We start from the raw sequence: 72089 nt of genomic DNA, 5'->3' as shown, positions 1-72089 counted from the left end.
GACAGGAAACCTAGCATTTTCCTTAGGTCTCCCACAGTCTGAGGTTTGCGGTTTTTTAGTGCTTGCACTGGTGCCAATTCAGCAGGGTCCATGCAGTAGCCATCTTTGGATACAATCTTTCCCAAGAATTTCACCTTGTCCTTGAACACTTCACACTTTTTGGGGGTTAGCTTCACCCCGTGCTCTTGATAGCGGCGCAGGACCTCCCTCAGATCACGCAGGTGGTCCTCAAATGATCTGCTGTGGACCAAATTGTCATCCAGATATGGCTGAGATATTTCATCCCTCAAGCCTGCAAGGCACTCTTCCATACTGCGCTCGAACTCTGCTGGAGCCGAGGACAAACCAAAGGGAATCCTTACCCACTCATATAAGCCCCAAGATGTGATAAAGGCTGTGAGGGGTCTGCTACTCTCCTCCAGGAAACCCTGGTGGTACGCCTTGCCCTGGTCCAACACTGAGAACCATGCACTCCCAGTCAGGCTGTTTAACATGTTTTGAACACGAGGGATGGGGTGACCGTCAGGAATGGATTTCCGGTTTAACTCACGGTAATCCACGCAGAGACGCAGACTTCCATCCTTCTTGCGCACGCAGACGATGGGTGATGAGTAGGGGGATCGGGATTTCTGAATCCATCCTCTATTCAACAGGTCCTCCAAATACTCCTTCACCTCCTTGTGCAGTGGCTTGGGGACTGAGATGTATGTGCATCTTACTGGGGTTGTGCCATTTAATCTGATCTTTAACTTCAGGGAGGGGATGCATCCCACATCGCTCTCATCTTTTGAAAATGCAGCACACTCTTCACACAGGACTTTTCTCACCTGCTCCTGCTGATCTGGGGTCAGGTGATCAACTGACACAGGTGGGTCCCATAAATCTTGGCTGCAACTGCCCACCTCTTCATACTCCCCTTTGTGCTGTTCTGGGGCGCTGACGGTGCTCCCTGTGTTTTCACTAGCACACGTCAACTTGCCCATGTTTTCAGCACTTACTGGTCTTACGTCTACTGGGTAAATAGCCTTCACTTGCTATAGTTGTCCCAACACTACATGAGGGAGGAGGGTGATGTCCTGGCTGCCACCATTCGTGACTGGAATAACCACCCTGGACCGGGTTCCCCTCTGCAGGCCAATGACAGTTTCATTCAGGTTAACCCCCTCTGGTAGTTTTGAAATGTCCTCTGGTTTGAAAAGAACCTCCTGTGTCAGGGGGAGGGGACCTGTCCTCACACTGCACTTAACCTTCCTGCTTTGTCCAGCTGGAATCACTATCTTTTGTCTCCCGACTTTCACCACACCCTCCTCGTCATTTTTGTAGCAGTGCTGCACGATGTTAATTAGCACTTCCGCTTTCTTACAATCAATTGAGAAGGCTTCCTTTACCACAGCAGGTGTAACGTCTGGATGCTGCTCCATTCCATCCTTTACAAAATGTTCAATCACATTATAGCCAATGATAGGTGGCTCTGCTACTCCTGGTTCTTTTGAAACAAGCACAGGGACAACTAACTCTGGCTGTGGATCTCTAGTTGACCCCAGTCTAAATTTTAGCTCAACCCAACCTGCGAAGGGTATGGGTGTTTGGTTCGCTGCTTTGCCCACCAGAGCCTCATCCTCACCTAGGAGTTCACTTGTGCTTCTCAGTTGGATATGTGGAAAGCAGGACTTCCTCCAGTTCTCATTAATGATAGTCACCTGTGAACCTGTATCCCACAATGCTTGTGTTTCTACACCTTCAAAGAAACAATCCACCATACACTTCTTCCCGATCAGGGCTCTCAGCTTAGCCTGACAGCGTAGTGAGAGATGACTGGCATACGTGGCACCCACAGTCTCTTTAGCCTTGCCACTCTGCTCTAATTCTGCCTCCAGCTGTCTTATTCGATTCCAAAGCAGTTCATGCAACTTGTCGTCTGCTTCAGCATGGATGGGAATTAATGATTTGGGAGGGGCAATGGTCTGGATTCCCACTTGAGTGCCCTCCGATCTTTCTGTTGCCCCCTTCGCCCTCTACAGCCTCTGGATAGGTGTCCTGGCTGGCCACAGTTGAAGCAGTGTTCACACCCATCATTGGTTCCCTGCTCCTGGCATGCCTTACATCCCCTCCTCCCACTGGTTCTTAGTGGGCGAGTGGGGCCATGAGGGGTGGTGATGCTCCTCCTTAATTCAGCCATCTCCTCTCTCAGCAGCCTGACCGCTTCATGCAGCTCTGACTCTCGGGAAGCAGCTACAACAGGTGTTCTGCGGTTCTTGGGTTTCACCACTTCAGCTGATTGCTCTTGAGTCCTAGTTTCGCCTACACCCAGACCCAATTGACTGGTTGGCCTTTCCGTCTGGAGTTCATTTACTTTTACAGATTTGCTGCCTGTAGTTTTCTTTTGCTTCAATTGCCTTTCTGATTCAACACTAGCTGCTTCATTCATCTTATCAATGAGGGTTTCATCTGATAAGGACTGATAAGGAATGGGAAGGAGAGCTACAGGCAGAAGATGGAGAACCAGCTTCAACAAAACAACGTTGGTGAAGTCTGGAGAGGCCTCAGAACCATCTCGGGCCACAAACAGCAGAACTCTCTGCCTGGGAGGGATGTGAGATGGGCAAATGAACTGAATCATTTCTTCAACAGATTTGACTCAGCCATGAGGCAGTCTGCAACATCGGCTGCAGACTCACCCACCCCCACTGCTGCTGTTCCACCTCAGACACTTCACACCTCCTCTATTCACCCTGCTCACTCCCCCCCACCCCCAACAACAGCATCCAATACACACTCAACACAAGGCTCCAGCCTGTCTCTCTCAACCACCCAGGTTAGGAGGGAACTGAGGAGGATTAATGGCAAGAAGGCAGCGGGTCCAGATGGCATCAGCTCGAGGGTCGTCAGGTCCTGCGCGGACCAACTGTGTGGGGTGATGGAGCACCTCTTCAACCTGAGCCTGAGGTTGGGAAGAGTCCCACAGCTCTGGAAAACCTCCTGTGTTGTACCAGTGCCAAAGACTTCACGCCCCAAGGACCTCAACAGCTACAGGCCGGTGGCTCTGACATCCCACCTGATGAAGACCCTGGAGCGGTTGGTCCTGGCTCAGCTTCGGCGCCTAATAAGCTCATCACTGGACCCACTTCAGTTTGCCTACCAGCCCGGCATTGGAGCGGATGATGCCGTCATTCACCTCCTACATCGTTCCCTCGCTCACCTGGAGACCGCTGGAAGCACTGTGAGAATCATGTTCTTTGATTTCTCCAGTGCCTTCAACACTATTCTTCCCTCGGTTCTAAAGGACAAGCTGGTGAACTCTGGAGTGGACCATCACCTCACTACCTGGATCCTGGACTACCTCACCGACCGACCACAGTATGTGAGGACTCAGGGCTGTGTGTCGGACAGGGTCGTCTGCAGTACGGGGGCCCCACAGGGAACGGTTCTGGCTCCGTTCCTCTTCACCATCTACACTGCAGACTTCTCCCACAATTCCACCCAGTGCTTCCTGCAGAAGTTCTCTGATGACTCTGCAATAGTCGGCCTCATCACTGATGGGGACGACAAGGAGTACAGAGGTCTGACCCAAGACTTTGTGGACTGGTGCCAGCTGAACTACCTCCAGATCAACGCCAGTAAAACCAAGGAACTGGTGGTAGACTTCCGCAGGCACAAGCATTCTCCACTGCAACCACTGAACATCCAAGGTATGGACATTGAGGCTGTGGACAGCTACAGGTACCTTGGTGTTCATCTGAACAATAGACTGGACTGGACTCATAACTCAGACGCCCTCTACAGGAAAGGGCAGAGCAGGCTGTACCTGCTGCGGAGACTCAGGTCGTTTGGAGTGGAGGGCCCACTCCTGAAGAAATTCTATGACTCTGTTGTGGCTTCTGCTATCTTTTATGGCGTGGTCTGCTGGGGCGGCAGCATCTCTGCTGGGGACAGGAAGAGACTGAACAGGGTGATCCGAAGGGCCAGCTCTGTTCTAGGATGCCCTCTGGACCCAGTGGAGGTGGTGAGTGACAGGAGAACGGCGGCTAAGCTGTCATCCCTGATGGACAACATCTCCCACCCCATGCAGCAGACTGTGACAGCACTGAGCAGCTCCTTCAGTGGGAGACTGCGGCACCCACGGTGTGGGACGGAGAGATTTCGCAGGTCTTTCCTCCCCACTGCTGTCAGACTCCATAATAAAGACTTTAACTGATCAAGCACACACATCCATACATGTGCAATAATACTAATTGCAATAATCCTTTCTGTCATCGTTGTATTTTTACTCAGTTGTATATAGTATTTGTATTTGTATTCTATTTTTATCTTATTGTATATTTATTTTATTTTATTCTACTGTATATAGTATTTTATTTTATTCTATTCTGTACAGTTGTGTACTGTATTTATTCTTATTGTATTCTAATTTTTGCCTCATAACTTTTGCACTGTCCACTTCCTGCTGTGACAAAACAAATTTCCCACGTGTGGGACTAATAAAGGTTATCTTATCTTATCTTATCTGTCACCCGAGGGTCATCCAGATAGGGCTTGAGCTGAAACTTGATAGGGTCACTCAGTAGCCCAGTACTAACCGACCTCAAGAATTTCTTCTGGATGAGCTCAGGGCTGTATTGTTCATCGGACCCCGTGTCTTCCGATGCGAGCAGCAGCCTCTCTTTTAACTCAATTGCTCTGAAGAGGAAGTTTTGGGGAGACTCACGGCTGTCTTGTGTGACGTTCACTAGCCTGTGATACAAATCTGTGGTGCTATCTTCTTTAAAATGCCCCTTTAATATGGCCTTCAATTGGGGGAGGGTGAGGTCACGTTTTATCTCAAGCATGTCTCTAAGACTCAAACCTGGGCTGACAGACTTCACCACAGCCTCTATAACCTCCGCTTCACTTTGTTCAGACCTCTGTCAATCTGATGCATCAGGTTGGTGTATGAGAGTCTGTCCTTTTGGCCCTTCTCCCCAATTTGACCACAGATCTTGAATTCCCTCCTTATCGTCACTTCCGAAAGGCGGTTAGCTGCAACAGGAAACACATTTTGTGGGGTGGTTGGCTGACTTGGTGGTGTCCTCTCCACCCTTTCACTCAGCCTCCTAATTTCTTCCTGCAGTGCTTCGCTGTTTCTCTGGAGCTGTGCGTATCTCTCTGCTAAATCAACTTCTTCCCTTGTTTCCTGAGTTCCCTGTGGCGAGCTCGTTGTATTTGATCCACTTTCTGTGTTTCTGGAGCTCCCTATCGCTGGGTCGACACTTTCTAACATTTTCTTTAGATAGCAGAGTGCAACATCCTGCTCTTCATCATTAATAACCTTGTCCATAGATTCTGTAATTAATTTTATTAACACTCGTCTTGTTGTGACATTTCCACTAGGGATTTTAGCTTCAGCACATACCCCTTTGAGTTGGTCGAGTTGTAGGTTCCAGAGTGTCTGGGACACAGTCTCTGCCAGCTCCTCGAGGTCCATCGTGGTTGCTGTAGCCACGCCCCTTCCTTATTTTCATCACGCTGGACACGGCATTAATAATCCCAGCGGTGCCTCCAATATTTGTTGCACACTTGGACAAATGACACTTCCAGGCGTGCATGAGTTCAGAATCGTTCTCTTTACTTGGTCATTTGCAACTGCAAATACAAAACACAAGCACTTCAGTTCAGCGTAGCTGCACTCTGCAGGCTATCTGTGCAGTAGAACACACAGGACCCCTTTTACACATAACTACTGAACACGTGTTAACAAAGTACTCATTTACTCAGTATTTTCCTACCAATGTTCATATTACAATATTCTGCACACTCGTATGCTCCTCCAACTAGTATTGTTGCGCATGGAGACTACCCTCTCGATCCCCTTATTAATCATTTGCGATGTGACATCCCGTTTAACACCAGTTCAGGTACATCATGTAAATCACAAACTCCGACATTAGCGTTGTGTTCCATTAATGACAGTACCTTACTCTAATACATTTCTCATACGTCAACATCATTCTGTTTATCAACACATAACTTGTGCTCACCTGCAAATACAAAACACAAGCACTTCAGTTCAGCGTAGCTGCACTCTGCAGGCTATCTGTGCAGTAGAACACACAGGACCCCAAAGCTGCCCGATTCAGTGCCTGCGTGAGCGCCACCCGTGGGAATCATCATTGATCAGAATATCCTAGCTGGATTGCCAGTTATCACAGTATGTGTCAGAAATAGTAATAAAGAACTGAACGCATAACATAACAATGATAAGAATGCATGAAATTATGGAGAGGGGGGGGGGGGGGGGCAATATCTATTACAATACTTCCATCTGTGCCATCCCATTACATGAGTCCCACATATATCCTCAACTAAGGTTACTACTAAATGAAGGATCTGTCACGGAGCAGTCGTAGTGTGCTGTGGAGCAGGCAGGATGGAGGACCCACACACAGGACTCGTAACCAAGAGGTTAACTTAAAGTGCAGTTTATTTACTGGGATGACTCATCAGAGAAATAAACATTACTGAAACACAACCAAAATCATGAACATGAAACTAGACTGGACACTGGAACCTAAACATAGAGAACCCATGGGTTCTCTATGTTTAGGTTGTTTGTTTGTATGTTTAGGAACAGGACTAAGAGCATGAACAACTGCCAAACACAGCACCAGGAGGACATGAACATCAACAACCCAACACAGAGCAGGGAAAACACAGGGCTTAAATACACACTGGGATAACGAGGGCATGAGACACAGAAGGGGAGCACAGCTGGGAGTAATCTGACATGACGAGAGCAAGGGAAGCAAAACTCAATACACTGACATAAGACAACGACTTTCAAAGTAAAACAGGAAACAAAACAGACGCCGACATAATTTAGGGATACAGCAACCATAGAACACAGAACAGAAATAAAAAAGACTAGAAAAGATAAGTGATGACAAAAATTCAATAATGATACAAAACTGAAAACACTGGGTCACCAACCCAGGACCGTGACAGGATCGCCCCAAAATGACTAAATATATAAAGGCACTTTCCAGAAGAAGAAGTTAAAAAGATTTTGTTTATTGTACAACCAATATCTGCACAGGAATTACAAATTCTGCAGACATATTACCTTCTTACTGAACCTGAATAACTCACACACAGACGTGTCTGCTGCTTATTTTTGTTAAAACATGATTTTTTATCTTCTCTTCAAATCACATTAGGCATCTTTAGGGCATCAGTTTGACCACTGAAGAACATACATGCTTTATCTTACATGAAAAAGTCTGTATTATGCCTGTGTCATTGTACCACAAAGACAATGATTGCAACACTGTGCTTGCAAAATAGAAGAAATAAGACGACCAGCAAATACATAAAAGATGGTAAAAGTGATCCCTGTTTAGTTTCTTGTCTGCTATCAGTGTTGGGGAGTAACAGAATACATATACCAGAGTTACGTATTTAAAATACAAAATATGAGTAACTGTATTCCGTTACAGTTACAGTTTAAAAACTGTAACGGACTGTGAGCTCAGGAGTCGCTGACAGTCCCCTCTGAGGCCTTCCCAAAATTGCAGCCTAAATTCATGCTCAAGCCATCTGCCATTATCTACAAGAAATGCTGTCAAACCTAAAATGAGGATGTGGTCTCTGTCAGAATTAATAATTTAAGATTGTCATTTGTGCTAAGATATATACAACCATTTCTTCTATGTGTCCTAATATGGTTGTCATTGTGCAGAAAGAGCTCGATCAGCTTTAGTTCCATTACTTGCGTGTGTGCTGATTAAAATAAAAATGTACCTTTGTGCAGACAGGAAGCAGCCTCGACGCAATCATTTCCCATTGTAGCTTTAGAAACCAGACTGTTCTGTTCTATTAAAGTGCAAGACTTCACACCTTTAAATGTTCAATAATGTACAAATAAACAATTACAGTCAGTGAGTTAGGTCTGATACATGTAGTCAATCTAATGAATCAATATTAAATATAAAAAGTACAGAACTGAAAATAAAATGAACATGTAATGGTAAATGAACTGGTTCTTATATAAAACTTTTCTACTCTCTACAACTTGCCTCATTCACCCAAGTACTTTTCTCTATGCTTTTCTCTGTAAGCGCTTCGAGCCTGTACTTTTTTGCTTTAACTTGAGTAATGAAGTTGAATCAGTACTTTAACTTTCACTGGAGTATTTTTTAACAGTAGTATTTGTTCTTCTACTTAAGTACAGAATGTCTGATCTTTTACCAACTCTGGCTGTCTCTCAGTCTCGGAACACCCACTTGTTGTCCAGCGGTGTCCTGGGAATATGGGAACTAGACAGACTGGGGAAACAATGGGAGGAGACACAAAGATGGAAACAGTTAAGGGACACGAGACATGGAGGCAGAGAGCGAGAGAGAAGGAACAAGAGACAGAGGGACAGACAGAGAGAGCAAGAGACATGAAGGTGGAAGAGAGGGAAGAGAAAGAGGCAAGACGGACTGGGGAACATACATGAATGCACACGACAGACAGAGGGGACATGGAATGAAACACAAGGAGGGGAATATGTAAAAAGAAAAATTAGACATGACAAACACAGAGAGGCAGCGAGGTACACAGATGATGAAGACACAAAGAGAACCTAATAGACAGTGTTGGGAAGGTTACTTTTAAAATGTATTCCACTACAGATTACAGAATACATGCCCCAAAATGTATTTTGTAACATATTCCAAATACGTTACTCAATGAGAGTAACGTATTCTGAATACTTTGGATTACTTAATATGTTATCATGCTTTTTACAACTACATGAATGTACTATTGCTGTGTGACTTATTACTATTACTGAAGGTTACTCTCCATACCAATACCAACTAGATTTTTAAATCTTAATAAAAATTGAGTAACAGTAGGTGGACATTAGGTAAAGCTGCACTTTTTGCAGCGATCTCGTATAGAAAACTATTCCGCGCGTATATATAAAACAGGTCCGCGGCTCCAAACAGTAGTAAAGGGACCTCTGACTAATCCGTCGGTTTCGGTGTCGGGCTCGTAGCTGAAAACTAGCTTTGCTTTGTTGTCTGGGTCAAGTTTGCTAGCGAGAGACAGAGAGAGGCGTTGAAAAGCTGAGGCTACATTCTTTAGGGCTATACCTGTAACACTTTGCCTATTGCCTTCATATTAAATCATTTTTTGAATAATAATTGTTAGGTTTATATTGTTGATTGTCATTTATGCTTAGAAATATGCACTCATATATGCTTAGAATCTTATAATCGATTGCATATTGATAGTATGTCTGATCCTTAGCAGTCTGCAAAGACTGTGTGCCTCCCAGAGCACTCTGGCATACACACACATCTTAAGGTCATGAGAGAGGTCGTGCCTTCTCTTACTGATTTGTGGTATAGGAGGACACCTACTCTGTATCTGTTTAAGTATAAGAGCCCTTTGTTTAGAAGGACCGCTGGACGCCTGGCACCAGCTTTAAGGAGTCTTCACAGGATCACATCTTGACCACACACACACACGCACACATACCTACACGACACACAAACAAGGTACTCTTTGTTTACATGTATACACCTATGTAAGACGTCATATGTTAATGATTCTTATGCATAGTCATATAACCGCAATAAAGAGCAGTGTTACGGGGGAGCAGACGAGAGTGGCTGGGGTTCGAGCGTCAGGAACAGCGCTCGTCACAGTTCTCTCCCTCGTGCACGAGATCAAACAAAGAGCTCTGGTTGGTGTTCAATGCTTTCTGCTGTTGTAGTATAATTGTCTCGTTACAGCGGTGGGTCTGTGCTAGACAGAGCCATCAATAATTTTAAAAAAGTTTTCTATGGGCAGAAATCTGTGCCATCAGAAACTGAATTTGAATAAGTTCAATTTGAATTTGAATTGCTCAGATTGAATCTGAATTGTAACTTGAATAAATGCTTTTGAAAACTGAATTTGAATTAGTCTAATTTGAAATTGAATTTTAAGGCTCCAGGTCCAGACGGCTTTCCTGCAGAATTCTACAAAGAATTCTGGTCGATTCTAGCACCAGTTTTCTACAGAACGTTGTTGGAAATCAAAGAAAAGGGCAGACTTCCATCAAATATGAATTCTGCAAACATTAATCTCCTGCTAAAACCAGGCAAAGACCCTGTATATCCCTCAAGCTATCGTCCAATATCCCTTATAAATGTAGACCTTAAAATAATCTGCAAAGCTCTCTCAAAGAGACTGGAGAAAATAACCCCCCTGTTAATTCATCCTGACCAAACTGGTTTCATAAAAGGTAGGCACTCATCAACAAATACACGTAGATTACTTAATTTGATAGACTACTCATACAGTAAAAACCTAGAAACTACAATATTCTCTTTAGATGCAGAAAAAGCATTTGACAGAGTTAACTGGAAATTTCTATTTGCAACTTTACACAAATTTGGTTTTGGATCCTCTTTCATAAACTGGTTAAAAATATTATATAATTCCCCAACAGCTTGTGTCAGAACAAATGACCAGACATCCTCCAGCTTCTGTCTCTTGAGGGGCACCAGGCAGGGATGCCCACTCTCCCCTTCACTGTTTGCAATTTTTATTGAACCACTAGCAGCAGCAATTAGACAGAATTCAGTAATTAAAGGGCATAAAATGCAAGAACGTGGAACATAAAATCAGCCTTTATGCGGATGATGTGTTACTCTTTCTCCAAAATTCACAAACCAATTTCTCTGGGGTGATTGAACTCCATAATTCCTCTTCTACACCACTGCAATCGGGAAATATAAAATATTTAGGTATTAATGTTTCTCCCAAGCTTGCAGATCTAACTAAATTAAACCATATCCCACTTTTAAAGAAGGTAGAAGATGATCTGGCTAGGTGGAAATGTCTACCCATATCATTCATGGGAAGGGTTGCCGCTATAAAAATGATGGTCTTACCAAAAATAAATTATTTATTCTCAATGATCCCAACTAAACCGCCACAAGATTGGTTCAGATCTCTAGATTCATGTATGTCCAAATTCCTTTGGAAAAATAAACCCCCACGTATAAGCTTAAAAACACTACAAGAGACCAAGGATAAAGGAGGACTAGAACTGCCTAACTTTCAGCACTACTTCTTAGCCAACAGGCTTCAATTTATCTCAGGATGGCTAAAACACACCCTCTTAGATGAACCTTGGCTAGATGTAGAACAAGCACTCTGCAATAATCTAGAGATCTCAGACCTACCATTTATCAGCTCAAACATCCAACGACATGAATGCTTTAAAAGCATCAACATCAGCTCTTCTCTGACAGCATGGTGGGAGTTTCTAAAATTGACGGCGTCTTCATTAATCCCATGCAAACGTACACCTAACTAGAACAACCCTGACATATTACAAAACAATAATATGATAAACTTTTCAGATTGGAGTGGTAAAGGAATCAAATATTTAGAACATATACTAGAAGGAACAGAATTTATTTCATTTGACGGACTAGTTACACAATATGGGATCAACAAGAAAAGATTTTTAGAATATCAACAAATTAAATTCATAGTAAAAAAGAAATTTAAACCGGGTCAAGTTGAACTACAAACACCACCAAGTGTGGTTCAATTTCTTACTCTTAAAACCCCCAAATTACTATCCAAAATATACAGAATGCTTTCTAAAACAGATGAATCAATATCACTTCCTATTGCAAAATGGGAAGCGGATTTATCAGTTAACTTAGACCTAAACTTCTGGTCTCAGATTTGCTTAAAAACCTTTCATCTAATTAGAAATCCCAGTCTTCAATTAATTCAATACAAAATATTACATAGAGTGCACTATACAGTCATCGGATGTTCAAGATGGGCTTTACGTCTACCAACAACTGCTCACACTGCCAAACCAATTCACCGGACAATTATATCCACGCTCTTTGGTTCTGTCCACCAGTTCAGAAGTTTTGGCGCGAGATATGTGAAGACCTATCAAAATGTCTGAAATGTAACATTCCAACTTCCCCCTTAGTGTGTTTGTTGGGCAGCTTAGATAATGTCACTTCAGAAAAGAATATAGCCCATATGGTTTTCACTGCCCTATGCATAGCCAAGAAAACAGTCCTCATGAACTGGAAAAATAAAAATAATCTTAATTCTAACCAATATAGAAATTATCTATTAGATTACATTAGTCTTGATACAGCCTCTGCCACCACATCAGATCAGTTGCTCTGGGCTCCTTTGATCAGCTCCATCACCTAGTGGGGGTGGGGGGGTCATAGTTTGGTCCCGCCTTCACTGTTGTGATTGGTGTGGGGGTAGGGACAGGCTTAGGGCATCGGGGGTTTCCCCGGAGGCATCTTCCTTGGGGGGCTCAACCCGGGGTAGCGGTCATGTCCGGTTAGGGGCTCTGTTGGCTCTCAGGTGACTGTTTCCTTGTGGCTGCGTGCAGCGGGGCTAGGGGAGGGTCTGTGCTGACGGACGTGGGTTACTGACCTAGTAGCCTGGCTGGCCCTGGGTGGGTCCGGGATGGGCGTGAGGTTCTGGGGGCGCTCCGTCTCTGGGCTGGGGCCCTGGCCGGGCCTCGGGGGCTTGGGTCCTGGTTGGTGTGTTGCCGGGGTTGTGGGCGGGTGGGTGCATGGGGGCCCAGCCCTGGCGCAGGGTACCGCCGGTGCGTCGAGCCACCTGGGGGGCTCTTCAACTGGTGGGGGAGATTGTCACATCTTGCAGGAGCTTTCCTCTCTTCAGGAACTCTCTCTGCAGGAAGGGGAGATACAGGAGAGGTGGAGGAAGATCTCAGCCTGGGCGTCTATGTAGTCTGGAAGATGAGTGGATGGTGGGGTGGGTGCAGTTTTCTCTGTGGTGGGGTTGGGTGGACTGTCCCGGGCTCTGTGGGGCCGGGAGGCGCTGCTGCACTGGGCGCCGGTCTGGATGGGCCTGGGCCCTCTTTCCCTGGCGGGTCGCGGAGTATGGGGGTGCTGTTGCCAACTCCTCAGTAAGGAAAATCGCTATTGGTTGTCCTAAAAGTCACTAGAAGTCGCTAAATGACGGCATCGCCTAATTTGCATAATTGGTCATGCTAATGTAATTGTAACCTACGTTGTTGAAGAGAGAAATAACAACATGGAACAAGACATAAAGTGAGTAAAGCACGTCTTAAATGCATTTAGAATTTATTTAGAACTACAAATTAAATTTCTTTTAGCAATTATTGTTTTTTAATGTCACAATTCCAACCCTGCTCCTTTACCCGGGCTTGGACCGGCAAAAGTGACCCGAAATAGGCACTCTGGTGGAGTTACTTTGTGTGTGTGTGTGTGTGTGTGTAAGTAGTTTTAAAACGTGTGTGTGTGTGTGTGTAAGTAGTTTTAAACCTTGTGATCCACGAAACAGCATCACTGTAAAACAAGAATTGACTGCGTTACAGTCAGTGCGGGAGCGGCGGCTTTGCTCGTGCGCGATTCATTTGCAGTTTGGATGCATGGGTGTGAACCGATAGCAGCTGGGGAGGACTATCCTCCGCCTGTGAGCGCTTTGGCACGAGCGAGGTGCCCACGGCAGCATCCGCTGCTTGCTGAGAGTAAGAGCAATACGTGCTTTCACGCCAAAAAGTCATCATAAATAAGTCGCCAATAACACCAGAAAAAGTTGCCAGATTTGTCGCTAGTCGCTTTTTAGAAAAAAAGTCGCCCTAGGGGTCTGAAAACTCGCTAAATATAGCAACAAAGTCGCTAAGTTGGCAACACTGCTGGACATAGCGTAAAAGAGTTAGTAGTTTATTTTCTTACTACCTGTACTTTATTGAAGATTACTTGTATTTGCTTAATTGTTTACTAAATGTTTGAGGTGTGAAATTAACCGCAATGGTGCAAAATATGGGTGTGTGTGGTTGGAGGATGTGTTCTTGCGTGCGTGTGCGCGTGCGCACACGAGGGGGGAGGGGGAGCGCGAACATTTTTCTTGTAAAACAAAGGGGGGCCCAGCAAAAAAAGTTTGGGAACCACTGCAGTAAGGACATCTCCTGGTTTCATCTTCATGTTTCCCTCTCACCAGATAAACAAACCATATCATGACCAGCAGCTTTTACAGCTGTGGCTCCAGCAAACATCAGCTGATACTAGAAATTAATATTAAATAAATCTAACAACAGCTGATCAAGCTTAAACATGCTGCTGCTGTTTAACGCGACATCCGCTGGTTTCCTCTTTCTGGCGCAAAGTGGGCGATAAATAAACGAGAGAAAAGCCGATCAGCTGATCATTGATCAGTTTCATGATTGAGCAGCAGGAGAGGAAGGGAGAGAGAGAGGCAGTCGCTCCATATATCGGTTGTAAAGCTTAACGTGGGAATGCTTTACAAACATTAAGAGATGAACTTAGGGTTGCCAACCGTCCCTTAAAAAACCGAATCGTCCCGTGTCCCGTGTCGAGTATGAGAATTCAGATTACCGCTCATCTCATTGGTCGAGGAAAGGTCACTTGCGGAGAAAATACCGGAAGACAACGGATGACCACAACAAGAAGCATGGCCAACAGGGAAACAAACGCCGACACTGCGGTGCAAGTCTCGGACGACAGTACACCTAAAGCTGGGCAAACACTGTGCAATTTTTTCAGTCACGTTATTCAGCTCCTGCTCAAACTGCACGATTGACTCGCAGGGGTTAGAAGTTGGTAGGTCACGATGCAGGTCTCACACTATACGACCCGATGCTCTGATGCGACCTGAGTGCTCACACTGTGCCTCCATAAAAGGAAGGTTATAACAGAAAATCTGTCGCTCTCCCTCTCTCTCTCTGTCTTTCACTCACACAGACACACCACCACCATCAACTTTGCTAAATTGCTAATGAAAATCATTGATCAGGCAGCTGTGATTGAGCAGCAATGTTAATCCAACTATTTTCACAGTTGTTGTGGTCGTGATAATTTTGTGATGCCACATCAAAAAGGCTCGGATGAGCTTTCCAAAGTTCTACAAGTTGTGCCTCCATCGCTTGTGTCCAGATCACACGCTGCACAGCCGTGCTGCTCCGTCTTTTTCACCGACGTTTACGTGTTTGCGCGTGAGCAGTGTGAGCGGCTGCGGCGACACCCTCACGAGCGATTGATGACCGGGAGCTGCTCGAGGTGTTAATCGCTTCTCGTTACCCCACGTATACTACACGACGCACGACGAAGGCCAAAATCGGGCCGATCACCAATTCGGTCGCACGACTCAAAATTCGGCTCAAAATGGGCCAAAAATGGCACAGTGTAAGCCCAGCATTAGAGCAGCAATGTTTGTTCCCCTCAGAGAAAGAAAAAAAAAGGCTGCAAAAGTACAGGGAGGAATGGGAAAAGGGAAACACCTGGCTGGGAAAGTGCACGATAACACCTATAAAGCGCACTGCACTGTGTGCCGGCACACTTTTTCCATAGGCATGCTCCTAGTGGTGGGCACATGAAGAACATGAGGGGCGTGAAAGCTCGGGGAACCCTTAACCAATTTTTTGTCCACCAGGCCACGGCAGAAGCAGATATGGTATGTAAACACTGGTGTGTTTGTTTTTAAACCCTCTGGTTAAGGTTAATATGGGCATGTGCAGTGAATATCAGCGCTATGTGGCCAGAAGTGTGATAATATAATTTATTTTGTGTAATAAACAACTGCAAGGATAGATGATTACAACAAATAGATGACTAATACATAAAAGTAATACATAGATGAATAATGATGATGAGTTAAGATGCGTAATCATGGGAACAAGCGGGTTTACAAACAGGAGCAGCTGATTAGCATTAGAAAAGCTGAAATAATACCTCAACTGAAGCCAATTGTACTAAATGCACTAAATGTGCACTGTTACAAGAATATTTTTCTTTCTATTGTTTTCTATTATTTTAAGTTAAGCAGGACAGAGTTCTTTTAAAGAAAGACTTACTTATATTCTCAAAAGCTAAGCATGACAGGCTTCTGTTTAAGAAAGAGACCTGTTTTACTGTGTTAATGTTGTCATTTTGAGTTAAAAATAAATGGCTAAATGATCATTTGTTTCCCATATGGTCATATCACAAAGAATATGCATCTGCTTAAATCAAATTCAAGTCAAATGGTTAAAAAATAATTTCACACACAAAAAAAAGAGCTACCACACTGGGAAGGGTGAAGACAACTGGGTTGCCCGGCCCTGGCCACGAGGTGTCCCTTATTTATTTTTCAGGGAGTTGGCAACCCTAGATGAACTTACACACTTGCTTTACTTCTCTCTGGGATGACTTCCTCGGAGATGAAATGCTGGTTTGGTAGTGAGGCTACAAATGCACACAGCCGCTCTATCACGTGACACGTACTGCTGCCACGTGCTACGGTTATGGTCTGAGTTACGCCATGTCGCAAGTTCTGTGAGGTGCTTTTTTGATATTTAATGGATCGGATTACATTTTTTATTTCTCTCCGATATCCGATCCAGTAATTTACGTCAGTATTGGACCGATACCGATACGCAATATCAGATCGGTCCATCTCTAGTAATAACCTCTCCATCTCTGGAGAAAACCCTTTCACGTGGTACTAAGAAGGCAGGGGTTTAAGGGTATCCCACAGAAAGCCTGTAAAGATTTGGATAGATGCACCTCTGCTTAGATTATATAGATTAGGTGTTGTTGTACCCCAGTTGTTTGGCACAACACAAAAAAAGAGGTGAAAAAGGTGAATCTCCAACATGAGCAGAAGAATTTTGCAGGGATCCAATAGCACATACAGTGGTCCCTCACTGTTTCGCTGATTTTTTCTTTTTTGTTGCATTTTTTATTTATTTTTTTAAGTGCATTGTATTCTGCGTCCTGACTGGCTGTAGACAATTAGACCATTGTCAATCAATCTCGTGTTGTGTCTCCTGTACAGTACAGAATGCGTTCAGCTGGTCAAATTTACATAAAGCTTCGATCGCTAGCAGTGTGACTCTGACGTGCTGTACTGTATGTTTGTAAGTTTTCTCCCCAACAAACACAACAATGTCGACAAAACATCGTCACCGGCGGGTGCCTTTGGTTTCCTTCTATAACACTGGACTTATTTTTCTACAAGACTTTGAGAGTGTTCAAACAAGAGAGAAAAGTGTGAAAATGTTCATGCCTGCCTGGGAAAAGTGTATAAAGTGTGTAGTGAGGGGTTTTACAGCCTTAAAACATCTATAATAATTGTAAAAAATAAAGTTGGCTACTTCATGGATTTCATCTATCAGTGACTCCTGCGATAAACGAGGGACCACTGTATATGGTCATTAATCACACCAGCACTCAAACCACTTTCTGAAACAGCAAGACTCTAATAATTTTTTTTATCAGAGACATTACTCACTCTTAAATAAGCAAGCCTTGATACGTGCTTCATAAAAAACGTACTGGATTTCTCCACAAATGTTCAGTATGTCCCATCATTATTTATTTTCCTGTGTGCAGATCCCGTGGAGAAAACAATGTTGTGGTGAGCTGTTCAGGATTAATTCTAAAGTGTGTGAAGTGTGAAGTGGTTTGGATCTGTCAATGCCCTGTGGAATATCGCTCGCTATCATAATGAACAATAAGCTCATTTTTAACTTTGTTTCTTGAAAGGATATATTTTGCAAACTCTTGAGTCATGAGTTCTGTAGCTGCGTCTTTGGCTCAGTGAATTTGAATATCTTACTTTCACAGCTGTCTGTTGCTTATCTCTGCTCAGATATAGCGTTCTCATTTCTGGTTTTTTAATCAGTATAAAATGGTTTGTAAGGAACTTACAAAGCAGTTTCACCACTGAGCACCATATATGGTTAGTCTTTCTTTTACAGGCATTTATCAGAAATGCATCATCACTACCAGTATGAAGACAATGACTGCAGCGCTATTTGATCAGAATATGTTGTCTTTATATTGCTTGTTTTATGATAGCATCTTCTTGCAATTGGGGCCTTCATTTGTTTCTCTATTTGGCTCCAGGAAGGAAACTATAAAATACTACAAGGTCAAATATCAACCATGGCTTTCGCTCTAGCATCCACATCACATAGACTATCTAGTCTTTTTATGCGGTACATGATCCCAGTTGTAGCAGAGTAACAAGCACATTACACATTTTAAGATTACTTTGATGCTTTTTTTTCTGATTTTGAAGTTTTCTCAGGTGTATGTTCAGGACAATTACTGGAAGCCACATTTCCTTACCCTTACCTCTAATGAATCTCTGTAGCCAATAAAGGCCCAAATACAGCTGCCCTCAGTTCTTATAACATACCAAAAGTTTGTCATGGCCTGAGGCATCTCATAGTAACGTGAAAGGTATCTTTCTGCATCCTTATGAGATGCTCCAGATTCCCATTTGAAAACAACCGAACGCTGCTCGCAGCAGTAACACACACTTGGAGCAGAGGCTCCTAACATTAACTCTATCCATAACTTTAACCTTAACCCTATCAGGTAGTGTTTTTCAAAGCGATTCATGATCAGAACAAAAAGCACATTTACATGTATAGATTCATTCCAAACGGCTCTCATGCCTCCAAACGCATACTGATGATTTGTCACATAGCATCGTTACCTGTTGGGATGAGAACGTGTTGTTTCCAAAGCACCACAAATTGGGGTGTCTGTAGCTCAGGTAGGAAACCTACTAATCAGAAAGTTGCTGGTTCAATCCCCCTCTGCTCCAGCCTGCATGCCAAATATCCTTGGGCAAGATACTAACCCCAAGTTGCTCTCCGATGCATCCATCGGGAGGATGAATGTGTATTAATGTTAGATAGAAAGCACTTACAGAGAAAAAAAAGAAGTGATTGGGTGAATGAGGCAAGTTGTAGAGAGTAGAAAGGTTTTATATAAGAACCAGTTCATTTTTATATTTCAGATTTACTTTCAGTTTTCTACTTTTTACATGTAAGATTGATGTACATGTATCACACCTAACTCGGTGACAGCAAATTTGAACAACTGTAATCATTTCTTTCCGGCATCTGAAATATTAGTTTAGTTTGGGGTTGTTGCTTTTTTTGTTTCCTTTTGGCTCCTGATATTAGTCAACTACTATTTGTCAATGTTGAATAATGATAAATGAATTATCTACAGTTGCCTCAAAGCGGTTTATAATGCAATTTCACCAGCTGAGACCGCATCCTCTTTTTAGGTTTGATAGCATTTTTAGTAGATAATGGCAGATGGCTTGAGCATGAATTTAAGCTGCAGTTTAGGGAAGGTCACAGAGGGGACAGCCAGCGACTCCTAAGCTGTGCAGATCCCTGAGTGCTAATGAGAAGTAAACAAATTGGAAAAAGGAGGGAGTGCGGGGCTCAAAAGCAAGAACATACAGCTTGTAGTGCTGAGTGAAAACAAATATGTTCAAATTATACATTTTCACAATTTATTATCAAATGGTCAGAATTTCAAAGTAGTTTTACATGACGCCATGGACCTCCATCTCTCTGGCTCAAAGACAAAGGCCAAGAGCAAGAAAAAAACAAGAGGATGCAATGACAGAAGAAGCTGTGTCAACACACAGCTTCGATGGAAATGATGATGCAGCTTCAATAAGTGGTGCAAAAGTGAACATGAACGGTGCTCTGAGCTGAAACTGCTTTGCAGATCCCAAAATGTTGATTCTGAAAACGTTACATCCAGATGAAGAGAATCAAAGTTTTCGTTACATGGATGATTGAGCAGCGTTTGATTAAATGAACAATAACTGCTCTTATTTGAATAAAGGAAAAAAATGAGTACAACATAATATCTGAACAGAGATATAACATGTGCTAAATTAACATTCACTGAGCCAGCCACTTGTTTGCATGAGATCTGAGACACTGGAAGCAGCAAAACAGCTTGTAACATGTTGTTATGTTTGATTCAGGTGGACTAAAGAGTCTAATACGGGTAAACTATTAATGATATCAATAAATGAAAGACTGCAGTCCACTTTAGCTAACTAAATAAGATCCAGAGGAGGCAGAGCATTAACAAGAACACTGTCAGTGTCTGTGTGTCATGGTTCTGGGTCTTTGTCCCAGTGTTTTGTGTTGGTGGACTTTTGAATGTTGCTTCATCATTATTGTTGTGTTCTTATACTGACTGAAGTTTCCTAGTTTACTTTTCCTGCATTCGTGAATTTTCTGATTATTGTTTTTTCTGTGTCTCCTGTGGATGTCAGTCTTGTTGTCACGTAATGTCTGTCATAGAGTTCGTCTCTGTGTTCTGTCCTCGGCGTCCCCTTAGTGTCCCCAGCCCGTCTTGTGTCTCCCTCTCTTTGTGTCTTAGAGCTGTCTCTGGGTTTGGTCTCCTTTACCTGTTTCCAGTGTCCCTCTCTTTGTGTTTTGTGCTTGTCTTCTCAGTCCGTCGTGTGTTCCCATGTTTGTTTATTTCCATCCTAGTGTCAAGCTCATGTGTCCTTATCTCAGTCTCTGTGTTCGTGCTACTTCTTGTCTTATTTTGATAATCCTAGTCTGTGTTCCCATGTTTGTCCACTCCCGGATCACCCCTCAGTGTATATACTGTCTCTGTTTTCCTCTGTCCTTTGTCAGAGTGTCTGTTCACCTACCCCCTGTGTCTCCATATTCCCAGTGTTCAAGGTTTCCGAGTGTTTTCCCAGTTTAGGTTTTCATGGTTGGTTCTGTTTGCTACTCAGCCAGAATAAACAGCTCGCTCTTTTTAAAAGTAGGCTCCAGAATGGATGATTGCATGTTCGCATGTCTTTATGCAACACTGAGTGTGCTGAACTAAAGGTAGGCCTAGTTTCATTTTCATGGTCATTATTATCAAGACAATGATTACGCCTTATTCTGATTATTTCTCCCTTTTGGAGGTGTAACGTTTACATGAGGGGTGTAGGAACATTTCCCCCTAAATATTTTTAGATACATTTTTGTTGAAGTCACAGTTTTTGTCGTATTGATGATGCAGCTAGAATAAGTGCTTTTAAATAAAAGAATAACCATTCAAAGTGCTCAGTGGTGAAACTGTAACTCTTTCAGAGTTTGACAGCTGGACAAGTGATGCCGTATTTAAAGAAACATGAGATGAGTGCAGCATATTATCTGAACAGAGATCATTCAATGAGCAAGAATAAACACTGAAAGAGAAACACTTCACTGTTGATTATCATATGAAGTCTAATGAAAGCTGTTAATCTGTTAATATCCTGTTAATCTGCAAATACAGAACATGCGACTTTAAAGCATCCAGCAAAGTGATAACTGTCCTCTGCCCACTAAGTAGTGACTCTACAAAAGATTATTTTCAATATCATCTTTATATTATATTTAGTTATTCTCCAGCGCAACAATGTAAGGAGCTCTGTGATTGGTTAGGAAAGGACAGACTGGCCACCTGGATTTTTCTTCACTGCACATTGATCCATAGCTTTGCTCTGTAAAGGCTAACAAAGTGCTTTTGGTATGTAAACACTGGTGTGTTTGTTTTTAAACCCTCTGGTTAAGGTTAATATGGGCATGTGCAGTGAATATCAGCGCTATGTGGCCAGAAGTGTGATAATATAATTTATTTTGTGTAATAAACAACTGCAAGGATAGATGATTACAACAAATAGATGACTAATACATAAAAGTAATACATAGATGAATAATGATGATGAGTTAAGATGCGTAATCATGGGAACAAGCGGGTTTACAAACAGGAGCAGCTGATTAGCATTAGAAAAGCTGAAATAATACCTCAACTGAAGCCAATTGTACTAAATGCACTATATGTGCACTGTTATAAGAATATTTTTCGTTCTATTGTTTTCTATTAATTTATATAATTTTAAGTTAAGCAGGACAGAGTTCTTTTAAAGAAAGACTTACTTACTTACTCGGGGCAATCGTGGCTCAAGAGTTGGGAGTTCGCCTCGTAATCGGAAGGTTGCCGGTTCGAGCCCGGCTTGGACAGTCTCGGTCGTTGTGTCCTTGGGCAAGACACTTCACCCGTTGCCTACTGGTGGTGGTCAGAGGGCCCGGTGGCGCCAGTGTCCGGCAGCCTCGCCTCTGTCAGTGCGCCCCAGGGTGGCTGTGGCTACAATGTAGCTTGCCATCACCAGTGTGTGTGAATGTGTGTGTGAATGGGTGGATGACTGGATATGTAAAGCGCTTTGGGGTCCTTAGGGACTAGTAAAGCGCTATATAAATACAGGCCATTTACCATTTATATTCTCAAAAGCTAAGCATGACAGGCTTCTGTTTAAGAAAGAGACCTGTTTTACTGTGTTAATGTTGTCATTTTGAGTTAAAAATAAATGGCTAAATGATCATTTGTTTCCCATATGGTCATATCACAAAGAATATGCATCTGCTTAAATCAAATTCAAGTCAAATGGTTAAAAAATAATTTCACACACAAAAAAAAGAGCTACCACACTGGGAAGGGTGAAGACAACTGGGTTGCCCGGCCCTGGCCACGAGGTGTCCCTTATTTATTTTTCAGGGAGTTGGCAACCCTAGATGAACTTACACACTTGCTTTACTTCTCTCTGGGATGACTTCCTCGGAGATGAAATGCTGGTTTGGTAGTGAGGCTACAAATGCACACAGCCGCTCTATCACGTGACACGTACTGCTGCCACGTGCTACGGTTATGGTCTGAGTTACGCCATGTCGCAAGTTCTGTGAGGTGCTTTTTTGATATTTAAGGGAGCGGAAGCGCTTCCCAGACCTCAACAGTGAGAAGAGTCCATTGTTGGGATGGGAGAGGCCCATCATAATCTTCCTAGCTTTGGACTTGCACCGCTTGGTGTAGATGGACAGCAGGTCAGGGAGCTCTGATTGAATGATGCGTTCTGCCGAGCGCACCACCCTTTGCAGATCTCGTCTATCCTGCTTGGTGCTGTTCCCAAACCAGGTGCAGATGTTTGACGTCAGGACGCTCTCGATGGTGCAGGAGTAGAAGTTCTTGAGCACCTTCAGTGGCAGATGAAAGTCTCTAAGTCTTCTGAGGAAGAAGAGACGCTGACGGGCTTTCTTAACCAGGGTGTTGATGTGACAGGACCATGACAGGTCCTGAGTGATGTGGACACCCAGGTATCGGAAACTGTCCACTCTCTCCACTGGCGTGCCACTGATGATGAGGGGTTTGTAATTCCTCGCCTGCTTTGTAGTGAAGTCCACGATCAGCTCCTTAGTCTTGCTGATGTTTAGGAGGAGGTTATTCTCCTGGCACCAGGTCTCCAGGTTCCTAATCTCCTCCAGGTAGGCCGTCTCGATGTTGTCGGAGATCAGGCCCACAACAGCAGTGTCGTCAGCAAACTTGACAATGGAGGTGGTGTCGGATGTGTCTACACAGTCATAAGTGTACAGTGAGTACAGCAGGGGGCTTAAAACACAGCCCTGAGGCACTCCAGTGCTGAGTGAGATGGAGGGGGAGACTTGTTTTCCCACCCTCACTGATTGGGGTCTGTCTGTGAGGAAGTTGAGGATCCACTGACACAGTGATGAGCTGAGTCCTAGATCCGTCAACTTGGTGAAAAGCTTAGAGGGAATTATTGTGTTGAATGCTGAACTGTAGTCCACGAACAGCATCCTAACATAATTCCCTCTGCCAGTGTCCAGGTGACTCAGGGATGTGTGGAGCAGGTGAGATATGGCATCGTCTGTGGAACGATTAGTCCGGTAAGCAAACTGAAGTGAGTCGATGGTGGGAGGAAGTGAAGAAGTGATGTGATCTCTCATCAGTCTTTCAAAACACTTCATCACAATTGAAGTCAGTGCTACTGGACGGTAGTCATTGTGGCAAGCGGGCTGTTGTTTCTTTGGAACAGGGACAATAATGGACCGTTTGAAGCACGTGGGAACCACAGCTTGGGCCAGGGAGAGGTTGAAGATCTCCGTGAACACCGGTGCTAGTTGATCAGCGCAGGCTCTAAGGACCCGGCCAGGGATTGCATCTGGTCCTGCTGCCTTCCTGGTGTTCACCCTCCTGAAGGTGTTCCTCACGGCATGCTCTGTGATGACGAATGCATTTTCTTCACTGGTGCACTCCGAGCGCGCGCAGCCGTTTGTTGTTTTAATTGCTGCGGCGTCGAAGCGAGCATAAAACGTGTTCAGCTCATCAGCCAGTGAAGCATCGGCATTCATCATTGAAGAAGCTGGTCGTTTATAGTCCGTTATAGTCCGCAGTCCTTTCCACAGGCTCCTAGAGTCGCACTGTCGTAGCTGTGACTCTAGTTTTTCCCCGTAGCTCCGCTTTGCCTTTCGGACCGCGCTGCGCACGTTGTAGGACGCAGCCTTGTATAGGTCCATATTACCGGAGACAAGCCCTTCATTGTAGGCAGCGGTGCGTGATCTCAGAGCGTCGCGGATGTTTTTATCCACCCACGGCTTCTGGTTGGGAAACGTTCGGATGATAGTTCTTTCTGCTGTGTCGTCCGCTAGTTTCCCGATAAATCCCACAACCGCTTCCGTAAACATGTTGATGTCATCAGAGCTGCGCCGAAACATGTCCCAGTCTGCGTCATCCAGTGCGTCCTGCAGCGCGGCCACCGATTGGTCCGTCCAGCGAGCGACCTCCCTCCTGATTGGTGGTTGCTGCTTTAGCCTTTGTTTGTAAGCAGGTATGAGGAAGATGGCGGAATGGTCCGATTTTCCAAATGCTGGCAGGGGTTGAGCCTTGTAACAGTTCTTGAACGGGGTGTAGCAGTGGTCTAATGTCCTCGTGCCCCGGGTGGGGCAGTTGATGTGCTGGTGAAGGTTGTGAAATGTCCGTTTGAGATTCACTCTGTTAAAATCTCCCATAACAATGAGTACGGCATCTTGGTGAAGTGTTTGTTGATGTGTGAGAGCCTCATGTAGCTCACATAAGGCAGTGTCCGAGTCCGCGTGAGGCGGAATGTAAACAGTGCAGGCAATGACCGCAGTGAATTCCCGAGGGAGATAGAAAGGGCGACACTTAACGATCAAAAGCTCCAGATTGGGCGAGCAAGAGCGTGTGAGTGGGGAGATGTTTGTGCTGTCGCACCATCTGTTGTTCACCATCAAACACACTCCACCACCTCTTTTCTTCCCCGACTCCATTGTCCTGTCCATGCGGTAAACCGAAAAGAACCCCGTCGGCTGCACGGCGTGGTCTGGTATCGCTGGGTTCAGCCAAGTCTCGGTGAAGCAGAGGAGGTTGCAGTCCCGAATGTCTCTCTGGAACTTGATTCTGGCTCTGAGGTCATCAAGCTTGTTCTCGATGGATTGAACATTGGCTAGCAGGATACTGGGCATGGGTGCGCGGTGTGCGCGAGCCCGTAGCCTGTTCCTGATGCCTGTTCCTGAATTATGTGTAAACAGAATAGCACAGAGTTAGTGAAGGAGTGCTTACAGTGCAAAGTGTACTCATTATTCTTGAACTGTCACCTACTAACTGCCTTTCAAGTTTGTGTGACTAACACACAACCAGATGATGATGTAGAGTCAAAAGTGTAAATACACTGATCATGGGCATTATTGGTCCAGCTAGGTTTGGGTGATTTGCATTTTTTTTTTTGCAGATTGTATTTACTCTAATATAATCTATTTAGAGTATTTATATTATAATATATTATATTATAATCTAATTTATTATATTAGATTATATAATAATTATATAATAATCTAATACAAACTCATATAAGATTTGTTTGATGTTCTGGCATAAACACACATATGAATACATTCTTAAAATGTATGTGTACGCAGTGTTGGGAAGGTTACTTTTAAAATGTATTCCATTACAGAATACAGAATACATGCCCCAAAATGTATTCTGTAACGTATTCCGTTACGTTACTCAATGACAGTAACGTATTCTGAATACTTTGGATTACTTAATATATTATCATGCTTTTTACAACAACGTGAATGTACTATTGCTGTGTGATTTATTACTATTACTGAAGGTCCGCGTCTCCGAACTGTAGTAAAGGGACCTCTGACTAATACGGCGGGGTCTCTGTCGGCTCGTAGCCGAAAAATAGCTTTACTTTGTTGTGTGGGTCAACTTTTCTTGCGAGAGACAGAGAGAGGCGTTGAAAGACTGCTCCAATTGTTTTCGGAGGAAAACACGAACACGGTGTACAGTCGAGTCTTAATAGTTTACTTACAACTGGGCTCGTCAGGCACTCTTCTTGGCTGAAGTGGTTGTTATTATATTTACATGCTTCCAGCTCCCGTTTTTCCTCGATGACAACTCGTACCTTTCCACTCCCCTTTTTCTCCCTCCTCGCTCACAGACCCATAACGTGTATGGCAGTCCATTCTCCCTGCAGCACGGACTACACTGCCCATGATGCTACATTCTTTCATTTCATTTCATTTCATTTCATTTCATTTTTATTTATTTCACACTTGGTACTACAAATCAAACAAAACAACCACATCTTCTATCAACAAAACACAACAACCATGTGTGAAAAGGAGCAGGAAGAAGAAAATATTCTTATTAAACCCTGCCCCCTATCTACCATCGAACTTATATCACCGATGGGCACCAAAAATCAGGAACAAACTAATATTGACATTTCTCTCCGGTCGAATCCCAAACCAACATCACATTCATTCGCATTCTTCATACTGAGTTATCGTTTTAAACATATAACACTTTTTAAAACATTGTAGATTTATACAATTCTTTAAATTATAATGAAGTGAATTCCACAGTCTTATACCCCTAACCGTTGTGCTCATTAATCTTTGTGTAGTCCTGGCTAACTGATGTTTAAATTAAAATTTCCTTCTATTCTCTTCTCCCCTTGAACACATCAAAAATACTCTTTGTAACTTAAAAGGCAAAATATTATTTTTAGCCTTAAACATAATTAATAATGTCCGTAATTTCACTAAATCTCCTAATTTTAATAATTTTGATTCTATAAATAATTTGTTTGTATGTTCTCTATATTTAACATTATGAATTATTCGTATAACTTTCTTCTGTAATAGGTTTAAAGGTTTTATGGTATTCTCATATGTATTCCCCCAAACTTCAACACAATAGTTGATATATGAAAAAAACAAAGAAAAATATAAAATACGCATTGTTTTATAATTTAATAAATCTCTTATACTACCCAGAATATAAATACTTTTGACCATTTTCTTTCTAATATGTTCAATATGAGATTTCCATGTCAAATTCTCATCCACTATTACACCCAAAAAACGAAATTCAGTAACTCTTTCAATCAATTCTTCCTCTATAAACATAATGACTTTATCCTCCTTTACACGATTGCCAAATATCATATATTTCATTTTTGTCAGATTCAAAGATAATTTATTTACATCAAACCATTTTTTTATTCTTAACATCTCAGAAGTCATAATTTCAACCAAGTCTTTCAAATTCTCTCCAGAGCAATAAAAATTTGTGTCATCTGCAAATAAAATCGAATTTAACCTTTTAGATACGTCACAAATATCATTAATATATAAATTAAAGAGTTTAGGTCCCAAAATAGAACCTTGAGGAACACCACATACAATCTTCAGTCTTTCAGAAGTATTGCCAAAATAATAAACATATTGCAACCTATTCTCTAAATAACTCATTAACCAATTCAATGCTACTCCTCTCACTCCATGGTTATACAATTTAGAAATCAAAATAGAATGTTGTATCGTATCAAAAGCTTTTTTTAAATCAACAAATACTCCCACTGTGTATTTATTATTATGTGTTGCAGATGAAATATCTTCAATAAAAGTCAACAACGCTAATGCCGTTGACCTATTTTTACGAAATCCAAATTGGTTTTCATGTATTAGTTGATATTTTTCAATAAAACTATCAAGTCTTTGTGCAAAGAGTTTTTCTAGCAATTTTGAAAACTGTGATAAAAGAGACACTGGCCTATAATTGTTAAAACTATGCTTATCTCCTGATTTATATAATGGTATTACTTTTGCCACTTTCATTCTGTCAGGGAATACTCCTGACTGTAGCGAAAGATTAAAAATATAACAAAGAGGAGTACTTATACAATCTATTGTCTTTTTAATTATGACCATGTCTATACCTTCACAATCAGTAGATTTTTTATTTTTACAATTTTTTACGATTGCTACTATTTCTTTTATGGTAGTATCGGCTAAGAATATGGAATTAACCATTCTATTATCACCTATCCAGGCTTCCTCATCTCCTGGATCATCATTTTTCCTGATTAAATTTGCTAAGGTAGGTCCAACATTTACAAAAAAAGAATTGAATTCGTTTGCTACTTCGGTCTTATCTTTAACAACTTGATTATTATTAATAAAATAATTAGGCCGAACTATGGGTGTGTTCTTATTACCCAATACCTCTTTAAAAATATTCCAAATGCCCTTAATATTATTTTTGTTTTCCTGAAAAACTTTATTATAGTAATCTTTCTTAGCTTTCCTCAATATTAATACCAACTTATTTTTATATAGTTTATATTTCATTTCCGCATTTTTAGTTCTATATATTATATACTCCCTATATAAATTATTTTTCTTTTTACACGCATTTGCAAGACCCTTAGTTATCCAAGGTTCTTTAGAGCTATGCTTGTAGCATTCTGCCTATTAGCTTAGCACAACAACAACAACAACAACGAAAAGGCGCTCTCTCACCCAGGAAACACACAGTCGCAGAGAGAGAGAGAGAGCGTCGCCCTGTAACCATGGCAACCGTAACGCTGCCGCCTGGAACAACAGAACGTAGCTGTCAAACAAAACCCAAACAGTCCTGACCCGCGACAATATGAAACAGGAAAGTACCGCAGTGTAATCCATTTATTTCAACAAAGTAACTGTATTCTGAATACCACCTTTTTAAACGGTAACTGTAACGGAATACAGTTACTCATATTTTATATTTTAAATACGTAACGGCGGTACATGTATTCCGTTACTCCCCAACACTGTGTGTACGCGATAGTCAATATTATGGGTTATCAAATTAATAAGACATAAAGAAAATATGGCTGAACTAATCTACCGATCCGCAGTAACTCGTTAACAGATTTGCCGCATTATGGCGTTAATGTCATTTTAAGGAGATTAACGCTGACAGCACTAGTGGGAATCCAATGAATATGACTGCACATTTACACCGACATCATCCTAGTGCAAAGGCAAATGGAAGCAGACAAAAACTACGGAGCCCCGCAGGGGACATGGGAGAAAAAAAATTAAGACGGACTTTTGCGAGATCTCGCAAAACTACGGCGCCCCGCAGGGGACATGGGAGAAAAAAAATTAGGGAGAAAAAAAAAATTAGGGAGAAAAAAAAAAATTAAGACGGACTTTTGCGAGATCTCGCAAAAGTATTGCGAGATCTCGCAAAAGTATTGCGAGAGCTCGCAAAAGTATTGCGAGATCCCGAGTTTGTTTTGCGAGATCTCGCAAAACTCCAACAATGGCGGCAGCTACTTAGTTGTAATATTACTCTTTCTGGGTCACAAAATACACTTTTAAGATATTTTGAGGCGTGAATGTAGTTGTGTAAATGTCAGATACCTGCTCGGTTTACAAGACATCACATACTTGCAAAAGTGCTCCAACGTTTTTGGAGATCTGACACCCACTAGCTCGAAGCTAACGGGAGGTCGAGACCTACTACAGCCCGGAGGAACACCGCTTTCCCGGCACATCGTGCCTCGACCTCCCGGTCGGCTTCGAGCTGGCGGCCACTAGCTTGAAGCTAACGGGCGGTCGAGACCTACTACAGCCGGGAAGAACACCGCTTTCCCGGCACATCGTGCCTCGACCTCCCGGTTGGCTTCGAGCTGGCGGCCTCCGAAGAATGCGGCTAAAACTTTTGCGATACTTTTGCGAGCTCTCGCAATACTTTTGCGAGATCTCGCAATACTTTTGCGAGATCTCGCAAAAGTCCGTCTTAATTTTTTTTTTCTCCCTAATTTTTTTTTTCTCCCTAATTTTTTTTTCTCCCATGTCCCCTGCGGGGCTCCGTACAAAACAAACTCGGGATCTCGCAAAACAAACTCGGGATCACGCAAAAGATCCTGCTCCTTTTTGATAGCGTTTCAGTTGAAGGGTGCGGTGCTACGGTACGGGGCTCCATACGGTGCGGACATGGAGGAGGATTTAGAACATTTCTTGCGGTCAAGAGAGGTCCCACACGACGACATCATGCACATGCAACAAGACAAAGTACGTATAAACAACAAAGCATTAAACACCGCGGTTCAAAAGGCGAGTAACTTGTTGAAAAACCGAGGTCATATATGCAGGCCTTTAATGTTAATTCTTGTAAATATGTTCAGGTTCATTAAACATAACTCGTTAAGTGCACATATGTTTTGAAATTTCAAATCGTGTCCAAATTCATGGGCTGCATCCTCCCGAGGACTCGGGCTTCGTGGTCTACGTGGGCTGGGTCCTCAGAAGGTCGGGTAGGCCGGAAGTAAATGGCTGGGGAAATTGGACGGTCTAGCCTTCTGATTAGCGTCACCGCTGTCTCGGTGGAGTGTAATAAGCTCGTCCGTCTGCTCCTTTCTATCTAAAATATAAGACGACACTGGAGTAAATTCTCGACCATCTCACACTTCTGTTTAATCAGTTTTCTGTTTGACGTTGATTAAGCGGTGTAAAACCAAGGTGGAACCCACCTGGGGGATTAATAAAGTTTTATTTTATCGAATTTAATCTAATAACTTTAATCTCAGCCAAACCGATTTACTCACGAACAAATGAAACACTGAAAAAAGCCAAACATTAACATTTTTAGGTTGTCTAAGTGTTTTATATATTACGTTTAGCCTGAGTAGCAAAAGTCCGTGGTGATCTGAAAATAATATGCCGGGAGTTGTGCCGTTCTCGGCGGCTTTAGTGACCCTTGAGCTCTTGGCTACCTATCGAGCTGGTGGGTAACAGACATCAAGGAAAACGTCGAAGCACTTTTGTAAATATGCGATATCTTGATAAACCGAGCAGATATTTCAAGTTTATACACCCACGTTCTCCCCTGAAATATGTTAAAAGTTTATTTTGTGACCCAGAAAGATTAATAACGGTCATTTTAAAACTTATTAATGGCTGCCATTACCGGAAACTGGAGTTTGGCTGGGCCGCACTTTGAATTCTGGGATATGGTGGGCCACGAAGCACACACCCGACCCATCCTTCAAATTCGGTGAAAAGTGAATGTTTGTAATTCTTTGTATTACACCCCCTGGCATATGTTAATTTTGTTCTGGTTGTATACATGTTCTGTATACTGTTTCTTAATAAAGTTCAATAATTAAAAAAAAAAAAAAATCGGTGAAAAGGAGGACGCATTTGTCCGCTGCATTCGGAGGAGTTTACGAATTTAAAATAGAATCTTTGTAGAGATTGCCATAATTGTTGTACATTTCTGTGCAAATTTAAAAAAAAAAAGGAGTCTATGAATTTGGATCGCATCGCTGTGACATAATCGGTCTACAAAAGCGTCCTCAGGAGGATGCAGCCCATGAATTTGGACAATGTGATAAATAAAGTTAAAAAAAAAAGAGGTTGCAGCCCATGAATTTGGATGTTGTTATCTGGCTGTGCCATTACCATGGTAACATGGACACCATGGCACCAAATACTTGGTGGAACTTACCTTACTTATACCTTACTAGCAAAATATTTTTTAGTAACGTAGTATATAAATATCTACTACTATTACTATACTAATACTAACACAGCAACAGTAAAGTAATAAGACAGAAGTTGACAGAGTAACTTTTGATAATGATCATGAACAGTGATTAAGAACTCTATTCTAATACAGTTAGTATTCCATGTGTGCCAGTGTGGCTTCCTAGAGTAAAAGTATATTAATAGCATTTCTCTAATGTTTTATGTCTGCAGGTGGATAAGGCAGTGCTGTTCGTCATGACTGATGGACAAATGGCAAAATACATAAGGACATATGGTGACAGAGTAGCTGTCCAGTCCTTCTGTCAACAAACTAAGTACAGCACAGATAAAGAGACTCTTCTGCAGAACCTAAGAGATAAAATTGCGACACGGAAAGTAAGATCAAAAACCAAAGGAATGCTGTGTGGTTCATCAGGTGTGTTCCACAAGCAAAGTGAAGGGATGGCAAGACAGAGAAATAAAATACTGCAGGAGAGAAGACCTGCAGAAAAATTGAAATCGGATGGCTTCATTTAAGCAGTAATGAATACCGTCAAGTGAGAACCAGAAATGGTGGAGGAACAAGACATGCAAGAAAGATGAAACACTGTTAACAGTTCAGTCCTCATCTGAAGAGGATTTTTCTGTCAGCATAACTGAAGAAGATTCACCGGTGACATTACTTGGATTTGACAGTGAGACAGATGATTTTGTCCCAGATCTACTTGAACATGGGGATTCATCTGACAGTGACACTGGCAAACAGGTTTGTTAAAATAAGAAAGTTATTATTACAAATAATGATCACTTTAAAGTTACTGTATTTTGTCGTGTTTAGTAGTGCTCGGTGGTAACATGCGACATTTTCTAATTTTGTTGTACTATTGTACTAGGTATGACTGTGCAACTGCAATAAAGAGTTGTCTTATTCAAGTGCTTTATGTACATCTACGAATATTTGCACTTCTGTAGGATGAAATTATTCCAGGAATTTGTTGTTGACTTGTGTGGTAAGGTACATTTAATACATCTGTGAAAGACTTACAGCTTTGTATTCATTGACATGTACAAAATGACTGGCTGCTGAAAAAATAATTGAATTATTTTCGTTTGTGTCTTGTGTTTGTTTTCTGGTTCACAGATTCACAATTTCCAGATGGAACACAATCCAAAAAAACTGAAATCACTCTGTGAGGCAGTGACAACACAAAGTCCAGGAAAATCCCATCATATGCATTCAACCCCAACAGACATTAAAAACACTGTCGTGGGACAGCGGCAGCAGACTGACTCAAGTGATCATGATTTCCCTGACCACTGCTCTGAAATTATTGATCTGACCAGTATAGTTCCTAACAAATCCTTCAAACTAGAGTCCCGGGACAAACTTCCAGAAGATTTGGAATTTTGTTTTCTACACATAGACGAAGCGGATACGGTTGTATGGAATCCTGAAGAGGATCTTGTCAGAGCAGATGGTGATGACACAGTCGTGATAACCCTGAATTATGTCAACAGTGAGGATCTCAGATCTCAGACCTGCAACTCAACACCTCAAAGACTAAGGAACTGGTTGTGGACTTCGGGAGGTCTAGAGCAGGTCCACTGCCGGTTCAGATAGAGGGGGAGGAGGTGGAGGTGGTCAACAAGTACAAGTACCTCGGGCTGTGGGTGGACAATAAACTGGACTGGTCATGCAACACAGAGTACCTGTATAAAAAAGCCCAGAGCCGACTGTACTTCCTCAGGAGGCTGAGGTCTTTTAACATCTGCAGGAAGCTCCTGAGGATGTTTTACCAGTCGGTGGTTGCTGGAGTACTTTTCTATGCTGTGGTGTGCTGGGGGAGCAGCACAGCAAAGAAGGACTCATCCAGGCTGCAGAAACTGATCAGGAGGGCTAGCTCTGTGGTCGGCATGAAGCTGGACACTCTGGTGACAGTGGCAGAGAAAAGGACATTAAAGAAACTGATGGACATTATGGACAATGCCAGGCATCCTCTGCACACGGCCATTAACAACCAGAAGAGTCTGTTCAGTGACAGGTTGCTTCTCCCAAAGACAAGAACTAACAGACTTAAAAACTCCTTTGTCCCACACGCCATCAAACTGTTTAACTCCTCTCTGGAGGGGAGAGGGAGGGGAGACAGGAGGACAAAGGAGGGGGGAACAACTAAGCTGTAGTGCCTCTTCACCTCACTGTGCAATACCTTTTGTGCAATACTTTTGTAAATAGTCAACGGTGCAATAGACTCAATACTTGAAATGTGCAATTCACTTGTATTTTTATTTTTTATTCCTATTTATTCTATTTATCCCCTTCGTATATTTTATTTATATTGTCTCTGTATTTATATATATGTGTGTGTGTATAACTCTGTAACTTCTGTCGGTGCTGTGCTTTTTTGGAAATCGAATTTCCCAGAGGAACCCACCCGAGGGATTAATAAAGTTCTATCTTATCTTATCTTATCTTATCTTGGGTAAGACCATGGACAGTTGTGGTTGATATGGTTTAAGTGTGACAAAATATGGAAATTTATTAATAATCAAATTCAGTAACTTGCATAGTTCTGATTTTAAAAAAAGCTGATCATGCATTCCTGCTTGGACAAAATTTAAGTATGTGTGTTATTTTCTGTAATATTCTTTTAAAAGAAATAACTTACAGTACTGTGAAACAATTGCTCGATTTCTATTAATCAGAATTCATCTCTTGTTTGTTTAAAACTTGATTTTTTTTTGCAGCAATAATACAACATTTTAAGTAGTAAGAAGTACATCAAGATCTGATAAAAACCTGTGGAATTCCACTGTAATATGTCTTTTTACTCTTGTAAGTGAGACATGTAGGCTGAAAATAAAGAGGTGTATTTTTGTTCTATTTCTTAAGACCTATTGACATATTTTGCAGACTTTTTAAGAACATTCATGATTTAGAATAAGCCAAGGTAGAAGATTGAAGAAGAGTCTTCTAATCTTGAAGGGTTAAGGTGTCTGTTGTCAATTAATGCAATACATCCTTCTCAGAATGCTGACACAAATGGATTACCTATGGATGGTTTCCTGCTACCATTGTCTTCAGCTAATGGCTTGCCCACACCCCATATGCAGTCAATACAGGAGGAAGCACCCCAGATTGCACAGGTAAGATGGATCAATTCAGGCAACCATAAACACCTACCTTTACATACTGTAGAGATGCCAAAATTTCATGCTATTTTCTGAGGATATGGCAGTTTGTGGGTCCATTTGAATTAAAAGGATATTGTCAGTTGAGAGACAATTCCAGTGTTTTACATTAAGATAAGATTAAACAGGAAATTTAGTCTTGAAATCAAATTATTTACATAACACAGCAGTGAGACATTGTTTTGGTGTCACTATTGTGTTCTCTACCTATTTTGCACAGAAGTGAGTCTTCTCATACATGTAAAGAACACTTGTATAATTTTCTGTGAGGCATACAAGGACATCCATCAGGCCACAATATTAATGTTATAGATAAATCGTCAGTGCAACCATGGTTTGGGAATATACAGCCCACTAAAATTAGACAAATAAATTTCAAACTTTTTCAGAACATTGATATTGTGTAATCTGTACAATTCATTTGCATTTCTTATGGAATGTGCATGTTTTGTCTTTTACTCAGGACCATGGACTGAATTTCATCGCACAAGGTTTGCCTTTAGATTCAAGCAACCAACTTTCCCCATCAAATTCAGGAGACCCACAGAGCCCCCTACATGTATCAGTTCACAGGATAAAAGTTGTTGATGATCTTTTGGCTGTATTTATGCACAGTCGCATTCTGAATGAGACTTTAAAGATGAACTTTGTAAATGAAAATGCTGTTGATGATGCTGGGGTGTCAAGGGAGGTTTACACTGCATTTTGGGAGCAATTTTTGGAACAGTGTGAAGGTGAAAATGAACGAGTTCCAAGGCTGAGGCCAGACTTTAGTGAGGCTGAATGGCAAGCTGTTGGGCAGATATGGGTGAAAGGCTTACTAGACCATGGTGTCTTTCCAGTGAGGCTGTCAAGGGCTTTCATTTTAGCTTGCATCCACGGAATGGACTCAGTTGATGTAGACATTCTGATTGCATTGTTTCTCAACTATCTCCCTCCTGTTGAGAGATCAGCTGTTGAGAAGGCGCTCCAAGGCACAATGGATGAAAATGATGAAGAGGACCTGCTTGACCTCTTTACAAGGATGGGTTCCCACTTCCTACCACCTAAGAACAACATGCAGCCTGCCATTGAAACAATGGCTCATAAGGCCATTCTCCAAGAGCCAAAGTATATAATGGATTGCTTCTCCACACCCATGGCACATCTGCAGCTAAAACTGGCAGACAAGGAAAGTGTGTTGTCTCTGTATGAGACAAAGAAGGCCACAGGCAAAAGACTAGTGCAGCTATTTCAAACAACAAAATTGATGCTGCCTCACGGAGAACAAATAACATTTAACCATCTTCAGCGTTATGTTAAAAACGCTGATGAAACCAAAGCTGAAAAAATCCTGCACTTCTGCACAGGATCTTCTGTGATATGTGTTGACAAAATTTTGGTGTGCTTTAATGCTGAAACTGGGCTCAACAGAAGGCCTGTTGCTCACACCTGTGGAGCTACCCTTGAATTGCCATGCACTTACAGTTCTTATCCTGAATTTCGCACAGAGTTCAAGGTTCTTTATTTGTCACATGCATAGTTATACAAGTATAACACACAGTGAAATGTAGCCTGACACGCTCCTCGACATGTGCAAAAAAATTGGGGGGGGTGTAGAGGAAGAACATTATATATATATATATATATATATATATATATATATATATATATATATAATATGTAGTATATACATTGGGTGAATGTGCAGTAGTAGCAGCAAGCAGGTGAATTCTGTACATTAATATGAATAGACATCTGACTATTTTACAGGATAGACAATATGAACATATTTAAAATTAAAGGAATTGAAATGTACATTGTGCCTTGGTTTAGTGTCTGGAAGAGTCCTGTCTCAGTCAATTATAGATGATGTGAGCGGGCGGGTGTGTGTGTTTAGGGCACGGATGGCTTGGGGATAGAAGCTCCTCTTGAGTCTCTCTGTCCTTGCCCGGAAGATGCGGAACCTTCTACCAGATTGCAGAAGTTGGAACAGTTTGTTGCCAGGATGGGACGGGTCCTTCAGTATCTGCGCTGCTCTAGTCCGGCATCTCCTGGTGTAGGTGTCCTGAAGCGGGGGGAGAGCAATCCTGCAGCAGCAGCAGAGTTCGACAATGTCCTTTCCAGCAATTACTTTGAAATGGACATCATTTGAACTTGATGAGTGTACTAATGGTTACAGCTGTAATTGTTATTTGTATGATTATCCTTGAGTTCATAAATTCTGTCTTGTTTCATTTTGTCATTGAAGCATTTGATATATTCAGCCGTATAACAAGCAGTCACAAATTTAATTTTCTGATGGTTTAGTTGTATGTTAGGTCAGATTTCACAAGGACTCTTTATTGTTTAAAATTCTTTGAAAATGACCGCATCTTTAACTTCTGTTGAAAACAAGGTTTGTGTTTAGCGTTAGAGAGACATATCACATCAAAATTTGCTGTACACATTGTCATTGTTTTCTTTTACTCCTGCCATCAGCCAGAATAAAGGCTCTCTTTTGTTTTAAGTTCATTATCCTCTCTCTCTCCTTGTCTGCTTTTGGGTACGTTCTGTCAACACACCTGCATACCCCACAGTGACACACATTGGCTTGCTGTTTATCCATCTAGAATGTTTTGTTGTGAGTTGCCTAGTTTTGGGAGATATTAGCTGTAGAGATCTCTTCCTTGTTGAAAAACAACATGAAGCTACATAAGGTCTACATAAAGACATTGCTACTAAGCATTAAGTACCATGTGAAACAAGAGAAGGGTAGGCTTGTACAGTCAATATCTCTAAAATTGGGCAACTCACACTAAAACAATGTGGATTAAGGAATACTACAGCTAGCGAACAGAAAAATGTGTAAATTTGATTTTAGGGTGAAAAGTCCATTAATATTAGTAAAGAATGTCACTATGGTTGCGAAAGAAGTTATTGAAAGTTAATGATAAGATCCTGTTTACAAATTCTTAAAGCTGATGTGGCCTATAAACATCTTGTAACAATAAGTCCTATTTTCCCTTGATTAGCTTCCAAAATGTTTACTAGTTGTTTTGTTAAAAATCATATTGCCATCACAAGTTATTTTTTTTGAAAGGACTTTGCCATAATGTGACATACAGATGATTCACAATTCTTTATACCGTCTTATATAATTACAAATTAACAAGCAATGATAATCAGATTTAACAGTTTCTTGGATAAACAAGATTGTAGGCCAGGATTTCTAATTAGATTAAATAGTATATATTGTTAATTATAAAATATTGCTACATTTTTGACAGATTATGCACTTCTGACTACCCTTCTCTGAAATTAAAGTGCCTGGGAACACAGGCAGTCAATACACAGATGTTGTCGATATGCTTTTGTCATTTGCAATTTTTTAGTTGTCTGTACTACATAGTCCAAAAAAAAATTAGAAATTGATTAGATTTCAGTTTATTTGTCCGGTAGTTCAACAACACATATCATCCTTTCAGAAGTGGTGAGTTTTGCAAAAATAGCATTCGAATGTAACAGAACAGGTGGGTGCAAAGAATTTGTTATTCAGCTGATAAAATAAGCTTCAGATAAATTCAGTGACCAAAAAAGAATGTTTATATCTATTAGAAATTCTAAGAGTTCAAAAGGTCTCAATTTAGTTCTTTATTTTTTCAGTTTTGTTTAACCAACATTAAAAAAACTAAAGCTCTTCTGGAATCAGAATAAATAGTTTAAAAAAAAAGAAGCAAAAATGACATAAAATAATTATATTTTTAGTCAGAGAAACTTGAGTTCAGAAAAATGCCAAGGTGTCCCCTCTCAGATTATGATGCCCCTTAGTACCATTTCATGTAGCCTGCCAATGTGACAGTTGGCGTTATGATATATATAAAGCAACAAGGCATAATAGCATATCTCTTCGATTTTAAACAGTATTCTAGCCAACATCAACAACTAAACATTCCCATCATTAACAAATAGAGATGGTGTAAATAAAAACTCAACTCAATTATTACAAAATACTCAACATAAACCACCATTATCTGAGTAAACACTGTACATTAAAACTCCTAACACATTAAATTAAGATGTGTCTTATGTTTTGATCCATGTATCAAGCCAAATACACAGTTAAAGTAATTCGAAGTAATACACATAGACATGGAACTTGATAACATTTGACAGAACATTACAATGTTTTTGTGCTAAAGAACACTCAGAATATCATTAACAGGCAGAGACTCCTCTTTATACTTTACTTCACTGACCCTCCTGGAACACAACAATAAATATTTCTATATAAGATATTCTCATAAATGACTGTGTACTAGAAAGCTTACAGTTTACAGTCTGTTTAACATCCAGAAGTTAGCTTTCTCACATATAGCACAGGTCAATTTTGAGAAATGTTCTCTGCTGCAGTGTATGCAATTTACACTAATGCCATGATGTTCTCTCTTAAATGCATGTACAAGTTCACAGCCTGATATGGGTCTGTTGGTGGAGTCAGATGGGACTCAGTCATGATGATATTGCACAGTTCATATACATCGGGGTCACATGGTTTGGTCAGTTGAAAAACACACTCAGTTTTACACATTTCAACATGTTCTTCTTCAGTGGGGCAAAGGAAGTCTCTTGTCCCGTAGAGCTCAGGTAATGTATACATTACATTAGGTCGACCACTGGGGATATTGATGTTTGTTGATGGCCTGATGGAGTGTGTATTCCAAACCTGTGCAGTGTCATCCAGCTCATCTGTTAAAAAGAATACAGAAATTTAAGAAATGCGATCGCATGTACGTATATACATATACGCGAATCACGATGAGACAACTCACTCACTGAGAGGAAGGTTTCTTATATTTATGCAATTTATTATTTTTAAACAATCGTGTGCATTTTTGTAATCATGTACTTTACCTAATGCCATCTGTACAAGTGTTTCACACACTAACTACGGTTACTGTTATGCTGTGATATCTTACATTAGTACTATTAGTCTTATTACTACCTGCTTGGCTCATCTACTCACCTCATAATAATCAATTTGTTTTATGTCACTGATCATTGTATTTTGTATTTGTAAGTTATTTTGATATCCCAATCAAAATAATTCCAAATTGTAAATAGTTAATATTATAGATAAGAAATTTTCATATGCCATGTCAACATAAACAACATAGATGTTAGGTCTGTGAAGGTTCTCAGTCATCCAGGTCATCGTAGTCAAAGGAGCTTGCAAAGAAAAGCGTCTGGACTTCTTTAAGTTGCTTGAAGACGTTTCACCTCTCAAGCTTCTTCAGTTCTAAGGTCAAATGGTGGAGAGTCCCAGATATAAACCTAGTGGGAGTAACCCCCCACAGAGGGACAAAAGGACCCCCTGATGATCCTCTAATCGCCTGAGCCAAGGTGTGAAACTGGGCCTGGGTCCCAATCAGCCAGTTTCGGGTGTCTTCATTGTGAAACCTGGCCCCACCTTATCATGCGAATTCCTGAGGTCAGATGGCCCAGGATGTGAGTGGGCGTTAAGGCGTCTGGGAAGGGATCTCAAAACTGGATTATAGATGGCAGAGAGTTGGTGTCGTAAACCCCCGCCTCTGTTCAAAGATGGTCGCTCACAGTGGACATAGATGGCTTCTTTCACTCCTCTTTCAAACCATCTGTCCTCTCTGTCCAAAATGTGAACATTGGCATCCTCGAAAGAGTGTCCTTTATCCTTAAGATGCAGATGGACTGCTGAGTCTTGTCCTGTGGAGGTGGCTCTTCTGTGTTGTGCCATGCGCTTGTGAAGTGGCTGTTTGGTCTCTCCAATGTAGAGGTCTGAGGTTTTTAGTGAATGTGTTTGGTTTTGTAGTCCTGTAAACAAAGCATCACTTCTGAAGTGGATTAACAGGCTGGCCACAACTATAACATGTGTTTTATTCTCAGGAACATTATCCATGCTTGACTGCAATGTCTTCCCAGGCCTGGGGCAGGACTATCTGACAACCGAGGTCAATATGTTTTTGCTTCCTGTGCAGGAAAATGACGGGGAGGATAATTTGACCAAAGCAGGTTACAAACATTTATTCTTCTCATAAGGTAAAACTCAAGTGACATCTCGTGTGTTGTGTGAAAAATAAATGAATCTTTGTACGTTGTTTAGGGTCAGGAACGTACCCACTGTTCTCTCTGCTCCCCGGCTATAGAGGACACCCGGCCTTTTCCACCATGGTTTCAAAACTCCGCAGCCAAATACTGGCCATGCCCCGCTGTCAGCTGTCACACACTATTCTCACTGAGAAAAACTGGTAAACATCATATCAGTACTATTTATTTATAAATGAATAATTATTTTATTCATATTCCACTATTCAAAAAGTGTAGGTGACTAATCCATGGTAAAAAAAGTGAGACAACCAAGTAAATACATCCTGCACCCAGGGTGAGAATCAGTTTTATGTTTTAAACTGGTTTGCTCAACAAAGCCATCATAAATGTCATTGTTTTTGAACTCTCATAGAAACAGTTTTTAATCCCTGTGGAAGAAATGCAAAATATCTATTAGAGATGAGGGGTCTCTCTGCTTCCCTTTACTTTCAGTGACTACAACCTGCTGTCTTTTTGTTTTGTTTTTTGTAAACAACAGAAAATGAGCGCTGGTGGTTTGTTGTGAAATAGTTTTCTGAGGTGCAACTTGCTGCATGTACCTACAAGCACAAAACTTTCAGAGTAGTGAAAAATATTTCTTGCTGTGGGATATCAGGTTAATTTTTTTCTGAACATGCTTAAAACAATATCAATTGAAAATGAAATACTACAGTGAAAAGAAACATATTTCCATGCCATATAAAGAAAGTAAAAGTGTTAATAATTAAGGTTGGTGCAGAAATGCATACAATTTTTGATTTTTTTCTTCTTTGTACTATGTCACTGTAATTTTGTGAAATCTTGAGACATTATTGGGATTTCGTTTAAGTTTATCCCTCTGTTTCCTGTCTTAACTTTCTTTGTTTTCACAGGTTTCACTATGCAGCTCGTATCTGGGATGGTGTGAAAAAGTCCTCGGCCCTCTCTGAATACAGTCGTCTGCTCTGCTGACACGTGTTTAACTGCTCTTATGTACAGTTTTATTTCACTGATCAGATCACACAAAGACAAAAGAAGTGCAGCTGAATGGGATGTTGAAAAAAAAAAACATCACTGGGACATAAAATAAATATAATTATTCAGACTTTGAGTCCTGCTTGTTCTATAGTGTCCTGGGACTGTCCTCAGGAATTCTGATAGTTACAGATAAAGTTACAGCCTGTGCAGAGGTGGTGAGCGGGAAAAGAAAGTGTCTTCTCTCAGCACATGTCTAATAAAAATGCGAGAATAGTTTTTAAATTCAAGTCATTCTTGACTGTGTTTCAGTTTTGATGCACTGATACTTAACATGTTTTATAAGGTGAAAATACAGATTTCTGTCTTGTTATTACCTTTGTAAAAAGTATGGTAAAAATGAAAGAGAGAACTGGTGGGCCTGGTTTTTTAAAGATATATGTTGTATTGTAGAATGCATGTAGCATGCATCACAGTCAGTTTTTTTTTCATTCAGTGCCACTAGAGTGGTTGCATGGTTAAAACATACTCTGCTGACAACTGAAACAGTCACTGGTTATCAAAGAAAAAAAAAAACAATTCACGTCCGTTCTAAAAGAAAATGATTTGCAGCCTAAATGCAGCCTAAACATATTTTAGCAATAGAATGAAACGACTTTAAAGAATATTCCATCAAATATATGATACAAAAATCAGCAATTTAATAACACTAAAACTTCAGCTATGAATAGAAGCATATATATAGCCACCTGTCATCAATACACTGATACAAAAATCAATAAGGCATTTTATTATCACTAAAACTTCAAACAAATAAACAAACTGGAACTAAACAGGTTTTTAAACTAGTTTTAATAGATATTGTTACAGGAAAAATGTTTCTATGTTTCTTTACCTTCTTTTAAATGTGCAAGCATGCCCTTTTGTCTATGGTTAGATTAGTTTAGAATTATCTTTTTAGACTTTCTCAGCAAAGACATATTGTTTTGGGACATATTGTTTTAGATTGTTTTATCTCTCACAGCCTTCTCCCAGCTCTCTGCTGACGAGACTAGCGCCACATATGGAGTTGTTTATTTTATTTGTTTTGTATTTTCTTATCCTGTTCTCACTGTCTTTCCTATAAAAATTACCAAGCCACTGTGCATGGTGTGAGTTGTCCTTAGCAGCTCACCCGTGTACACGTTTGATAAAGAAAGTAACTTTGTCTCATTGTGTCTTTATTTCTCCTGGGTTTTTTACAGAGTTTTCCCCCAACATTTCTTGGTCCTTCGGAGCCGGAGCGCCTCCATCGTGTCCCATCTCCGTGACCAGTCCACGTTGCTCGTCTGTCGACAGCCCACACACTAGGTGTGTGGTCAAAGACCAAGGGCGTTAAATTCGAGTCTTGGCCAACGTTCTTAGAAAGCGACCCACGGTGGTGGGGCCCGATCGAGGTGGACCAGACCCGGCGACACCGACCAGGTAGATACAGACACACTGACACAATCTTGCGTAAAAGCGTATTTTAAATTCAGGGAATTTAAAATAGCGAAAGTAGCTCGTCGCGACTGGAAGCTCCCCACCTCTGTGGGTTTAAAGTAGCTCGTCGGCTGGTAGCTTGGAGCTCGTCGACTGGAAGCTCCCCACTTCTGTGGGTTAGGTTTGGAGCTCTGGGTAGCTCCCCCAGCTGGGTCTAGACAGGGTCTAGGGAATAAGTAGCTCGTCTACAGAAAGACTGGCAGCTCCCCTTATGATAAGGGTTCCGATCGCGCGAATAGGTGTGAATGTGAATGTGTGTGTGTGTATTGTTTTAATTAACGGAGCAAGCTGAATTTTCACGGTCCAATAAGAGACTGAGCCGCTCCTACTGTGTTTTTCTTTTACTGCTGTTCACTGACGTGCTGGTGAGTTGAGAGAACGGTCGAGTTCCGTCTCGTAAAGTTCACACCGCTTTTGGAAATAGTCCGAAAGTAGAAGGGCGTGTGAGCAACCACTCTCGTCTCTAATACCAGCGAAGGTGATAGCAGCTGTATTGTGTATATATTACTTAAACAAAAATAAGTAAATACATAAATAAGATGGGTAATCAAGCAAGTGAAATTAAAACTCACGCCTGCTGACGAGCAGTGGTGAGAAAAGAAAAGTCCAGACGCCGGACAAAAACAGTGTCTGTAAACTGAGAGATTTAAGAAAACAAAATATAAACAGTCAGAAGAATAGAACTCAACTGCCAGTTTAGTAAAACCAGAAGACGAGACACTGTGCAGTCCCCACAATCTTTTTAGTAAACCATCACTCACTCCTGCAGCCGCATCTGCAGCACCACCCATATCAGGAAGAACATAATAATCCCTTATTAAGTGAAAACTAGAGATCAAAGTAGTTTGTAGTTTAAAAGGGTTGAAAACAGACCCCACTGAGTAGATATAAATATAAAAAGTACGAAATAAAGATGAAGGGAAAATTACAGTAGAAATTATCTTTAGAGTATTTGAAATTAATAATAGCAAGGATAACAACCTGTAAAGTGATATTATCAATGAAACACAGTTGGCATGATGACCATGCCCACAATGTATAAAATGAATATAAAGCAAATAATTCACACGAAAATATTTTAATAAAATAAATAAGGTATATTAAGACTGTGTCACTGTTCAGCCAAGGACAGTGTGTGAAAAGGTAACTGTCTCCACCTTGGGAAAAGGATGATTCTGCAGGTCATCTGAAGCCCTTGATGGATACAAAATAAAATATAAATAATATATTATAATAGAACTGCCTGGTCCGCCATGCAACAGAGAGAACAAATGTGACCACAGATTGGATGAATTCAAAATTATCTGTTTGCTGAATAAGATGATCCTAACTATCAAATTGGCTCAGTAGTAGTATAGTGGTACACACTGATAAAATATTATAATATGCTATTGCTGTCATATAAGACAAAGAGGATAATATTAACAATGACATAATATTAATATGAAGAGGCACCTTAATCGGTTATGATGTAAGGTGGATAATTGTTAAGCAGTAGTCTGCATCAAGCTTAAGGTTTGCTGAAACTCAGTGTAATGACATGTGAGATGAAGACAATACGGAGAATAACTAAACTAATGAAGTGCATAGAGGCACTTGACCAGCTTGAAACCTTCATCCTAGAATGACACATTGCTGAGATATAGAGCACACCTATAATAACAACCAATAAGCAAAACCCTGTAGACAACAGCTACAACTACATGATTGAGAAGCTGAATTAAATATGTAGACACTGCTAAGCTGATGAGCATGTTCCACATTTTCTTTTCTTTTTATTTATTTGTTTCTTTTAGAGCAGAAGCTGCTGTAACGCACCCAAAGAAAGACTCTAGGTCTGACCAACCGTCTCAGTCGTGGGCAAAAAGATGACAGTCAATAAAATTCTAAAAGATAATTTATTGACGAAAAATATATCAAGAGATAAAAGATAAAACAGTCCAGTGTCCCACTTATGAATTGTATAAAAACACACAGTCCCAAGGCCAGAGCCAGCTATGCCACACGGCCAAGTTGCACCCCACATGTTGCCTTTAACAGGGTTAGAAGTTGTCCTTGGAGACCCACCACCCTGCAAGCATATAGTCAGTGGTCACTCAAGCCTCTACAACTCTGCTGCCTTTAGGCTGTGGCATATAATAGGCCCTGGACTGCACAGAGAGACAAAACAACACAGCAGTGTTTGTAGTGTGGGCTATAAGTAGACCAGTGTATCAGTGCAATCAAGTACACCTGCCTCTAATTAGTCCAACCCCATTCCAGCCATTGGCTCACCAAAAATGTGACAACCACAAAACCACTCCCAACCCAGTGCAACTTCACACAATAATATGGAGCTGAATTAACACAGGCACATTAGTCTACCATGTTACAAGCTGCATGCTATTACAAGCCAACATATGCAGACTTCTGCCTTGTTCGGGTGGCAGCATTTTTCTTTTTTCTTTTGTGTCCTGACACGTTTATGTTTTTTGTTTTTGTTTGATTATTTTGTTGGTTTTGGAAACGAATTTAAACGAACTTGTGACAATACTTGAGAATCACAGTGACACATAGTGATTAGGCATATGATTGAAAAATGCCTAGGTTTAGAGCTGTGAGCTATGAGCTGTGAGCAATGCAAAGTTAAATATATATATTTGTATAAATGGGAAACAACCCTAACTTGAAAGTTTGAAATGTGTGAGATCCATGCATTGTTTGAAGAACTAGAAATTATCTAAAACTGCCTTAAGTGAAAATGTAGAGTTGCATCTATTCTCCCAAACAAAAAAAACAAAAACCAAAAAAAGGGAGAAGCATTCTGTAACTTAAAAATAAGGCTGACTGTTGACAACAGACTAAAACACTAATTCGCAGGTGGCTATCAGGAACAGAGAGGCGAGCAAAGTCACAAACACCAAGGCCGCAGACAGCCACGCAGAAACAGCAGATAACATAGAGACAACGCCTGCTAGAACCGTGGAGAGGAAGGTCACTTCACACGAGATTGTTGCGCATGTGAAATACACAAAGATAAACAAATAACCATTTATATAGACAGCCAGTATGTTTTCTCTGCTGTGCATCATTTTGCACAGCAGGAAAACCAGAGGAAAACCAGAGGAATGATTACACCAACTGGCAAACCAGCATGCCAACCTCTTACAACGCCTACTGACTCTTTCATTACTACAGGCAACAATTTTGCTGACAGAGCAGCAAAATAGGCGGCACAACAGGCAAACATCACATTGATGGCAGTAAACACACATCAGATTCCACTGGATGTGTTGAAAAATGAACAAAAAGCAGCAAGCACAGCAGAGCAGGCAAAATGGCTAAAACACGGTGCAGTTCTGACAAACGACTTAATGATGTGTTATGGCAAGCCAGAGTTGCCAAAATTCCTCCACAAAATGGCGGCATTAGTGACTCATGGCTGTACGCATTTGTCAACGGGGGGACTGACCAGTATTGTCAACTCTCATTTCTACACTGTAAATTCTACACAATACTCTCATTTGCAGAGGTGTGGACTCGAGTCACATGACTTGGACTCGAGTCAGACTCGAGTCATTAATTTTATGACTTTAGACTTGACTTGAAAAAATGTTCTAAGACTTGTGACTTGACTTGGACTTTTACACCAATGACTTGGGACTTGAATTGGACTTGAACCGGTTTACTTGAAAAGACTTGATATTTTACCCCAAATATAAAATTTAACATGCATATTATATAGAGATTGAAAATGTGACGTCATTCACGGGTAGAACCGCAAAGGATTCTGGGAACTCGTGGCAAGCGGTACTAGCGCACGCAGGCTTTCAATTGAAATCAGTCACACAGCGATAAAAAGAAACACAAAAATGTCAAGAAGCTGTTGTATTATTAACTGCAATAGCCGGTCGCATGACAGCCACGGGAAGCCGACGGGTAAAGAGATCGGTTGTTATCGGATTACATCGCTGAAGAGAAATTGTTCGAGCCATGTTTCCGAAGTAACAAAGACACGACTGGATTGCAGCCATTCAAAGATCAAATATAACGTCCCAGAACCCTCCAGCTCACAGGTTAGTCTGCTCCAAGCATTTCCACAAAGGTCAGTCTGCTGTTGTAGTTAATGCGTCATTTTTCTTAACATAATTGGTGATATAGGTTACAAGCAAGTTTGGCGCTGAACAGAAATTGTCGCGCTATGCTCCTTTATTTATTGTGCATAAATAGTGAATTGTCCTGACACAATATTGCGTTTCGCCTCTGTTATTATGGTACATTGACAAAAACATATACTTTTATTCACAGGATAAAACAGGTTTTTTGTATCACTAATTGCCCAGTACGATTACAGCATACAGTATTATTGTCATTGCTACATTTCTGTGATGCTACCAGAAATTATTTCCACTACTAATTAATTACTGTTGAGCTCAAAGGTCCTATTAATAAACGGTTAAGGAATGTGTATTTATGAAGACAATTTGTGAGACTGGTAGACTTATGATACGTACGATGGTCTTTCGTTCTACACGGTGCGTTTCAAGGGCCTGTACCCATCCGTCGGTAAACTGTACCTGGGCTTGTTGCAGTGACCTGAAGTTACTAAACTTCATGAGTGTATGCACTCACTCCAAGAACCGTATGATTATAAATATGCATATAAATATGCTACGATGAGATAGCTGACTTCATCTAACTAGCAAATGTTGTCCAGGCTACGTTGGTGATGCAGTTTTTTTTAATGTGTATGATATTTTTGTCATGCGATTTTAAAGCTGGTCCTACAACCGCATCCAAGAACAACATGCAGCTTATCTCAGAACTGTCGGTGAAAATTATTCTTGGAGCTAGGTTTAATTGAGCTGCATTTTAAAGAGGTGCAATTTCACAATTTGTGTATATTTTCTAAGTTCACTATTTTGTCATGTGTTGAGAAAAACACAGATTTTAAAATTACATGGTCTAATATTTACATTTAGCATATAACTGCAACATGCTTTTTTTTCGTTTTTTTTTTTAAAGACTCGAAAGGACTTGAAATTCAAAGTTTCAGACTTGTGACTTGACTCGGACTTTTACACCAGTGACTTGAGACTCGACTCTGACTTGCCTGACATTACTTGAGACTTGACTTGAGACTTGAGGATAAAGACTTGAGACTTACTTGAGACTTGCAAAACAATGACTTGGTCCCACCTCTGCTCATTTCTACACTGTAAATTCTACACTGTAAATTTTGAAACCTCAGCAAAACAATTTGTCAGAACATGCATGACGTGTCAAAAATATAATGCTCAGGGTAACCTGCGACCACAAAGAGGCCGTTTTCCAACTCTGCCTCATCCTTTTCACACAATTCATATGGATTTTATTGAACTAAGCGAATGTCAAGGGTCAAAATACGCCCTAGTGGTTATAGACGTGTTCTCAAAGTGGCCGGAAATCTATCCAGTGAAAAAGGCAGATGCAATTTCAGTAGCAAAGTGCCTGTGCAATCACTTCATACCCACATATGGCATCCCAGCTTTGATACGGTCAGACAACGGCACTCATTTTGTAAATGATGTCATCACTAAGGTCTCTGAAGCACTCGGTTTCAGCATAAAACACCACTGTGCTTATCACCCTCAGAGCGCAGGCCTTGTAGAGAGAACTAACGGCACTATAAAACAAAGGCTCAGGAAATGCATGGCAGAAACAGGAAGGCCGTGGCCTGAATGTTTGGGTTTAGTGAAGATGTGGATGCGCTTAACACAAGGCTCCCATAAACTAACTCCATTTGAAATCATTCATGGCAGGCCGTTTCCACTGCCTATTACCAGTCAACCAATAGACAAAGCAATCAGAGAAAACACATTAGCAGAATGGATGTCTAAGCTGTTAGAAAACAAAGAGATCATTGTACATAATCAACAACCTGATGATGTTTCTCCAGTGTCTTGCAGACTAAAGCCCGGTGACTGGGTTCTGATCAAGGTGCTCCAAAGGAAAAACTGGAGCACACCCAGGTGGGAGGGGCCATACCAAGTCCTCCTCACTACACCGACCGCTTGCAAAATTGCGGAACGACCATCCTGGATCCATCAGAGTCACTGCAGGCGTGTCAGTGAAGCCATCTAAACACAGCTGACGGCAGGCTTGCCTACTTGTTGTGATCTCGCCCGGTGGAGGGGTCAGCTTTCCTGGCCGGGGGGTCTACTCGCGACAGGAGGGTGATTTGATTTTGATTTGATTTGATTTGATTTTATTGATTAGCATTCAAATTCAAATCTCAGTGAAAACAGTGAAAAAACAAACAAACAAACAGTGAAAACAGAACAAAAATCTACCATAAAGAAAGAAAGCATGAGACAAGGCTAATCAAAAGGTATTGGCTGAAGCATTTGCTTATTACGCCAACCCTTTTCACAAAATATCTTTTTGTATGCAGCTCCTGTACACAGGGCTTGAAGAAAATAATAAAACAAAGCAAAAACCAAACAAACAAACAAACAAAAAAAAAAACAAAGAAAAAAAAAAACTTTCCACCTTAGATAAGTAACTACATCAAAGCAAAAGAATCAAGAGGTTGTTTTTTTTTTTTTTTCCTTTCTCCTTTTGCTCTTTTCATTCTTGATTTATATATTTTTCTAATACTCTATTTTTAAACATATTTTTAAACAAGGAAAATGAACTACACCTTTTTAAATCACTGTCATAACTATTCCACAGGTTAACTCCTCTAACAGAAACACATCTCTGCTTTATATTTGTCCTTATCTTGTTTTTTTTAAAGAAATCTGTTCCCCTTAAGTCATATTGACTCTCTCTGACTTTGAACAGCTTCTGAGTACTGGGGCAAAGCAAGTTATTTTGTGCTTTATACATTATCTGTGCCATTTTATATTCAACTAAATCATAAAATTTCAGGGTATTCAGATTAATAAACAAAATGTTAGTTGGTTCTATATAGTTTGATTGGTTTATAATTCTTATAGCTCTTTTTTGTAACTTGAAAATAGGAAGAGTGTTCGTTTTATATGCATTACCCCATATCTCCAGACAGTAAGTCATATATGGAAGCAACAGAGTACAATAAAGTGTGTATAATGTTTTTTTGTTCAGGACATGCTTTGTTTTATAGAGAATAGCAATGGTTTTTGACATTTTTGTTTTCACGTGGTTTATATGAGACTTCCAACTCAGCTTATCATCAATTATCACTCCAAGAAATTTATTTTCGTACACTCTTTCAATTTCAATTCCATTAACCCTTATTTTAGATACATTTTTCATTGGTCTAGTGCCAAAAATAATCAATTTTGTTTTCTTTATATTTAATGATAACTTATTTACATCAAACCAGTTTTTTAATATATTTAACTCCTTTTCTGCTGTAGTCAGAAGCTGTTCTAAGTTTTTACCTGAGCAGTACAGAGTGGTATCATCAGCAAACAATACACATTTTAACAGTTTGGAAACACTACATATATCATTTATATATAATATAAATAATTTAGGGCCCAGCACAGAGCCCTGAGGAACACCACAAGTTACCTTCAACTGCTTAGATTTTACATTATTGAATTCGACATATTGATATCTTTCATCCAGGTAACTTTTCATCCACTTGTATGCTATCCCTCTTATGCCATATCTCTCTAGTTTATTCATTAATATAGAATGATCAATTGTATCAAACGCCTTTTTTAAGTCTATAAAAACACCAACAGTATATTCCTTATTATCTATTGCATTAGATATCCCTTCAACAAGTTCCATCACTGCCATTGAAGTGGACCTTTTCACTCTAAAGCCATATTGGTTATCACTTAGGAGATTATGCTTCTCAATATATTTATCAAGTCTATTAACAAATAACTTTTCTAAAATTTTTGAGAACTGTGGGAGTAGTGATATTGGCCTATAATTGGTAAACTGACATCTCTCTCCGTTTTTATGGATTGGAATAACTTTTGCTATTTTCATTTGTGAGGGAAACACACCAGTTTGAAAGGACAGATTACAAATGTATGCGAAAGGTTGCACTATATATTCTATAATACTTTTAACTAATATCATGTCAATACCAAAACAGTCAGTGGACTTTTTATTTTTAAATGTCTTCACAATGTTAATTATTTCTCTATGAGTTACAGCACCAATAAACATGGAGGACACATTCTGAGTAATATGTTTATTTAGGTCGTTATTATTTCTTGACTCTGGAATTTCTTTTGCTAAATTAAAGCCAACATTTACAAAGAAATCATTAAATTCATTTGCAATGTCTTTAGTTTTATCAAGCACAATATCTTTATCTTTTTTAAAATAATCTGGATAATTCTTATTTTTTGAGCCCTTTTTGATTAGACTGTTTAATATCCTCCATGTTTCTTGTGTGTTACTTCTACTTTGCTCCAATAATTTGTGGTAATATTCTTTCTTACTTGTTCTTATAATATTTACTAATCTATTTTTATATAACTTGTACTTTATTTCAGCATCTTTTGTCCTCTGTTTTATGAATCTCTTATATAGGTTATTTTTCTTTTTACATGCATCTTCTATCCCCTTTGTGATCCATGGCTTATTTGATCTGTGATGCTTTCTAGTGATTTTCATTAAAGGACAATGTTTTTCATATAGTGAAATTACAGTTGATAAGAATGCATCATACGCACTATTTGAATCTTCATTTGCAAAAACCTCATTCCAATTGTGTTCCTTTAAGTCCACCTGGAGGGCAGCAATGGCTCTTGTTGTTCTATGTCGTATCATATCAAATGTTTGATTCTTTTGTTTAGTTTTAATCCCAAAATAATTTTGAAAAATTGCAAAAACAGGAAGATGATCGCTTATATCAGTTATAAGAAGTCCACCTACTATTTCATGGTCAATTTTATTTGTGAATATATTATCTATCAATGTAGCTGTATCAATTGTTATTCTACTTGGTTTTATAATTACAGGGAAAAGGGAGTTACTATACATTGTATCTATGAAATCTGTTGTTTTCTGATGTCCATTTGGGTTTAGCAAATCTATATTAAAATCACCACAAATTATTTGCACTTTTTTATCATTTAGGTTGCTAAACATAGCAGCAAGTTTTTCATTGAATATCTCAAGGCATGAACCTGGTGTCCTATAGATGCAACTTATAATTATATTGTTAGCTTTTTCAACATGAATTTCAATAGTGACACATTCCAATATGTTATCTATGGTGCTTGACATGCATTCAATCAGACTACATTTCAAAACTTTATCTACATATAAAGCAACACCGCCTCCTTTTTTATTCACCCTGTTCATTGTAAATAATTCGTATCCTTCCAGTCCCATTTCACTAACTTTCTCATTATCGAGCCATGTTTCTGATATTGCAATTATGTTAAACTTTTTTTTTTTTTTTTTTTTTTTTTTTTTTTTTTTTTTTATGGTGGTTTAGGGTGTGTTCCGTCGTCATGAGGTGGTGGCTCTTATCAACTGCAGCGGCCCTGACCATGGCCGGGCTCCTCATCTTTGCTTCCGTGAGGGACAATAAGTCACGCTATATGAAGAAAAGGCAGACACTGTATGACAAAGGAAAGTACTCCAAGTTTCCCCATGGCTATGCCACTAATTTCTGGTGGCAGTTTATGAACACTACAGCTTACTTGAATAATAAAACTGACTGCTATGCAAATACATATACACTTTCTGCCCACCGAGGAACGAGAGGAAGTGTATGGACTGTTCACTCAACGAAACCTGTGCCAGTAACGCGACACTGATGAGCCTCAACTGTCGCTCCAACTACAGCTACCGAATGATACTACAAACAAAGACTCATTACCAGACAGGATGTGCACGGACGGCACCAAGCAGTAAAGGAACCAAAGTTTCGCATCTGAGGAGGAGTGAAATTCTTACAGAGCTTGATCCCCGGCATTGGAGTTGCCGAGGTGCGGGATCACGTGGAAATCAACCGATATGCTCTGCTACGACACATCAACTTGACTAAGACCCTGGGAACCGCCTTAGCAGGAGAACAGCAGGCCATCAGAACGATGGTGCTGCAGAACAGACTGACACTAGACCTGCTAACAGCATCACAAGGAGGAGTTTGCAAGCTGATCGGGGAAACATGTTGCACTTTTATCCCTGATGGATACGAAACTGGAGGAGACATCTATGAAGCCTTGCAGAATTTGACCGCTCTGCAAAAATATGTCACTGAACACACACCTGGAGCAGCTACAGCACAAAGCTGGCTGGACTGGCTGTTCAGCGGTTCATGGCTGGCTGCTGTAGCAAAGCCATTTTTCCTTCTAGGTCTCATCATGATAGCACTGCTCATATTAGTGTTGTGTGTGTTGCCATGTCTAAGAGTAATGATTTCACAGATGATAACAACTACAATGACTGCTTATGTTGCCGTGCCTGAAGAAGAACAACATCCCGTTGCAATTCTGTTAGAGGAGAACTTGTACTAGCTGCTAATAAATGACGTGGTGATTAAAAATGACTTGTCAAGTGATCATGCACTGATTAAAACATTAGTAGGTTATGCAAGTTTTCATGCTTTCATTTTTTTTGAAGTCTTGAGTTTTAAACAAAGTTTTTCATTTTAAATATAAAGTTTTCATGCTTTTATTTTTTTGAAGTCTTCAGTTTTAAACATAAAGTTTTTCATTTTAAATATAAAGTTTTCATGCTTTTATTTTTTTGAAGTCTTCAGTTTTAAACATGAAGTTTCCATTTTAAATATGAAGTTTTCATTATTTTACATATAAAGTTTTCAATTTAAGGTTTGCATCATTTTATAATATAAGGTTTTCATCCTTGTATTTTTTGAAGTTTTCATTTTACATATTAGGTTTTCATCATTTTTAAATATAAACTTTTCATTTTACTTTTCATCCTTTATTGTTTGTAGTTTTAGTTTTATTATTTTTTCTTGTTTATTCCACTTGTTATTTCATTTACTATGATTTTCATTTACTATGTTTTTCTTTGTATTATTTTCTTTTGTTTTATTCTTTAGACCAAATGACTTCCATTTCTGCTATGCTGACATTTTGAGAATTTAAAAATTGCTTAAGATACTTAATAAATAACCTTCACAGACAATTGTTGTAAACATTTAAAATAAGTTAAAACAGGAGGGAATGTTACAGGAAAAATGTTTCTATGTTTCTTTACCTTCTTTTAAATGTGCAAGCATGCCCTTTTGTCTATGGTTAGATTAGTTTAGAATTATCTTTTTAGACTTTCTCAGCAAAGACATACTGTTTTGGGACATATTGTTTTAGATTGTTTTATCTCTCACAGCCTTCTCCCAGCTCTCTGCTGACGAGACTAGCGCCACATATGGAGTTGTTTATTTTATTTGTTTTGTATTTTCTTATCCTGTTCTCACTGTCTTTCCTATAAAAATTACCAAGCCACTGTGCATGGTGTGAGTTGTCCTTAGCAGCTCACCCGTGTACACGTTTGATAAAGAAAGTAACTTTGTCTCATTGTGTCTTTATTTCTCCTGGGTTTTTTACAGAGTTTTCCCCCAACAGATATTATTCTTCCTCATACATATGTTGAGATTCAGGTATTCTATGTTATTCTATTTTAACTTTGGAGAATTCTAACTAATACCAATTTAATTATCTAGATATAGGTTCTATGAAGTCTATTCATATATACATATATGCTGTTTCAAAGGCTTGTTTTTGATAGTCAGGTTCTTTCATTGTCAAAGGAGGAGTTAAGGAGTGGTCACAGCAAGAAGACCACTTCCCCCCAATAAGAATTACTTATAAACTGAACAGAAACTAAACAGAAATTCACTTCTATCTGACCATCACACAATGCAGATCTTTGTGCTGATCCTTGGGATTGTGCTGCTCCCTAAAGGCAAGTTTTTGTTCAGTTATCTGTTCTTTAACATTTTTAAACCAGCAAGTTCTGTAATATTCAATGAAATGTTTTCTTTTTTAATGCTTTTACAACAAGTGTCATTACATCTTAGTAAAGGTTTGTCAATTCTACAAATGATTGCACTATTTATTGTACTGTTAGCCATCTATTTTTCAAACTGTTTTAGTGAATGTTTTAGAATATGTCCATGCATTGGAAGCAAGAGAAAGTTTACTTGTCTTTATCTTTGTTTTATCAGCCTGTGCTTTGAAATGTTACGAATGCATACCGGACCTCTCTGGAAGCTGCGCTCAGACAACAAAAGAATGTCCTTCCAACACTCAGTGTGCATCAGTCAGAATAGCTTCATACGCAGGTTTGATTTTGTATAGTTCTTATTTTATTCTTCTTTTAAACTGGTTCAGTTTTCAATGGTTCGTCTTTTTGTTGCAGGTGGTTCAAAACTGGTTGATATTAAAGGTAAAAGTTGTGCTGCGGCTGAGGAGTGTGTTCAGGCCTCAATCAACTTTGGAGGCGCCCGAACTCTAATTACCAGCAAGTGTTGCACCTCTGATCTTTGCAACTCTCAAGCTGCCCCTGGTAATTTCTATCATGCTTCTTGGTATTTTGAAATCTAATTTCCTGTTCTTGAAACTTAAAAAATAAAAAATCTTTTTATCAAATATGTTGAGAAATTTTAAAGTGGGTCAATCGTCGTATTTGCTTGAATAGATCAGGGCAAAATAATCAATCTGTGAAAATTTCCTGATTGAAAATTCTCAAACAAACATATTAGTAACATATTGTTTTCTGTTGGTTTTTTTTCCAAGCTGATGTTTTTGGCACACAGTTAAAATAAGCAGGGAAACAAATATTACAAATATTTCTGTATTCAACAGAGGGCAGCATCTCATCTCCAAATGGGAAAAAGTGCTTCCAATGTGTTGGAAACGATTGCACACAAACTCTAAACTGCAACGGAAATGAGGACCACTGCATCTCATCAGCAAGTAATATACCGACAGGATTCAGTGTCTGCATGTTTGTTCTTTTCTGCTCAGACAAATGTTCTGTTATTCCTTCCTTTCATTTCCTCAGTGACTGCAGAAGGACAAAAGGTGACTGTAAAGGGCTGCGCCTCCAAGCTGATTTGCTCAAGCACACAATCTCCACAGATCACAGGAATCACTCCAGCAGAAACCAGCTGCTGCCAGGGTGACCTCTGCAACAGTGCTGGGATGACAACTACATCACAGCCCAGTAGTACAACTGCTGGCACTACAGCTGTTGGCCGTCTGCTCTTTGTCACAACGCTGATCTCTCTGGTCTTGTTCTCTTAGCTGATGAAACAACAGCATCACATCCCAGCTTTTCATATGACTGTCACAATGTTTCCTCCCATTTCACCAGACCTTAAAAAATTATTGAAAATTTTGTAACTAAATATAATTTTCGGTTTGTGGAAAAAAATTAACGAATTAATTTCTTAAAATCCTATATGCATCTCTGTTTCCTTTAAGTCTCAAAATCATTTTGCAGGCACATTTAAAGGTTATCGTAAGGAGTCAGTGAGACATTTTCCTGAATTAATAGAAAAGTAAAATACAAATATGGTGGATTTTGACAATTAAATTCAAATTTCAAATTCAAATTTTATTTGTCACACACACACAACCATACACAGTATGACATGGGGGTGAAATGCTTGTAGCTGTACAATGCCCGACCATTAAATGACAGAAGAAAAGTTCTACAATATTTACAATTTACTACAAAAATTTACAAATTAACTTAGGAATTTAGAGTAAAGAATGTGCAAATAGCAGAAGAGATTATAAAGATAAGGATTATAAATTATAGGAATTATAGGATTATAGGAAATGTGTGGTGGTGCGTGTGGTGACGTGTGTGAGAGTCCAGTCTTATAGTGACGTGTTTGGGAGAGTCCAGTCCTACACCTGGTTCAGGCCCCGAATAGCCTGGGGGAAGAAGCTCCTCTTCATTCTCTCTGTTTTGGCCTTAATGGATCGGATTACATTTTTTATTTCTCTCCGATATCCGATCCAGTAATTTACGTCAGTATTGGACCGATACCGATACGCAATATCAGATCGGTCCATCTCTAGTAATAACCTCTCCATCTCTGGAGAAAAACCCTTTCACGTGGTACTAAGAAGGCAGGGGTTTAAGGGTATCCCACAGAAAGCCTGTAAAGATTTGGATAGATGCACCTCTGCTTAGATTATATAGATTAGGTGTTGTTGTACCCCAGTTGTTTGGCACAACACACAAAAAGAGGTGAAAAAGGTGAATCTCCAACATGAGCAGAAGAATTTTGCAGGGATCCAATAGCACATACAGTGGTCCCTCACTGTTTCGCTGATTTTTTCTTTTTTGTTGCATTTTTTATTTATTTTTTTAAGTGCATTGTATTCTGCGTCCTGACTGGCTGTAGACAATTAGACCATTGTCAATCAATCTCGTGTTGTGTCTCCTGTACAGTACAGAATGCGTTCAGCTGGTCAAATTTACATAAAGCTTCGATCGCTAGCAGTGTGACTCTGACGTGCTGTACTGTATGTTTGTAAGTTTTCTCCCCAACAAACACAACAATGTCGACAAAACATCGTCACCGGCGGGTGCCTTTGGTTTCCTTCTATAACACTGGACTTATTTTTCTACAAGACTTTGAGAGTGTTCAAACAAGAGAGAAAAGTGTGAAAATGTTCATGCCTGCCTGGGAAAAGTGTATAAAGTGTGTAGTGAGGGGTTTTACAGCCTTAAAACATCTATAATAATTGTAAAAAATAAAGTTGGCTACTTCATGGATTTCATCTATCAGTGACTCCTGCGATAAACGAGGGACCACTGTATATGGTCATTAATCACACCAGCACTCAAACCACTTTCTGAAACAGCAAGACTCTAATAATTTTCTTATCAGAGACATTACTCACTCTTAAATAAGCAAGCCTTGATACGTGCTTCATAAAAAACGTACTGGATTTCTCCACAAATGTTCAGTATGTCCCATCATTATTTATTTTCCTGTGTGCAGATCCCGTGGAGAAAACAATGTTGTGGTGAGCTGTTCAGGATTAATTCTAAAGTGTGTGAAGTGTGAAGTGGTTTGGATCTGTCAATGCCCTGTGGAATATCGCTCGCTATCATAATGAACAATAAGCTCATTTTTAACTTTGTTTCTTGAAAGGATATATTTTGCAAACTCTTGAGTCATGAGTTCTGTAGCTGCGTCTTTGGCTCAGTGAATTTGAATATCTTACTTTCACAGCTGTCTGTTGCTTATCTCTGCTCAGATATAGCGTTCTCATTTCTGGTTTTTTAATCAGTATAAAATGGTTTGTAAGGAACTTACAAAGCAGTTTCACCACTGAGCACCATATATGGTTAGTCTTTCTTTTACAGGCATTTATCAGAAATGCATCATCACTACCAGTATGAAGACAATGACTGCAGCGCTATTTGATCAGAATATGTTGTCTTTATATTGCTTGTTTTATGCTAGCATCTTCTTGCAATTGGGGCCTTCATTTGTTTCTCTATTTGGCTCCAGGAAGGAAACTATAAAATACTACAAGGTCAAATATCAACCATGGCTTTCGCTCTAGCATCCACATCACATAGACTATCTAGTCTTTTTATGCGGTACATGATCCCAGTTGTAGCAGAGTAACAAGCACATTACACATTTTAAGATTACTTTGATGCTTTTTTTTCTGATTTTGAAGTTTTCTCAGGTGTATGTTCAGGACAATTACTGGAAGCCACATTTCCTTACCCTTACCTCTAATGAATCTCTGTAGCCAATAAAGGCCCAAATACAGCTGCCCTCAGTTCTTATAACATACCAAAAGTTTGTCATGGCCTGAGGCATCTCATAGTAACGTGAAAGGTATCTTTCCGCATCCTTATGAGATGCTCCAGATTCCCATTTGAAAACAACCGAACGCTGCTCGCAGCAGTAACACACACTTGGAGCAGAGGCTCCTAACATTAACTCTATCCATAACTTTAACCTTAACCCTATCAGGTAATGTTTTTCAAAGCGATTCATGATTAGAACAAAAAACACATTTACATGTATAGATTCATTCCAAACGGCTCGCATGCCTCCAAACGCATACTGATGATTTGTCACATAGCATCGTTACCTGTTGGGATGAGAACGTGTTGTTTCCAAAGCACCATAAATTGGGGTGTCTGTAGCTCAGGTAGGAAACCTACTAATCAGAAAGTTACTGGTTCAATCCCCCTCTGCTCCAGCCTGCATGCCAAATATCCTTGGGCAAGATGCAAACCCCAAGTTGCTCTCCGATGCATCCATCGGGAGGATGAATGTGTATTAATGTTAGATAGAAAGCACTTACAGAGAAAAAAAAGAAGTGATTGGGTGAATGAGGCAAGTTGTAGAGAGTAGAAAGGTTTTATATAAGAACCAGTTCATTTTTATATTTCAGATTTACTTTCAGTTTTCTACTTTTTACATGTAAGATTGATGTACATGTATCACACCTAACTCGGTGACAGCAAATTTGAACAACTGTAATCATTTTTTTCCGGCATCTGAAATATTAGTTTAGTTTGGGGTTGTTGTTTTTTTTGTTTCCTTTTGGCTCCTGATATTAGTCAACTACTATTTGTCAATGTTGAATAATGATAAATGAATTATCTACAGTTGCCTCAAAGCGGTGTATAATGCAATTTCACCAGCTGAGACCGCATCCTCTTTTTAGGTTTGATAGCATTTTTAGTAGATAATGGCAGATGGCTTGAGCATGAATTTAAGCTGCAGTTTGGGGAAGGTCACAGAGGGGACAGCCAGTGACTCCTGAGCTGTGCAGATCCCTGAGTGCTAATGAGAAGTAAACGAATTGGAAAAAGGAGGGAGTGCGGGGCTCAAAAGCAAGAACATACAGCTTGTAGTGCTGAGTGAAAACAAATATGTTCAAATTATACATTTTCACAATTTATTATCAAATGGTCAGAATTTCAAAGTAGTTTTACATGACGCCATGGACCTCCATCTCTCTGGCTCAAAGACAAAGGCCAAGAGCAAGAAAAAAACAAGAGGATGCAATGACAGAAGAAGCTGTGTCAACACACAGCTTCGATGGAAATGATGATGCAGCTTCAATAAGTGGTGCAAAAGTTAACATGAACGGTGCTCTGAGCTGAAACTGCTTTGCAGCTCCCAAAAAAGTTGATTCTGAAAACGTTACATCCAGATGAAGAGAATCAAAGTTTTCGTTACATGGATGATTGAGCAGCGTTTGATTAAATGAACAATAACTGCTCTTATTTGAATAGAGGAAAAAAATGAGTACAACATAATATCTGAACAGAGATATATCGGACCATGAAAGAACTTTCTGCAGCCATTAACAAACACCAGAATAAACACCCCGAGGCTGCTTTTATTGTTGCTGGCGACTTCAACCACACCAACTTAAAGACAGTCCTCCCCAGATTCCACCAACATGTCTCCTGCCACACCAGAGGAGACAAGACTTTAGACCATGTGTATTCCAACCTGGCTGGAGCCGTTTCTGGTCACCACCCAGAAACGGATCACCATGTACCCCAACCAGAAGCCTTGGATGAACCGGGATGTTCGTCTCCTCCTGAAGGCCCGCAACACCGCCTTTAGGTCAGGAGATGCACACGCCTACAGCACAGCCAGGGCTAATCTAAAGAAGGGCATCAAAAAAGCCAAACACCATTATAAAAAGAAGGTAGAAGAACACTTCTCCAACTCCAACCCCCGACGCATGTGGCAAGGACTCCAGACCATTACAGACTACAGGACCACCAAACCCTCCCCCGCATCCTCTGATGTCTCCTTCCTCAACGAGCTCAACAACTTTTATGCTCGTTTTGAGCGAGGGAACCCCACAACCACAACCAAAGCAGACATGACGCCAGACCACCAACCTCTGACTCTCTCCCCCACCGATGTAGGAGCGGTGCTGAGCAGGATCAATGTCCACAAGGCTGCAGGTCCCGATGGCATCCCCGGGTGTGTTCTCAGAGCGTGTTCTGGGGAGCTTGCAGGAGTGCTCACAGACATATTCAATCTGTCCTTGGCCCACGCTGTGGTACCGGCCTGCTTCAAATCCACCTCCATCGTCCCGATACCCAAAAACTCCAACCCATCTTGCCTCAATGACTACTGCCCAGTAGCACTCACCCCCATCATCACTAAGTACTTAGAGCAGCTGGTCCTAGCACACTTCAAATCCTGTCTCCCCCCCACCCTGGACCCCCACCAATTCGCATACCGCCAGAACAGGAGCACAGAGGATGCAGTCTCCATCGCACTGCACTCTGTCCTCTCACACCTGGACAACAACAACACCTACGCCAGAATGCTGTTTATAGACTTCAGTTCAGCATTCAATACAATCCACCCCTCACAACTCATCAAGAAACTGACAGACCTGGGCATCAGTTCCCTCATCTGCAAATGGTTACTGGACTTCCTGACCAACCGCCCCCAACATGTCCGGCTGGATAACCACTGCTCATCTACCATCACAATGAACACCGGTGTACCACAAGGCTGTGTGATGAGCCCTTTCCTCTACTCCCTCTTCACCCACGACTGCAGACCTGCTGATGGTTCCAACACCATCATTAAGTTTGCAGATGACACCACGGTGATTGGCCTCATCAGTGACAACGATGAGGCCGCCTACAGGGAGGAAGTGGATCGTCTGGCTGAGTGGTGCGACAGAAACAACCTGCTGCTTAACACCGAGAAGACCAAGGAGCTCATCGTGGACTACAGGAGGAATGCTGACCCACATCCACCCATCCACATTAAGGGGACGGCTGTGGAGCGTGTGAGCAGCTTCAAGTTCCTGGGAGTCCACATCTCCGAGGATCTCACCTGGACGACCAACTGCTCCAAGCTGGTCAAGAAGGCTCATCAGCGCCTCTTCTTCTTGAGGACTCTGAGGAAGAACCACCTGTCCTCAGACATCCTGGTGAACTTCTATCGTTGCACCATCGAGAGCATCCTGACCAACTGTATAACAGTCTGGTACGGGAACTGCTCTGCCTCGGACCGGAAGGCGTTGCAGAGGGTCGTGAAAACTGCCCAGCGCATCGCCAGAGCACCACTTCCTGCCATAAAAGACATCTACAGGAAGCGGTGTCTGAAAAGGGCTGGGAAAATCATCAAAGACCCCAGTCACCCATCACATGGACTCTTCACCCTCCTGCCCTCTGGGAGGCGCTACAGGAGCCTCCGGACTAAGACCACCAGGTACCGGAACAGCTTCTTCCCCACAGCTGTCAGACTCCTGAACTCTGCCTCCTGACATCTGACCCACGTTAAACTCATGGACTGAACATACACACACCCACAATGGACAACTGTACCCTCAAACACACAATAATAACATGGACTGAACCACCACTCACAACCACTAGCACTTTATATAGCCTCTGTAGAAACTATCTACACCCTCACTTATCTTAACTGCACTACTGTATAGCTCTGTGTAAATAATCATTCTGTACATTCGATAATCTTTAACCCTACAACTGTTTACAACTTGCATAGTTCACATTTCTGTATAGCTGTATATCTCAGATTCTGTAAAGTTATTTATTTCATATTCTGTATAGTTTTTCATATTTATATCCTGTTCATAGCCTGTACATAGCTCGTACTCACTACAGCCTGTACATACTTATAGTTATAGAATATTCACAACATACTTCATACCGTGTACATTATAACATACCATAATAGACCCATTTCTGTAATATACTTACATATCTATACTATTGCTAATATATATTGTAATATATCTATATCACTAAAGCACTTCTGGATGGATGCAAACTGCATTTCGTTGCCCTGTACCTGTGCATGTGCAATGACAATAAAGTTGAATTCTATTCTATTCTATTCTATATAACATGTGCTAAATTAACATTCACTGAGCCAGCCACTTGTTTGCATGAGATCTGAGACACTGGAAGCAGCAAAACAGCTTGTAACATGTTGTTATGTTTGATTCAGGTGGACTAAAGAGTCTAATATGGGTAAACTATTAATGATATCAATAAATGAAAGACTGCAGTCCACTTTAGCTAACTAAAGATCCAGAGGAGGCAGAGCATTAACAAGAACACTGTCAGTGTCTGTGTGTCATGGTTCTGGGTCTTTGTCCCAGTGTTTTGTGTTGGTGGACTTTTGAATGTTGCTTCATCATTATTGTTGTGTTCTTATACTGACTGAAGTTTCCTAGTTTACTTTTCCTGCATTCGTGAATTTTCTGATTATTGTTTTTTCTGTGTCTCCTGTGGATGTCAGTCTTGTTGTCACGTAATGTCTGTCATAGAGTTCGTCTCTGTGTTCTGTCCTCGGCGTCCCCTTAGTGTCCCCAGCCCGTCTTGTGTCTCCCTCTCTTTGTGTCTTAGTGCTGTCTCTGGGTTTTTGTCTCCTTTACCTGTTTCCAGTGTCCCTCTCTTTGTGTGTTGTCCTTGTCTCCTCAGTCCGTCGTGTGTTCCCATGTTTGTTTATTTCCATCCTAGTGTCAAGCTCATGTGTCCTTATCTCAGTCTCTGTGTTCGTGCTACTTCTTGTCTTATTTTGATAATCCTAGTCTGTGTTCCCATGTTTGTCCACTCCCGGATCACCCCTCAGTGTATATACTGTATCTGTTTTCCTCTGTCCTTTGTCAGAGTGTCTGTTCACCTACCCCCTGTGTCTCCATATTCCCAGTGTTCAAGGTTTCCGAGTGTTTTCCCAGTTTAGGTTTTCATGGTTGGTTCTGTTTGCTACTCAGCCAGAATAAACAGCTCGCTCTTTTTAAAAGTAGGCTCCAGAATGGATGATGGCATGTTCGCATGTCTTTATGCAACACTGAGTGTGCTGAACTAAAGGTAGGCCTAGTTTCATTTTCATGGTCATTATTATCAAGACAATGATTACGCCTTATTCTGATTATTTCTCCCTTTTGGAGGTGTAACGTTTACATGAGGGGTGTAGGAACATTTCCCCCTAAATATGTTTAGATACATTTTTGTTGAAGTCACAGTTTTTGTCGTATTGATGATGCAGCTAGAATAAGTGCTTTTAAATAAAAGAATAACCATTCAAAGTGCTCAGTGGTGAAACTGTAACTCTTTCAGAGTTTGACAGCTGGACAAGTGATGCCGTATTTAAAGAAACATGAGATGAGTGCAGCATATTATCTGAACAGAGACCATTCAATGAGCAAGAATAAACACTGAAAGAGAAACACTTCACTGTTGATTATCATATGAAGTCTAATGAAAGCTGTTAATCTGTTAATATCCTGTTAATCTGCAAATACAGAACATGCGACTTTAAAGCATCCAGCAAAGTGATAACTGTCCTCTGCCCACTAAGTAGTGACTCTACAAAAGATTATTTTCAATATCATCTTTATATTATATTTAGTTATTCTCCAGCGCAACAATGTAAGGAGCTCTGTGATTGGTTAGGAAAGGACAGACTGGCCACCTGGATTTTTCTTCACTGCACATTGATCCATAGCTTTGCTCTGTAAAGGCTAACAAAGTGCTTTTGCTTTACAAAGACATTCAGCGTCGGTATTCACTCTTTTAAAATGCCACTGAACACTGGAGTGAAATGGAGCCCTGATCCTCAGAGTTTTATTGTTGCTAACATTTCTTATAGATAGCACAGATAGTGCCCCACTGCAGTAATCACTCATGTCTAGATATTCCTGTTAAAAAGGAGTTTTTCCTCCCCACTGTAACATGGCAAACATAGCAAACGGATAATCCAGCTGAAGCTTCAGACAGCCGTCAGACAGTGAAACACTGCCATCTGCTGGACTCCAATAACAAAGACGCTGCTTTGACGGGTGAGGGAGTTTCAACAAGTCTGCAACGACTCAAGCATCAAACTACAGAACTATTATAGCGGACATGGTGCTCTAATGACTGCTTCATTAACGCAGGTCAGAAAGGATCAAACATATCAATAAATTATAAAACACAAAACGTCTCTTATTGCCCAGGGCTCAGGAAGTGAGTGTGTTCCTTATAGCCTATTAAACCTTAGCAGGTTATTTTGATGTGTTACAGATGAAACAGCTATCCAGTAACATTCAGCTACAAAAATGCTTTTTTATAATTACTTTTTTACAGCTTCGTATTGTAAGATGGTGACAGATGTACCCTTAGGCCCCCTCCTTGATTCAGAGAGGGTCTTTCCCTTTTCACATAAATGGCCTCCTTGACTCCGCCCTCAAACCAGCGTTCATTGCAGTTATTGTTGACAATCACATTGTATCGTGTAACCATCCAGCTCACATATTCAATGTAAATGATTTGTTGAACTCAAGACATGATGAATGTTCCTGCATTAAAACACATCCAGCCTAGTGTTCTCACTCTCCCTAAATGGATCTGTTACATTAGTGATATGTGGGAGTTGTGTTTCAGTCTTTTCCACATGAGGACATTTACATTTAGTTTTTGCTTTACTGATGAGTGGCTGGTTAACCTGCAGTGGTTGAAGTATGTGTCGGTCGTCTGGAAGAGTAGGTGTAGAAGACGTCTTTAATGAATGTAATGCTCTGAAGGTGTCAGTGATTACTGTGAATTCATTATAAAAGTGGATTTCAGTGAATAAAGACAGGCCCTCATGGTGAAGCTCAGGAGTCCATAAAGTGTAACAGGAGAGCTGTGTCATACTTTCAGAGATTTTACATGAGCCAGTCTTTCAAAAAATACATAAATAAATAATTCATTCATTCATCCACAGGAAACACAATGCTCATATCTGAAAGTAAACTCTGATATATATCCCCGACTAGAGTTACTACTAAATAAAGGCTAAATAAATGACTAAATATATAAAGACACTCTCCAGAAGAAGAAGTTAAAGGGATTTTATTTATTGTACAAGCAATATCTTCATAAGAATTACAAATTCTGCAGACATATTACCTTCTTACTGAACATGTATAACTCACACACAGACGTGTCTGCTGCTTATCTTTGTTCAAACATGATGTTTTATCTTCTCTTCAAAACACATTACTCATCTTTCTGGCATCGTGTTACATGAAAACACCTGCATTCTACCTGTGTCATTGTACCACAAAGACAATGATTGCAACACTGTGCTTGCAAAATAGAAGAAATAAGACGACCAGCAAATACATAAAAGATGGTAAAAATGATTCCACCTTTGTGTCTCCTCCCATTGTTTCCCCAGTCTGTCTAGTTCCCATATTCCCAGGACACCGCTGGACAACAAGTGGGTATTCCAAGACTGAGAGACAGCCAGAGTTGGCAAAAGATCAGACATTCTTAAGTAGAAGTAAAAATACTATTGTTCCAGTGAAAGTTAAAGTACTGATTCAACTTCATTACTCAGCTAAAGCAAAAAAGTACAGGCTCGAAGCGCTTACAGAGAAAAGCATACAACAGAATGCTGATCGCGGCAGTAACACACACTTGGAGGAGAGGCTCCAGCCGTCCATTCCAGCCCTATCCCTAACATTAACTCTAACCATAACTTTAACCTTAACCCTATCAGGTCTTGTTTTACAAAGCGATTCATGATCAGAATAAAAAACACATTTACACATACCGATGATTTGTCACATAGCATCGTTACCTGTTGGGATGAGAACGTGTTGTTTCCAGAACACCACAAATTGGGGTGTCTGTAGCTCAGGTAGAGCAGGAAACCTACTAATCAGAAAGTTGCTGGTTCAATGCCCCTCTGCTCCAGCCTGCATGCCAAATATCCTTGGGCAAGATGCTAACCCCAAGTTGCTCTCCAATGCATCCATCGGGAGGATGAATGCGTATTAATGTTAGATAGAAAGCACTTACAGAGAAAAAGCATAGAAAAAAGTGAGTGCATGAATGAGGCAAGTTGTAGAGAGTAGAAAGGTTTTATACAAGAACCAGTTCATTTACCGTTATATTTTAGTTTCATTTTCAGTTCTGTACTTTTTACATGTAATATTGATTCATTAGATTGACTACATGTATTAGACCTAACTTGCTGACAGCAAATTTAAACAACCGTAATAATTTATTTTCAGCGTCTGAAATATTTATTTAGTTTGTTTTTTGTTTTCTTTTTGGCTCCTGATATTAGTCAACTACTATTTGTCAATGTTGAACTAATAATGAATCTAAGAACAGCTATTTGTCACGGTTGTCCAGCGTCAACCGTGGGGATGTGAGGAAGGAGGAGCCAGGCACGGAGCTCTGAATGCAAGCAGTGCGTTTATTTACAGTGAATGGAAAATAACAATAAATCCGCAGTGCGTTCCCGACTCCCGTGAAATGTCCTCTTCCCACTGCTAGTGTTCCTTGTCTCCGCTCCTCAGTGTCTGAGCACCCCGTGCTCGCTGCCCTCTCGTCTCCACGCTTCTCCTGGGGAGATAACAAACAGGCAGCCGTAAGACACATACAATGCGGCAGACTATCCGTACTGACTGGCCGAGAGACTAACGTGAAGTCACGCAATGATCCAGCGTCAGAGAGAGCGCCACCGCATTCTTAAGTAGCTCCTCTGACAAGGCTTGATCAGCTGTGTGATGGTCTTCAGGTGTGGCCAACCACCTGGCAGGGCCACACCCACCAGGCCTGAAGGTGCCTGTAAACAGGTGCTCTCAGAAATGCCGGCATCCACACACACACACACACACACACCTGCAAGCAGGGAGAATGAGGGACAGCACACCAAAAACACACATGTCCATAACTGCTGGGTCGTTTAGACTCCTGAGCTGTGCACGAGGGGTCGACCACCCACTGGAAGGCCGGGCACTTGTTTTCAACCGTAATATACCTGATGTGCTCAGGTAACCTGTAGCGCCATGAAACCTCTGTCACACCAGGGCGCATAAAAAATTATGCTTTAAGAGACTGATGGGATCGGGCAGCAGGGAAAACATCCACAAAATGCTACTTTCAGTTTTTAAGTAGAGTCATTACATGCTTGTTAAAAGCAAACTCTCATATAGTTTTTAATGTGCTTCTTTCATTACAATGACTAGATAAAGAATGTGGCACTGTCTCTATTTAACACTGGCTACCCCAAAATGTTTCCAAACCTTCAACCGTAACTTTCACTGAGAGATTTTTAGATACGGTTATTGAAGCTGTGGGATTAATTTTTTAAGTAACACGAGACGAGAGGCAGCAGCATACACACAGAGCATCAGTGATAGAAAGCTAGGCTAACATAGGGTAGCTACCTGTTCAAGGAGAAACATGTATAGGCCCATCTCAAGTGCCAGTGAACATCTAAATGATTCAGGGAAGACTTTGGAGAAAGTGCTGTGGGGAGATGAAACGAAATTATGTGGCTTTAACTGACCTTTTGAAATAGGAGTGTGATGCAAAAAATAGCATCCCTGCAGTCAAGCAGAGAGATGGAAACATTATGATGTGGGCTACAGGACGACTTAGTCGGGGTTCCAAGCAGTCAGGAAATGTGACATCGTCAGACTGCAGGCCACGGATTGGCTTTTGTCTTTCACTAAAATCAAAACTGCAGTTTTTTTAAAACCCTGCAACAAGGCAAATAGCTGCACAACACCGTGGTTTCCAAGTGTGACAAAAAGCCACAGATACATCATCGCTGCGACGTCTTCCTTTGTTGTGGCATTCGTGTTGCTCATAAATGACAACATGGACATCGGGCCGCTTTGCTGTAATGACCCCACGCACATTAGGTGGTACTTGATTGTAATGGAAAATGAGTCACAGCAAGCTGATCTGAGTATGTACTAATGGAGAAGTGCTATAAGATCACGGAGTGGTCTAGTCAGTCTCCAGACATCAGTACTGTAGAAAATCTGTGGAGGGAGCTGAAGTTTCAACTTTCCAAGTGGCAGTCAAGAAACTTACAGGATTTAGAGAGTTTCTGTAAGGAGCAGAGGGTTAATGTTTGTGTGTCCTCACTGTAAAGACTGCAGGTTACTGGAGCGTGTCGTGTCATGTTTCCTGTTGCTCTGAGGTGCGTCCAACAAATACACAAATCATTTACCACTAATAATAACACCTCCCCCACTTAAGTGTGTTCAACAGGAAGCTAAAGACTGGTGCTGTTAAAGTGTTCAAAAAACAGCAGGAGCTCGGTGTGAGGCCACAGTGGGCCAAAAAACACAAGATGACCTCCAGCAAGGACAAAATGTATCTGGACGTCTCTGTGAGCATCTGTCTCACTGTGTAAGTGTAGCACAGTGTCTGTGTGTGCATGGCTGGGCAAGAGAAACAGCACAACTGAAAGCCAGCACTCAGACGAGGACCCGGTGCATCGTCTGTCTCATCTCAGCCAGTTTACTTACAAACTCTTTAAGTTTGAATTTTAAAGCCGACAATGTGCACAGGGCAGTGATATTTCAAATGAAGGTAAACTATTCCAATCTCTGCAGCCCCAATTGTGTATCACACACACACTAAGTTCTCCTCCTGCCTTCAGCCCAACCGTTGAGCGCGATGACAAATAGAGCCGCAGAATTTTGCTGCTGTGTAATTAAATTGAGACGTGGGGTCAAAATTCCCACCTAGATTGAGTGAGATGAAATAGAAATCGGCTCTCCTCTAACTGACTTTATAGAAATAATTACATCAGCTGCATTTATAACTGTTATTAAATAACAGCAGCACACGAGAACTAAAGTGTAATCCCAGCACATTTCGCTTCGCTTGCACTGATTCTTTAGAGATGACGACCGTGGTGGGTAATTAAGGGCAAACAATATACAAGTGGCGTGAAAAATGGAGGCTGCATTACCTTTCCAAAGCTTCCTTTCCCGATGGCCCGCAGTATCTGGAAGTGGTCAAAGTTTACTGTGGAGAAAATGAGAAGCAGTTAGTGAGAACGTGTCAGTTTGAGCTGAGCTATAAAACAGGGAACATGACATGTACAGCACTGTGCAAAAGTCTTGAGCCATCCCTCATTTGCTTCCAGGGATCCGGACTTCCCTGTAATCTTTAAAGTGGTATTAAGGAATAGCTCTCCAGGCTTTTTAAAGTGTTTCTGATTTTTAATCCAGGGCTTGTATTTGACCACTTTTTGTCTGTTAAGACCCTTCACACTAATCTCTGAAACATTCAAACATAAACAGACACCTAAGTCACGGAAAGGACCACAAAACTTAACAAAGAACCAATTTTAAATTGTATCTGTACACATTTACTTGCAGCCTATTGCAAAAAAACAAAAGCCCACATCATTTGTTCTCACTTCTTTAGTTGAAGAATGCAGTTAATAACACCGTTAACACAGACTGACCTGGCAAAACACGAAAAAATAAGGGGGTGGTTCAAGACTTTTGCTCGGTACTGTATGACAAATGCAAATGTGCACTTCACAATGTATCGCTGCACTTCGGCAGTACTGTGAAGATTAAATGTTTTTTCCTTCCCGATGCATGTGAAAGGTTAAGACTTACATCTCCAAATGTACTGGAACTGATTTGAACCAGAGGACTCAGCCACACTGTTACTATGTACTGCATAAACACGTTTACCGATGAAGGTAAATCAGACGCTGTCCTGACTGTGTGGCTAAATTTTGTGCTGAAAGCATCAAATCAATTGAATATGATTAACTTGCTATGAGAGGTTTTTACTCCAAGTGTGACTTTTTCTGGCTTCATACACCTTTCAGGGTCAAATTCAAGCACTTTGTAAGCACGTTTAATGTCCATTTTCAACATTTTCCAGCACATTACCATAAAAAGGATGCATATTTCACTTCGCATCACCTGAGTAAGACCACGTGAAAGGCCAAATGAATAAGTCTTCTCATCAGATATTGATGCTTCTTTCTTATGTGACACAAAAAACAGGAGGAGACAGATCTTTGCTTGTGTTGTTTTTTAAGTTCATTCATTCAAAACTAACTGTAAGACGCTTAACTACATTGCAGTCTGTGTTATTGTTGTAGACCTAATTATCACCTTTAAAGTGTTTGTGCTAATAACATCATGTAGAGCAGGGGTGCCCAATCCCGGTCCTCGAGAGCTACCGTCCTGCAGCTTTTAGATGCATCCCTACTCCAACACAGCTGAATCAAATGAATGGCTTGTTATCAGGCCTTTGCCAAACACGATGGCATGCTGAAGAGGTAATCAAACCATTTGATTCAGCTGTGTTGGAGTAGGGATGCATCTAAAAGCTGCAGGACGGTAGCTCTCGAGGACCGGGATTGGGCAGCCCTGATGTAGAGTAAGACAGGCATAGAGAACAGCACTGACTGGGAGAGGCTTTGAACACATGACATACTCAGATCAATTCAACACTTTAGACTTTAAAAATGCACAAGCGTCTTTCAAAAACCCATTTATTTAATCTATCATCATTGATATTATTATGTACAGTTAGAATGTACTGTTCATCTCCCTTAAATAAACAGGCAGCCTTAAAGTGTGAAATAGTCACTTGTCTACTGTCTCAGTGGCTGATAGTGCCCCACAGGCCTCAATGTCAGCTCGAAGCCATTATGTTTCAATTGTTTAATGATAAACAGATTTTGAATGAAAGCGAGGAAACTTCGCTAGCACAAAAAGTGCCTATTCTTTCTTCCCATATGGTTCAGTCATATTACCGTCATTTCCCCCTAAGCTGTTCCCAAAGACACCAGGTTAATACTTGAAAAGGCTGCAGCGATACACAAAAATATCATCAATATTCTGTTTACTTGGTGACAACGTCGCTTTTAGCCTTCAATCAGAAAGCCTGACGTTGGCTAGTTAAGCATCGGGCTAACGTTTAACGCTTTCACTTGAGGGAAGTAACTCGTATTACTGCTACTGCTGTGTAATCTTGGTTCAATTCACAGCATATTCTACAAGTTACCCTGCAATAACTAACTGTTAGAATAGCGCCACCGTATTGTATCGCACTGAGTGCACTTCAATCCTTTATCCCGCGAGTTTGCTAGCTAGCAAAATAATAATACCAATTTTAAACAAATAAC

The 72089-nt window shown here is 40.7% G+C and overlaps 2 protein-coding genes, 2 long non-coding RNA genes and 1 pseudogene across 5 annotated transcripts; 3 read left to right on the top strand and 2 right to left on the bottom strand.

Moving 5' to 3' along the window:
• Window positions 1-4329: 4329 nt before the first annotated feature.
• LOC146548002 (uncharacterized) lies at window positions 4330-5772 on the bottom strand (annotated as a pseudogene).
• Window positions 5773-29962: 24190 nt separating this feature from the next.
• On the top strand, window positions 29963-37141 carry LOC146548001 (uncharacterized). 2 transcript variants are annotated; one of them, XM_085263728.1, is made up of 5 exons: window positions 29963-30040; window positions 32637-33026; window positions 34520-34639; window positions 35148-36182; window positions 36771-37141. In XM_085263728.1, exons 1-5 carry the CDS (start codon window positions 29963-29965, stop codon window positions 36816-36818), a joined length of 1671 nt encoding a protein of 556 aa, XP_085119854.1. In that variant the 3' UTR covers window positions 36819-37141. The 2 variants fall into 2 exon arrangements, with proteins under 2 accessions (XP_085119854.1, XP_085119855.1); XM_085263729.1 differs by lacking the exons at window positions 29963-30040; window positions 34520-34639 and adding an exon at window positions 32081-32261 and having other exon boundaries at window positions 32637-33025; window positions 35144-36182.
• A 3351-nt stretch (window positions 37142-40492) lies between these two features.
• LOC146548000 (uncharacterized) lies at window positions 40493-42004 on the top strand. The gene is made up of 3 exons (XR_014890613.1): window positions 40493-40690; window positions 40782-40926; window positions 41638-42004. It is a non-coding gene; the product is annotated as an uncharacterized LOC146548000 (long non-coding RNA).
• A 584-nt stretch (window positions 42005-42588) lies between these two features.
• On the top strand, window positions 42589-57865 carry LOC146547999 (uncharacterized). The gene is made up of 6 exons (XM_085263731.1): window positions 42589-49434; window positions 52656-55096; window positions 55359-55475; window positions 55553-55699; window positions 55999-56109; window positions 56198-57865. The coding sequence occupies exons 2-6, from the start codon at window positions 55051-55053 to the stop codon at window positions 56437-56439; spliced, it is 663 nt and encodes a 220-aa protein (XP_085119857.1). The 5' UTR covers window positions 42589-49434; window positions 52656-55050; the 3' UTR covers window positions 56440-57865.
• Window positions 57866-67359: 9494 nt separating this feature from the next.
• LOC146547998 (uncharacterized) lies at window positions 67360-69997 on the bottom strand. The gene is made up of 2 exons (XR_014890618.1): window positions 69900-69997; window positions 67360-67528 (listed from the first exon to the last, which is right to left on the bottom strand). It is a non-coding gene; the product is annotated as an uncharacterized LOC146547998 (long non-coding RNA).
• Between the last annotated feature and the right edge of the window lie 2092 nt (window positions 69998-72089).

This window comes from Mchenga conophoros, linkage group LG23 (genome assembly GCF_057382185.1).
Source record: "Mchenga conophoros isolate Kocher_MC1m ecotype Shallow Benthic linkage group LG23, M_conophoros_male_GT1.1, whole genome shotgun sequence".
Lineage (NCBI taxonomy): Eukaryota > Metazoa > Chordata > Actinopteri > Cichliformes > Cichlidae > Mchenga > Mchenga conophoros.
This window is presented reverse-complemented; position numbering and strand designations above follow the sequence as displayed.

Coding starts and splice junctions, on each gene's coding strand:
- LOC146548001 (XM_085263728.1), top strand. CDS start 29,963: ATGGAGGAGGATTTAGAACATTTCTTGCGGTCAAGAGAGGTCCCACAC. Junction 30,041..32,636: donor TGCACATGCAACAAGACAAA/GTACGTATAAAC, acceptor TCTGGTTCACAG/ATTCACAATTTCCAGATGGA. Junction 36,183..36,770: donor AATTTCGCACAGAGTTCAAG/GTTCTTTATTTG, acceptor GCAGCAGCAGAG/TTCGACAATGTCCTTTCCAG.
- LOC146547999 (XM_085263731.1), top strand. CDS start 55,051: ATGCAGATCTTTGTGCTGATCCTTGGGATTGTGCTGCTCCCTAAAG. Junction 55,097..55,358: donor GATTGTGCTGCTCCCTAAAG/GCAAGTTTTTGT, acceptor TTGTTTTATCAG/CCTGTGCTTTGAAATGTTAC. Junction 55,476..55,552: donor CAGAATAGCTTCATACGCAG/GTTTGATTTTGT, acceptor TTTTTGTTGCAG/GTGGTTCAAAACTGGTTGAT.